The following is a 72,089-nucleotide window of genomic DNA, read 5'->3' on the forward strand; positions in this document are numbered from 1 at the left end:
CAAGATAAGGCTTCAATATGGTTGCCTCTAACCGAATACATGCACACCAATTTCCCTTCATGTGGCGAATATGCATGTCCATGTTGAGGCCATTTATGCACTTATTACCACACAAAAACAGCATACATTTTACTAACTAATACCTTTCCATATTGTAACTCAATACACATCTATCATTTCCTTCATAACCAAAACATCATCATAAGTAAGTATATACCTTAAGATAGTATATACGTCATACCAATACATCATGCTCAAACATATATACGTATATGTATGCTAGAGCCGAATCTCAAGTTGATTGTAACTAAACATGAATATGATTTCGAAACACAAATCTTACTCTCCATGCAAAGAGCATAAATCACACTTGGGGATGTACCATGGCCGAATACATCACAACACCATAATTTTGGTCACGATTTCACAAAGAACTTAGTATATCATTCAAAAATGCTCAAAAAAAATCTAAGAGTCCTCAATCCACCATCACATGTATCATCATCAAGCTTCATATTTAACATGCAATGGCATTAACTCAAAATCCACCTTGGCCAAATACCATCCCCATGATATAACAAAGATTTAAACCATGGGCTAATAAGAACATCAAGTTAGCAACCAAAAACATGCATGAATCTCATGGTACAACATCAAACATACCTTAATCTTGATGCAAATATAGCCAAACCTCTTCCTAATCCTCTTCCAACCCAAGCATGAAGCAAAATTCCTCCCTTCCCCTCTAGTATTTTCGGTCAAGAGAGAATGAAATGGATGAGCAAAATTTTTTTCTTTTCTTTTCTTCCATGTACAGCAATGGGGGTTTCACTCACACACACATTTTTTTTTTCTTTCTTTACTACCCATGCTTATTTGTTTATTGTTTCCCCCTAATGCACCAACAAAACATGTTTCATGACATGTTTAGCCCATACTCCTTGTCATGGCGGCCATCACTTGTAAAAGGGGTATTTGACATGCAAGGCCATTGTTTTGCATGCATGCTTTAATTAGTCATCATACATTTCCCCATCATACTTTCAAAGTTTTCTACTAGGTCCTTTCTAGTGAAATTCACATTTATAACTCTAAATTAAAGCATCAAAATGTCACACATGAGTTAACACATATTATAGGCATCAAAAGAAATATCAAATTATTTTTATGCCTCGGTTTTGTGGTCCCGAAACCACATTCCGACTAGGGTCGTTTTAAGGCTGTCACATGTTTCATGAATTATTATACATTAAGTATCAAAATTTATATCATATTTAAGAATATACATTTAAGTATTTTAAAAGTATGACTTCAAGTTACATGAACTTACTTAGAAGATATTTCGGATTTGGATTTCGGTTATTCCGAAACCTTTTGTTTTCCACAGCCAACCCCTGAAATTGGTCTCTGGGGGTCTATATAAACAAAATAAATTATTATTCTATCTCATTATTCAAATTTAGACCAAAATTTCACTCTTGGGAAAAATAACCAGTTTACCCCTAACCTTTCACATTTTTACAATTTGGTCTTAATGCTCGTAAAACGAAATGCATGTATTCTCTTAGTTATCCAAGCCTAGCTAAATCTATCCTAAGCTCATATCAGCCCACATTTTCCTTTATTTCACATTTCTACCACCCATTTTATACCTTTTACAAATAGGTCCCTTTTTAATGTTTTCATGAAAAATCATCTAGTAAAAGATGTTTATCTAACATCTAACTTTATAATTCTCCATAAATCATCAAAGAACAATCATCTCATGCATGGGTCAAATTTCTAACACGAACCCTAGCTTGAAATATGGGTAGAAATGGATAGAGCATGTTACGAGGATCTCAAAAATGTAAAGAACGTTAAAAACGGGGCTAGGAGTCACTTATTATCAAGCTTGAAAATGTCAAAACCCTAGCTTATGAAAACCTTGAAAATTTTGGCAGCCATAAGGATGAAGATGAGTGAATTTTGCTTTGATTTTCCCTTTTTATTTCATTTATTACTAAATGACCAAAATTCCCTTCCTTACTAAACTTTCAAATTTTTCCATCCATGCCAATTTTTGTCCAAAAACTTAGAATTTGGGAAAATTGCTATTTAAAACCTCCTAATTAATAATCCAAAGAAATTTCATACAAATTTCTTCTAGAACACAAGTTTTTAAATTTATTCGATTTGGTCCCTAATTTTAAATTGGACACCTTACACCTAGATTTTCTTTATGAAACTTTCACACATGCATGCTTTCATGTCCTAGACCTCAAAAAAATCATAAAAAATATTTTTATGTCGGGTTTGTGGTCCCGAAACCACTAGTCTTACTAGGCCCTAATTGAGGATGTTACAGCATAAATAAGACAACTCGACCATTGGTAGCTTGATAATGTTATTTTGTAACCTAGCCATTGGAATGGCTAGTAATGGTTCATTTTGGTATGACTAAGTAGATTATTATGATATATATATACACATGTGTTATGTTAAGAATATGTGATCAATGTTGTGAATGCCTAAGTTAAACTAAGGTAAGATTGTGATCATGTATGTTTGTAGTGATATGCCTTGTGAATGATGAAATTTTCTTAAGTTAAATGCTTGAATTGGTTGGTATTGGATGTGTGTTTCAAGTGCAGGTCTTGGGTGAAATTTTGGGTGAGAAATGAAGCTAGAAATGACTTCATTTTGTCCACACGGGCGTGTGTCTAGACCGTGTGTGACACACGCCTAGTAACATGGGCATGCGGTTAGGCCATGTGTCCCCTGTACCTTAATTTTGAGAAAGAGAATGCTCAAAATTGGGCTCACGGGCATGTGTCTCAGCCATATGTGCCACACAGCCTAGAATACTGGCGTGTGTCTTGGTCGTGTGAAACCTGTACCTAATTTCAAATTGAATTAATTGACCACACGGCCCAGCACACGGGCATGTAACACAGTCGTGTGTGCAAGTCAGAGAGTTACACAGGCTCGAACACGACCTCTAGCATGGGCGTGTCCCTTGGACCACATGGGCGTGTGAGCCCTGCACCTTGGAAAAAACTTGAAAAGTTGCAAAGAATTCTTAAAGTTCTGATTAAGTACCGAATAGATTCTAATGCTCCCAATCAAGGGACGTTATGAAGGATCTCGGTAAATGAATAGTCATTTATATAAGTTATATATAAATGTTTCTGAATATTCTGGTAATGCTTGAAACCACATGCTCGGAAAGCAGATCTGAGTTAGGGTGTTAAGAATATATTGTATGATAAGTTAAGATAGTGAATTGATTTAAATTGTAACACCTCGAACCCATCTCCATCATCGAATTAGGGTTATAGAGTATTACAACACATATTGAAACATTTAACATCATTAAACTATTCATATATTAATTTAAATATCAATAATCAAAACTATATATTATTCATAGCACAAATACATTTATGGGCCTAAAATCGAGTTTACGGGGCCCTAAAAATTAATTTGGAAACAACCAGAGACTAATTTGAATCAAAACTAAAAAATATGAAAAGTTTGAAGAATTTTAGAAATAGGGGTCACACGGCAATGTGAAAGAAACCAACCTGTGTGGCCTCAAACATGGCCGTGTGGCTACCTCACACGCTTGTGTACTTAGACCATATAACTAATTGTGACCGTGTGAAAAATCATGCACCTAAAATTAATAAGGCACATAGCTGTGTGGCCAGGCCGTGCGCCACACACGGCCGTGTGACAGCTCGTGTCTTAGGTCGTATGCACTGTAAAAAGCTTCCAAAACAAGGCAAACTTTCATCCAACTCTTAGGTACCAAGCCAAATCAAAATTAACCATTTTCATACTTTAAAAACACATTCAAATAAGCCTAAAACATGCCGAAACATTCAACCTAAGTGCCTAACCAATATGTCATCATTGATACCACAATTCAATTATCAACCTCAATTCACATATCACACCAAACTAATTTGCATTCAAGTTCATAAGTTCATATATAAAACTCATGCCAAACTTACCATTTCTTCTTATTTTATTCACATTCATTCATACCATGATTGAAACACTTGCTTAAGGTTTATATCAAATGACCAAAACAACTTATATGAACATTTTTACACCAAGATTAAAGGTACCTACGCAAGCAAACTAATACCAAGCTTAAGCATCTTTGTATCAATCTCATATATAATACATGAAATAAGTATTCAAAACATATACAAAACACACCTATTACATGCCATATAACCCAAAATAAACGTATCAAAATCTACCAAAATGTATCTGGATAGTGAGATATTCAAGTTGATCCAACCACCCGACTCCAGAAAAAGTTTTCTACAAAGAACATAAAAATTGACACGAGTGAGATTCAATAGAGCTTAGTAAGTTCAACAGTTGAAACAATAAAGCTTACCGTATAAACATATTTATTTCATTAACAAGATTAATGTCACATCCTAAAAATCGGGTTAGTACAATTGGACATTAGATTATGGGCTTGAGAGAAAAATCAGATTTTATGTCATAGAAATTAAAATAGGATAAAATAAATAATTAGTTAATATTAGTAAAAATAATAATAATTAAATTAAAAAATTATGGTATTAAGAATCAAGGAATTAGTAAAGATTAATATACACTAATTTGGAATAGTGATTAAAGTAGAGGTTAAATGTGTAAATTAAAAACTAGTGGTTAAAAGAGAAGCTATTAGAACAAGGGAGAATAGGGGAGGACTTAAAGGGCAAATAGCCCAATTTTAAAAAATAGTTAGTTGTCTACAAAAAGCCACACCCATCGTTTGTGTATTTTTTTATTTTGTTTTTCTCTATTTCTTTTTCATTTTTAAATTTTGTTAGACCTAGATTGGAGAATTTTCTCTCAAAAATTTATACATCTCTTATATTTTCTTAGCATCCAAACACTATTTATTCCTTCAATTTTTCAAGAAAATCACTCCTTCTTCTCCAAGGTCTCACCTAAACTTACCTTTATATTTTCCATTTTCATAATTATTGCGCACTACTACATTCACTTTAGGGAATGGTGCAGAACCAGTGGGACGAATTCCATGATTTTTTATTAACAACTCATTATTTTGTTCAGCCACCAAAAGGCATGAAATCAATTCAGAATACCTTTTAAAACCTTTTTCACGGTATTGTTGTTGCAGAAGCACATTGGTAACATGAAAGGTTGAAAATGTTTTATCTAACAAGTCCTCATTAGTTATGTTTTCTCCACATAGTTTTAGTTGAAAACTAATTTTGAAAAGTTCCGAATTGTATTCACTTATAATATTAAAATCTTACAGCCATAAGTGCATCCAATCATAACGAGCTTTAAGGAGTATAACCGTTTTCTAATGGTTAAATCATTCTTTCAAATTATTCCACAACACAAGAGGGTCTTTCATAGTGAGATATTCCACTTTTAATCATTCATGTAGATGATGACGGATGAAAATCATTATTTTTGCCTTACCTTGATTAGATTCTTCTTCATCTACTAACATAGTATTTCCTAGACCTTTAGCATCTAGGTGAATTTCAACATTTAGCACCCATGACAAATAATTCTTGCTTGAGGTGTCTAAAGCCACAAATTCAAGTTTGGAAATATTTGACATTATAATCACTTGAATCAAAATAAAAAATTAGTAAAATAATAAGCATTCTCAAACGTAAAATAATCCAAATTATATATACCAAATTTGTGAAATAATAATATGTATGTCAAATATCGGCATAAAGAGGAATAGTCATAATAATAACTTAAAACAAATTGCATTAATTGAAATTTCTTTTAGGAAAAAATTATATATAATTATCATTATAACATTTAAGTTGTAAAAATAAATGCTAAATGTTACCCAAAGTAAATATTTCATCTAGAAAATAAAAGAAAAGAATGATAAAAATATGTATATCGTATATAGTTTAACGGGAGTTATACGGGTGGTACGTGATATTCGTGACAGGTTTTAAATATTTATAATGAATCGTTCTTGAAACTAACTATTATCACGATGAAGGCAAATGTACCTATCGAACAGTAGTATAACTTTAGCAAGACCGGATTATCAAACCCAAAGGAACTAAAAGTACTAGTATCAACTTTCTTTTTATTATCTAGCCTAAAAAAAAGGGGGGGTTTTGTTTATCTAACTAATTAATTAAACTAAGAAATCACAGAAAAAAAATTTGGGGAAAATACTTTTTGGAAAACTCGATTGATTGAGACAATACATAAGGAAAAATCCACCTAGACTTCACTTGTTATTTGACTCTGAATCGGACGATTTATTCATTCAACTTATTCCGTAGAGATCCCTAAGTTATATTATTATCTCTCTCGAGACTAACAACTTCTAACCCTAGATTGAATAATTGAAATTTCTTTCTAATTAACGCCCTAGGGTTGCATTAACTCGATCTATGGATCCCCTTATTAGGTTTCACCCTAGTCCGGCAAAATCTTGTCACCCTATCTCTAGGCGTGCAACCAACACCGCTTAATTATGACAAATTTACTCTTAGACAGGGTCTATTCCTCCTCTGAATAAGAGCTTTAACTTGAATCAATATCCTGGAATATCAAAACAAGAATTAAGAACACATACTTAAGAACAAGTCAAATATTTATCATACAATTCAGATAATAATAACAAGATCCATCTTAGGTTTCATTCCCCTTAGGTATTTAGGGGTTTTAGTTCATACTAATGAAAGAACACATCTCAAAAGAATAAAAATAACAAAATATAAGAAAACTCAAATCTCCTGAGGGAATTTGAAGGGAGATCTTCAGTCTTAATGGTGAATCCGGCTTCTGAGATGGATCGATCAGCTTTCTTTGAGCAATTCCTTGCTCTCTTCTGTGCGTACGCCCTCTTCTACTCTTCTATGGTGTATTTATAGGCTTTGGAATACCTAAGAACCCTCAAAATTGGCCTTTTCCAAATTGGACCAAACTTGGGTTCGGCAGGGACACGCCTGTGTGACACGCCTGTGTGACACGCCCGTGTAAGTCGTGCTTCGATCCTGTCAAATTGACACAGCCATGTGACACGCCCGTGTGAGGAAGTCCAGGCCATGTTGTTTTCCTATGTGGGTCCATTTTCTCAGTTTTCGGCCCGTTTCTCGCTCCTTTTACTCTCCTATGCTCTCCTAAGTATAAAACATGAAATTAAAAGATTAGGAGCATCGAATTCACCAAATCTAAGGAGAAACCATCCATAAATGCGTTAGGCATGAGGTAAAAATATGTATAAATTACGGTTTATCAACGGGCAAATTATATAAAGTTGAAATGATGTGAACTTCACTATGAACTTGTAAAAGCTCGTGCTGATAACTTGTTATAGAAAAATTAATAAAACAATAATAATAAGTAAAAAGTGGATGAAAAATATGGGAGAATTTTCATTATTTAATTTTCACTTACAAGGTAATATTTATAAGCTCCTATACATTCAATTAATAAATGTGAATTAAGTTTTCTTAATTACTTCATTTAATCATCTCTTGGTTATAAATGAAATAAAGAGTTTTATCTCATTACTTTAATAAATATTTAAAGAAATTATAAACATCCATTTAATGTATTTATATCAATAAATATATTAACAATTATTTAATTGAATAAGGATAGTAATGTAATTTTATACTTATTACTTGCATTTTCCTAAACATCATTTTACCTTACTAAACAATGTAACATTATTACTCGTTTATTCAATTCAAATTTCTATTGATTCTCTATTTTATTCCTATTGCATGCTATACTATTATTTTATTCTATTTCAATCAACTAAATATGTCGTAAGGTTTGTGATGTTGGATGAATTGTAGCGTGGAATGACTATATATGTCAACAATCAACTGTTTTTATACTGCTTTTTTGTCTTCATCAGGGAACACTTAAGCTGCCCCCCATTTGACCTGAAAATGAAATCCATGCTTTGTTTCATTTCTCATAATTCTCACATTCCACGCCCATCAACTCTTAGCCTTTGTTTAATTACTCATAATTACTAACTTTCAAATTTTTAAATTTATTTCTAATAAAAAAGTAAGGGATAAATTAAATAAATATTTGAAGATTGATGGCTAAATTTATTATTATACTTTATATATGACTACCAAATTTTAACATTGAAGTTTTGTTCACTCATTTAACGTCAGAGGGCTAATTTATCATTTTTCAATAAAAAGACTAAAATGTATTAAAGTACAGTGCAAAGGTTTTGTAGTAGTTTTACCTAATTTTATAACAATTTTACATAAACTAAAGATGATAGAATATGATAAATTATTTAAAAATTATGATTATAATTGCTATATTTTACAATGATTTGTGTAAAATGGAAATAATAAAAATGTAGAATGGTGAAAATATAGTTTACTTCTATAATTGTAATAAGCAGTAACAACAATTGAAGATGGCAAATTAAATGACAAGGTTTGTGGAGTGATGAATTGGGTTGGGAGTTTGAAAAACAAAGGGGAGAATCCATATTTCTGGCCTTTTTAACCATTTATTGGGCTTAACCTATACTAGTACTTAAACTTCATTTCAACAACAATCAAGCCATTTTTAGCATATAATACTAACCAACAAACCCATGATTTGCTGCTAGTGTTGGCCCACTTTTAGTTTAGTTTATATTTTGACCAAATCTATGTGTAATCAATATTAACTCAATTAGTATTAATATGAGAAGATGTATTTTTATTTTCTTATTTTATATTAAAGTATACTTTAAATTTAAATATTTATTCTATAATTTAACTTAAAAAATAATTAATAATTAACTAAATACAAAATGTGATAGAATCTATACTAATTATGTTAAATTAATGTTAAGTGTTGAAAAAATTATCATAAAATAATTTAAAAAATCTTTCAACCTCTGGAGTCGTCATTGCTTACCTGCCCTCGAATTGATGGCTTATGTTAAAATTGAGTCAGATTTCGAAAACTCTTACAGCATGTTTGGTTGGATGGAATTACTATTTCATTCCGTCACTATTCCGCGTGCTACAGTAAAGTAATAGTTTGCTTCACCGTTTAAGTGATTCAACAAAATGGCTACTGCACCCTTATTCCCTCAGCTGCTGTAATAGCCATTCAAGGGTTAGGGGTCTGAATTGCTATTCAACGCCAGAACCGTAATAACATTTTCACATTTTTGGACCAAAATAGCCCGCCTCTCTTCTTCCCAAAATTCTCTCCAGATTTCTTCCTTAACATTTATCCCCAAATCAAGTCAAGCATCCATTCACCCTTCATCTTCATCTCCTTAAATACAGTAAAGGGTACGTTTTCTTTTTTTATCTGATTCACTTTTGTTTTCCTTGTTCTTTTCTACATTCAGCGAAGGGGTGCTCTGAGGTTAGATCATTTTCCTTTCTTTGGGTTTTTTTGTCCATTCAATTTCTAGGGTTTTAAAGGCTTGGATCGCTCTTTCATTTACCTTTTCTTTTTTGGTACATAGCAAACAAAGAGGTTTTTTGACTTTTGGTCTACATTTCTTCCAATACTAGCTTTTATTCAAGGTCTACTCTCGATTTCTTGTTTTTCTTGCCTAGATTTTGCTTGCTTGTTCAATTTTTTTCCCAATTTTTCCTGCTTAAGTTAAGCTTGATCTTGATAACTATCAATTTATTTTCTCTTATGTTGATTGACGAGAGCTAAAAGGAAAAAAAAGGTAAATTATTTAAATACATATATGTATGTCTTGAACTAGATTCTGTGCTGAAGAAAGAAGTTGGATTTTCTTTTTCTAATTTTGAAAATTATAGATTATTGGATTTTCATTGTTCTCTCGTTATGTTTATTCTACAGTTGCTTCTCTTTGGCTCTTTGGACTTATGCAAAAGGCTTTCCCTATAGGTTGGAGACAAAGTGCAAAAGGGTCAGGTGTTATGCATCATTGAAGCAATGAAGTTGATGAATGAAATAGAAGTAAGTTTTTATTCTTTCTGCTTGGAAAAATATATAAAGGTTTTTTCATACAAATGTTAACATTTCTTGACTTTTTTTTTCTTGTTATTATATTAGAACTTCTATATCCTAAATATAGAATAAACTAGACTTATTTAAATCTGAACACTGAATCATGGATCTAAAGTTTGAGATAAAGCCCGAAGCTCTTGGAGACTTGAAGTGTCTTTTAATTTATGTCTTGAGTGCTCCAAATAAAATATGCATAGGAGTTAGACTACAAATACTTTATTGGGAATATAAGTTGTTAGGACAGCTAATGTAAGATGCTGGACAAATGTGCAGTTCCCTTCCACAAAAGAATCAATGCCTCTGCTGCTTAGAGCATTGTAAGAGTGAGAAGGAATAAGATCTTATGTGTGCAATATTTTTTCAAAAACAAATTGGTTAAATACTTCCTTTAGATTAATAGTAACAGTGCCTTTTATGTTTAGGTGGAGAAAATATGCACACGTAGCTTGTGATCCAAATGGAAACATTGAAACGGATATAAGCAAAGATACCAAAAAAGAAGAAGATAGAATTAGAATGACTTTAAAAAAAAAAATTAAAGTTGATGCAATCATATATAAATTGGGAGAAAGGATGCTTTAATGAATTTGGCCATAAGCATGGTTTAGATGCTTTCTGTTGAAAAACGATTTTTAGTATCTGGAAAAAAAAAAAAAAATGAAATTTAAGTGTGGGACAAGTGTATGTTTTAATAGAGGCTGAATGGAAGGAAATGCTTCGTGTAGTTGGCCCAAGAGTTTTGCTTTTAAGATCTTTAGGACTCTTGAATGTGTAAGGCCCTAAGGTCAATGCTGAACAGAAACTTAGGCAAGCTTGACTGGTACTTTGTGGTTATCAGGATACTCTGTTGCAGGTTTCAATTAGATGGCCAGTTAGTTTTCCATTTTTTGATTGAACAGTCATGCTTCCTTGATTAAACTTTAACCTTAAAGAGACTTAATATTAAATAGATTCCATATTAGTTCTTCCTCTTGAAGCATTCTCAACAACCAACCTGATAGTTGCATTTTAGCTTGTTTGGCCAATAAGTGATTACCGCCCATAATTACTGCACTTGGCAGTTACAGTATCACTGTAATCTATTGTACAGCCTTTAATCAATTGTTTTGTTGCATTCATAGTTTATTGAAATTGTCATACTGTCTCTTATGTGCCTAACTGTAGATGAAAAATCATTGTTTCAATAAGCTGATCAATCAGGAACCATAGTCGAGATCCTTGTAGAAGATGGCAAAGCAGTCAGCGTTGGTACGGTGAGTATTCTTTGCTACCTTGATTCCAAATAATGTATATGGATGGATCGATGGGTATTGAATTGTGGATTTGAAGTAAATTTGATTGTTTTTGTCATTTTCATTTTGGTTTTTTCTTGCTCGGACGTTCTTTTTTGTCATCTTTACAGCCTCTGTTTGTGATTGAACCTTGAAATAAGACTATCGAGTAGCAAAGTAAAAGGTGGGAAGGATAGGCAGGCAAGCAAGTTGAGTTGGTGGGATTTTTCTTCCTGGTAATGTAGTTTGGATTCATTAAATGGGCAGCTTCTTTTGTGGTCTAGTAGCTTATTATATACTTCTAGTCTTATAGCCATAATAAATAAAAATGTTATTCAAACAAATGTTAATATATACTTCTAGTACGGGATACTTCATGCTTTTTACTTTCCCTTGTTCAAATAAAAATGTTATTCAAACAAAGGAACAAACTGAGTTCAAACATAAAAATGATTGAAAATGAATATGATTAGATAGGGGCTATCGAATATGATTGGCATATTTTTGAATATAAAATTAAAATATAGAATTAAACTAAAATCAAATTCAAATAAAAGAAATAACAAGAAGGCCAGTAAAAAGATTGGAATTTTAATTAGCTTTTATGAGAAAGTAATTAATAAATATCTATCGTTTTCTTTTTCTTTTCCTAAAATAAATTAAAAACATGGCTTTTTTTTAGCTTTACAAGTATCTTCAAACACGGCTTGGGCTAGTATCAATGAAGAAATTTTAAAGAAAACCAAAATGACTAGTAATTAAAAGAGCTTTTCAACCTAGTAGAATAATTAAATTATTTATTTTACTAATGATATTTTAGCACATTAAATATGTATCGTAGTTATATATTATTTTTATAGTATTATATATTATGATTTTTAATTCATATAATAGTAATTATATTAAGAATTTTATTAAATTTTATATTATTTTATTAAATTATATTTAATAATAATTAAGTTAAAATATGGTTAAATTATTTATTATTTTATTAAATTATTTTTAATAATAATCTTATTAAAATTTAATAACAATAATAATAATCATCTACTTAAAAAATCTGCTAAGGGTATTTTGGTCATTTTAGTTTTTTTTCCTTATGCTATTACAACATTATTCCATTCAACCAAATACAAGAATACTATTACAATTCTATTCTATTTCATTCAACCAAACAGTTGAATTACTAATTACAGCTATATTCCATTACATTCCATTCAATTACAACCTTATTCCATTAAAGTGAATCAAACGTACTGTTAATGTTGTAACACACACTTCTCATCAGTTTTCATATAAAATAAAAAGTAAATACATTTTTGGGTAAATTATAGCGGCTAATTAAATACATTTTTGGGTAAATTATAGCGGCTAATTAAATACATTTTTGGGTAAATTATAGCGGCTAATTTACTAAAAAAAATGCCCATTTTCAAAATTATTTATAAAAATGGGTCAATTTTTTGATTATTTATCGAAAATGTCCAAATTCTTCGAAAGCACATCCACGTCAGCATAAAGCCAAAGGTTGTGTCAGCAAAACCGTCCCTAGAGGAGTGTTTTTGCCATGTCAGCACAAATCGCACCCTCATAGATGTGCTTTGTTGATGTGGCAAAAACACTTCCCCAAGGACACATTTTAACCCGTGTTTAAATTTTCAAAAAAGGTCATTTTTTAAATATTATAAAAATAGATCAATTTTTTTGAAATTTTACAAGAATAAACCTTAAAAAAAGGCTCAAAGTGATAACACCATTTTTTTAAGGTGTCATCAATTAATATAAAAACAAAACTTACAAAGCAAATTTGTATATAGACTCAAAGTCTCATTTCCCTTGTTTTCTTAAGCAATGTGGGATATGATATATGTGTATATATAGACTCATGAATAGGTTTGCAGCTTGTTCCTAAACAATATAGGATTCCTTCCTCTTTTAACTAGCAACATGAGATTAAAAGCTACATTATATTTTATATTTTTTACTTAGAGTTTAAATTTTTTTAAAAAGTTAACATTTGTTACATTATAAATAAAAATTTTAAACTCTATAAGTAAAAATTTATAAAATAAAAATGAGTATGGTAAAATATTAAAAATAGATATTTAAAAATTACTAATAGTTGAGTGATCATTTTGTAAGTTTTTATAATTAAATGACTAAAAATCATAGTTAAGTGACTATTAATGTAATTTAATCTAGATATAAAAATATGAAAAATAATTATTATATTTTATGTATATTATATATTTCTATAAAAAACTTATTTAACATAATTATATACTATGTTTAAATAGATTATCTATCTAGTCAAAATACATCTGAAATAAATTTATCATTATTTATTAGGTGATGAAAATTAAATTAAAATTAGAATTAAAAAATAATTAGTATAGTAAAATATTAAAATAAGTAAATATTTAAAAATATATATCAATTTTTAAAATTACAAAAAAATACTATTTGAGTGCCAAATATTCACCATTTATTTATTAATCAAACATTCATAATATAAAATAAAATTAAAAATTAAAAGTATAACTTCTAAATTTAAATAATAGAAAATTATATTAAAATTAGAATTACATTGATATTAACTTCAAACATTTAAAGTTGAATAGAAGATTATTGCATGTACAAGTTTCATATGTGCAATTTGTTTTCTTTTTTAATAGTTTTTTGTATATATTAACAATTCTAAATGCAACAAGATTAAATATCTCAAAAGATAATTTTATAATATAAGAAAATGTTAACAAAATATAAAAAAATAGAAATTGTTTTGTAAAAAATTATAAAATATAGTGTAGCATTTAGTCTCATGTTGTTAGTTAAAAGAGGAAGGAATCTCACATTATTTAGGAACAAGCTGCAAACCTATTCATGAGTCTATATATACACATATCTCATATCCTACATTACTTAAGAAAATAAGAGAAATGAGACTTTGGGTCTATATAAAGATTTGCTTTGTAAGTTTTATTTCCATATTAATTGGTGACACCTTAAGAAAAATGGTGTTGTCACTTTGAGCCTTTTTTAAGGTTTATTCTTGTAAAATTTTAAAAATTTTGATTTATTTTTATAATATTTAAAAAAAATGATCTTTTTTGAAAATTTAAACACGGGTTAAAACGTGTCCCTAGGGGAGTTTTTTTGCCACATCAGCAAAGCGCATCCACGAGGGCGCGATTTGTGCTGACATGGCAAAAACGCTTCCTCAGGGATGCGTTTTGTTGACACAGCCCATGACTTCGCGCTGACGTGGATGCGATTTCGAGGAATTTAGACCTTTCTGGTAAATAATAAAAAAATTAGCCCATTTCCATAAATAATTTTAGAAATGGACGTTTTTTAATAAATTAGCCAATTATAGCAAAGGCTTAACGCCATACAAAAATTTCTGACGAGATAACCAAATTTTTAATATGATACTAAACTTTCTAAAAATATCTCATTAAATATTTTAATATTTTGGCTTCTTTTTGATACCCTTCCAAAATTTCATTACTTTTTTAAATATATTGGATATATCACGTTAGCGAACAAAATTATATAAATATAAGGCTCCGCTTGTTTCACTAAAATAACTTCTAGAAAATAATTTATTTTTCTAGAAAAGTTAATATTTTCGATATTTAGATAAATCTGTAAAATATTTTTATTGTTTGGTAGATTTCTTAAAAATATTTCATAAAAGTTATTTTCAATTAAACAAAAATACATTTGATATTTTCTTATTTTTTATTGTTTAATTGAATTTATTTCTATCTATAATTTTAAATTTTACATTGTTTTTGCATATATTAAAAATATTGTGTTAAATTCAGGTTCATTACAATGTCATTTTTAATTACATGACTACTAAGTGAGTATTTTTATTTAAAATATAACATCAACAAAATTGACAAAAATTTAATGATGTCAACAATTGGACTTGATTTTCAAATTTGAAAAGTAAAGAGGCTAAATTTTTAAAATAAAAGTACAAAGACTAAATTACAAATCATGAAGTATACATAGACTTATGACATATTTTAACATTTATACTATAAAACATTTATTATTAATATATTTATAATTATAATAAATATTTATTATTAAAATATTAATATTGAATATTTTCAATAATATGTGAATAATATTATTTACAATTATTATTTTTAAAATTTATTATTAAAATAAAATTGAAATATTAAATAATTTATTAAAATAATAAATTATATTTATTATATTAATAATTTATTATATGACTAAATATAAATAATTAAATATCTATGTTGAATAATATTGAAAAATATAATATTTTAATAATTTTAAATATTTTTAAAAATAAAAATAAAATTTATTATCAATATAATAATATTAAACTTGATTTAAGTTTATTTTAATATAAAAATAAAATTATCTATAGAGGAGTTCTTTTCCGAAAAATAATTTACGCTTTTTAAAAGGGTAAAAATGACTTACTTTACGTTGACCTGTAAGATATTTTCCGTTGATCAAGCCGCTTTCTGTGAAACAAAAAATTTTCATAAAACATTTACATGTAAACAAACATACCCTAAATAAACAAATATTTATATATAAAATAAAATAAATTGAATAACTTATATTTAAATTATCGAATATGAAAAACAAATACATAACATAACAAAACCATAAATCAAAAAGAAGAAACGAGTTTTACTAGATGTTAAGGCCTGTTTTACACAGTTCCCTTAAGACAGTTTCAACTACTCCTACAGTACTTGGAGAAACGTTGGTCGAATGTTTCCCAGGATACAACAACACGATGATTGAAGCAGTAACATCTCTACAGTGATCAACGAGCAAACGATGTAAATTTCTATCACCGAAACATTGGAAAATATGGAGAGGAAAAGAGAAGAATTTTGGAGAGAAAATAATCTCGGTGTGAGAGAGTGAGATTGAGCAAAAAATTCTGAAGAAGTCTTAGGCTTCGTTTAGATGGGCGATTGACTGCGGTGCGTTTAACTTACTTTTTGTCTCACGCTACAGTATCGCTATAGTATCTAATCTCACCGCCACCGCTGTTTTTACACTAACCGCAGCTAAACGCACCGCCCATCCAAACTCACCCTTAGCCTTTTATAGGCATTCAAAGTGGAGGAATTTTAGAAATATTCATGTATAAGGAGATAAAATTTGCATTAAAGGGGCAATTAAATCAAATAAAATCAATATGTATGTCCTTTTAAATCAGATTTTGTATATATTTGTTAAGGAAAAATAAATTTTGTGTTGGGCTAAAATATTCAAAGGCCCATTATTTCGCATCGACCACGTCATATTAGTACAACCCTAACCTCAATGAGTTTGGACCTACCCTTACGCACGAGGCAATATTTCAAGCTTAGTCATTCCATTTTTCTTAAAAGTGGGTTCTCATATATATACACATCTCATACTTGATACTTAACCAATGTGGGATCTAAACTTTTCTTTTAGTCAACAAATATTCTCAAGTAGCTTAGTTTGAACATCAATTTCTCATTCATCACTCAATCATTTTGGGAATATGATATACCATTATAAAGGTCTCATGGAGAAGAATATAAAACTATAATTTTTTATTCAACTCTTAACTTTTACCGATTGCAAATATGCCTCAAAGTTCCCATAAATTATAATTTTTCTAACAAAATATTTAGGCATACCTTAAAAATTTTGTACAGCATATTGGAACAAAAATTTGATCCATCCTAATAAATATAATTATACCAAATTCCGTTCTTTATTTGATTTAGCAATAATTATGATAATATATAATAAACAAAATATTGTATATTTAATTCATATTTAAATATACCAAAAACATATAAGGCGATACTAAAATATATTTTGATATACAAAATTTCTAAACATAGTATATTTAAATAATATATAATAAAATATATTTAACTTTGTATACTAAAATTTTGGTATACAAAATTTGTAATAAAATACCAAAATATATAAAATAATATTAATGTTGGATGAATTTGCATCATTTTTGTTGGTGTGTGTTTCCTCCAAAATTTTATCTTCAAAATTTCTTTTCTTCCTTCTGTAATTCAATAGCCTGAACCCTTAATTGCTATATTCATACTAAAATTGAAGATACAAATATCTTTGACCGAAATTTGATACCCATTAAAGTAATGGTATCACCATAAAAATTTTGATATTGAGTTAAAAATATTGGTATTCGTTAAAATTTTTAGTATTAATTAAAATCTGTATTGTGTTATAAAAGACGTAACTAAATATTAAATAATCATTTGCATAACTAATTTATTTATCAAAAATCAAAAAAGGAAGTATCGATCTTATCGTGAAAGGATGGAATATGGATTCTAGTGGAGTACAATGGAAATGAAGGTAGATAGTCAGGTTTTAATTTTTTTATTTATAATTTTATTTTCTACAAAATTTATATACTTCTTTTTCAAATTTTTTTAAAATGTATTGAAATATTTATAAATTTTAGGGTAAATTATTAAAATAGTCACTTTTATTTACCTCATATTATATTTTAGTCACTAAATCGTTAATTGTCATTAACGGTGTAGCGGCAAGCTTATATGGCACATCAAATTATCATTTCAAACAAAAATTTTAGGTTAAATCATATAATTAGTCTCCATATTTTTTCGTTTTAAGCAATTTAATTTTTTTCTTTTTTGTTCTTTTAACTTTATCTTTTTTTTTCTGTTTTTTTATTCTCTTTTGCTTCTCCCTCCATTTCCCTCCTTTCTCAATCTCTTTTAAAGTAGTTTTTTTTTTATATTTTCCATTTGTTAAAACTTTTTTATGTTTATGAAAAATGGAAAAGCGAAAGCTAAAATCAAAATAGAACTTGCTTCGCATATTCTCACCCCACAATTACAAACACTTATCATCCATCATCGCTTTAACGAATCAATTTGGATCTCTCAATGACCTAGTCCACAAGCTCGTCTCACTCAAGGACCTCGCCAGTCGTGACCTATGGCAGTCCACCCTCAACAAAATTTTTCGAGCCTATTCCCTTAACCTCCTAACCAACCCCCACAACTACCTTATATATATTACCTACAATATACTTGCCCTCTCAAAACTACGTTGTTTCACAGATTCTTCAAATGAGCTCTACACTCTCAATTGTTGGACAAAACACGTTAGCGAATAAAATATATAAATATAAATCAACTAACATTTATATATAAAATAAAATATAAATAGAATAAAATATATTTAAATTGTCAATTACGTAAACCAATAAAAATCGTAAGAAAAAGTTGAAATCGAAAAGAAGAATAGAGATTTACTAACGTTAAGGCCTATTTAACACAGTTTTCTTAAGATAAATTCGGTCACTCCTACAGTACTTGGAGAAATGTTGGTCGAATATCTCCCAGGATACAACAACATAATGATCAAAGTAATAGCACCTTTGCAACAATCAAAGAACAAACATTGTCTTTTTCTATCATCGGAATGTTAGAAAATATGGAGAGGAAAAGAAGAATTTTGAGAGCAAAATAAATTCGGTGTGAGAGAGTATCATTGTAGGAAAAAATTCTACAGAATTCATAGCCTTTTATAAGCATTTCGTATGGTGGAATTCATATGGTGGAATTTTGGAAATTTCCACAAAATCTGCCATTAAAAGAGCCAATAAATTAATTTAATTAAAATTAAATAAAATTAATTGGAATCAAATAAAATAAGATAAATATCCTTTTATAACAGATTCTATGTCTGCTGAGGAAAAATAATTTTGTGTTGGGCTAAAATATTCGCAAGCTCATTTTGGGCCCGACCGGTTCAGATATTTCACGTTGCCCACGTCATGCAGGTGCACCCCAACCCTAACAGGTTTAGACCTGCACCCCTTGCGCGCAAGGCAAGATTTCAAGTTTAGTCATTCAATCACCTTTCAAGAGGGTTCCCATATATATACACATCTCACACTTGGTATTTGACCAATGTGAGATCTAAGCTTTTACTTTTCCTTAACAAATATTTCCAAGTAGCTTACTTTGAGCATCAATTTATCATTCATCACTTAACTATTTTGAGCATATGATATATCGTTGTAAAGATCTCATGGAGTAGAATATGAAACCATAATTTTATGATTAACTCTCCACCTTTACCTATTGAGAATATGGCTCAAAGTTCCCATAAAATACAATTTTTCCAACATCAATGACTAAAACAACCACCATATGAAACTTACTCTCAACTTTACCCAAACCAGTTTGGTTTTATGCTCTCTTTCTCTCTTGGTTCATCCATGCTCGACTTCCAACTTGCTTGGGAATATCCAAGAAGGTTTAGATCAATTTTATCGTTTGCTTGATTTTATTCATCAGAAAATAAAAGGAAAAGAAATGAATAATCTACACGATTCTGTAAAAGTCTGGAAACAGAAAAAATTTGTTTTGAATATAAAGAATTCAATTTATGTTTAGATTTGATTAATATATAGTTTTTTTTTATTGATTAGTTAGATTCAATTTTAGTTTCAAAATTAGGTTATATTCAAATCGAGATTTGATTAAGAATGATTGATATTCGGTTTTGAGTGATATTCAATTTAGGAATCATGTGAAATAGACAAGGACTTGGTTTATCTACTGGGTAAAGATTACGTTTTTGCAGTAAAGAATATAAGAAGAGAGAAAAATAAAAGGGGAAGAAGAAAAAGAAAATAACAAAATAAAAAGAAAAGAAATTAAATTGTTCAAAAAAAGTATAAGGACTAGTTTTAACAAATAAAAAACATATAAAAACTATATTAAAAGAAAGGGAGAAGGGAGGAAAACAGAGGGAGAAGGAGAAGAGAATAGAAAATAAGAAAAAAAAAGGAAAGTTAAAAATACATAAAAGAAAAAAAATTAAATTGCTCAAAATGAAAAAAATATAGGGACCAATAGTATAATTTAACCTAAAATTTTCGTTTGAAATGATAATTTAACGTGTCACATCAGCTTACCTTTACACCGTTAACAACAATTAATGCTCAGTGACTAAAATGTTACAACATAATAATGTAAATGACTAAAATGTAACATTTCTAACATAAATGACTAAAATGTAAATTGAGACATACAAAAGTGACTATTTTGATAGTTTACCCTAAATTTTATATTTTAAAATTTTATTTAATTTACTTACAAATCTTCATAATTTTTCAATTTTTATTGTTTTTAAATGATTTGCTGATGTGGCATAAATCAAAAGAATGCTACATCAACAATTAAATACACATAGTGAATCACATCAACAAAAGTCATTAATCGTTAGTCAACCAACGTCCATTGTAGCATCTCCATCCACAAATGATCAATTTGAATAAAAATGTAACAATAAAAGTGCAATTGAACAAAATTAGAATTAGGACAAAATTGTAAAAAAGAACATGAAAACATCAAGGGCAAAATTTGCAATTAAGTTTATATATTTTGGTATGGGCTAGAAATTTAGTATCCATTAGAAAATTTTGGCACCGCCTTAGAAATATCGGTGTCGCGTTAGAAATTTTGGTTTTAGATTAGAAATTTAGTATTGCATTTGAAATATTGGTATCTTGTTAGAAATGTTGTTTTCACTTAAGAAATTTTGATATGTATCCGCTAGAAATTTAGAAATATTGTTATTCGATTAAAAATAATGGTATCTCGTTAGAAATCTTGATATCATATTAGAAATTTTGTTATTAATTTATAATTGATTAATCTATATTATATATAAATATTTTGATTGAGTTTGTATCACCAATGACAGAATCTTAACTCAATATTAAATTATTAAAATATTCTTATCTAAAAAGTAATAAAACAATAATTTAAGGGTTAATTGTCTTTTATACAAAATCTAGAAAGAAAAAAATCATGTTTATTTGAACTTAAAACAATAAAATACATTCTCTTTGTCACTTCAACTAAAGTAACATTTAATTCTTCCGTGACTTTCTTAATAAAATATTATATAATTATTTTATCCACGTCATGATTCGTAATAATCTTATCAATAATGTTGTCTATTGAATTAATGTTATAAATCAATTTGATATCAATTCAAGAAAAATGACAATTTTATAATAAATTAATTTGAGTACATTTAATATTCTTAATGTGATGTATTTAAATTTTCTTTTACTTACAATTTAAAATTTTTTATTTCAATTTTTATATATTACATATATTTTAATATTATTAATTTTAAATCTTACATTTCATGGTAATTTTAATGTGATTTCTTAAACTTTTTAAAAGTTTATTTTAACTGCTGGTCTGATTTTTTGGTCCCAATTAAAGCTGATGTGGGAATTTAAATATTGCTATTTATTTTGAAATAAAATAATTTTATTAAATTTAACAAGACTACCTTTCAAAGTGGAAAGATAAAGTTATGGGCTAGGGAATTTGAGGAAGAGGTAGTTATGGAGTTTTTTATTTCAAAGAGATTAACATTGTAGGAACACATTTGGATTATATTTTAATTTCTCTATTAAAAGATAAATAAATTAGTTTATATATGTTAAATATATAAGTAAAATAACTTCCTTAAAAGTTTATTTTAGTATTTATATGTAAGATATAATAAAATATTTAATTCTAAATTTTACAAATTTATTCAATTTAACTCTTACTCTTTTGTTTGAAATAAATAAGTTAAAATTTTTGAGAAACATGGAGCAATGAAGTTTTTTGTTTTTCTTTGACAAAAACCTATTTTACTTCTAATAAAATAGTAGAGGTCAAGCTGAATAAATTTATAAAGTTGACAGCTATTACTATATTTTATATATAAGTATCAAAACAAGTATTTTTAGGTTCATATTTTAATAATATAATTATTTTACTCACTAATTTATTTATTTTTCAGTAAAAGACAAATATAATGTAATATATGGTATGAGACTTTTGTGATATTTTTTACCCTAAAAATCTTATGGTGATTTTACTTAAATGACCCTAAAATATAATTATAAAAATAACTTAAGTTAAAAAATAATTATATAAATAACTTAAAATGAATAGTAAAATTAAATTAAGTAACTTAAGTGATCTGTATCACATTAATTTTGACCCAGTCATTGTCTAATAATTGTCTCATATGTTAAAAAATGTTTTTGAGTATTGGAAAGTTAATGGTCGGCACTTTTGTATTTCTTTTCAAACTGTAGCATATTGATATATATTTATACTAATATTTAGTTGATTGCTGGACAATAAAAGGTCTGCACCACTTTTTCCATTTAAAAAATATTTTTTTAGGTACTGATCCACTTATGGCCGATATCTATTTTATCGGAATTTTTTTTCCTTCCCCTTTTTTTAATTGGCCTGAATCCGGCCCCTCACTGACCAAGGCCTGACATGCTAGGCCTGACGCTAGCCATCAACTTTAGGGGTACGCTTCTCTAGGCCTGACAATATCCCATCTTCTTTTCCTTTTTTTTAACTTAAATCCTATTCATTTCTATTTTTATTAACTTTATTATTTTTTTACTTTCCAATTTATTACTTGAATTTCATTTACTCCATTAAATTAATTTGTCCTTTAATTATATAATTTTAATTAAAATCATATTTTTAAAAATGAATTATCCTTATTTTAATTAAATTCAAATTTTTATAATTTATATTTATACCAATAAAATTATATTTAATTTAAATTACATTGTTTAAATTAAGATTCATCAAAAATAAATAATAAGGGCATGGGTAAATAAAATACAAAAAATCCTTTAATTACAAGTTTCTACAATAATCATGGAATAAAGAAAATTCACTTGTTGTATTCGTCGTCTTCGAATTTTGCATTATGGGAAAAATAAAAGATTTTTTGTCTACTTTAAAAGACACAACATTTTTCAGCTGTATTTATTGTTTCTCCATCGAGATGAACATAAACAAACAGAATTTGCAAACTTATCTTCAACAATATTTGTTTCCCCCTGAACAAACAAAAACATTGATATCGGTTTTCAACTGATAAAACAAACAAAAAGCTCAAATGGAAGACAAAACAACTCTATTTATTGAAGGGGTGTCGGCCATTAATATTCCAGCACACAAAATTTTTTTAAAAATCAGGTATAGGGGTGCTAGCCATCAGTGTCCCAACACCCATTTTTTTTTAAATCGGGTACAAAGGTGCCTGCCATCAATTTCTCAGCACCCAAAAAACAAAATTTTTTGTTCCCAAAGAAGAAAGTGTCAGCCATCTACGTCCTCTGACCCAATTTTTTATTTGATTAATTGGGTGCCGGCTAGGGGTGAGTATTTGATTAAGTCGAGTCAAATCGAGTAAAAAATTTTCGAGTTAGTCGAGTTGACAAATCCTATTTTAGCAACCGAACTCAATTTGAAATTTTTTCGAATCAAATCGAATCGAATTGAGTCAAAAAATTTCGAGTCAAATCGAGTCGAGTTAAAGAATCCTATTATTTATACTTAATGTTGCGTTTAGATGAACTGATTATTTGATTAGTAGACGAAGTACAAGATTATTTAACTACATGAACAATATAATGATTTAGTCTTTGAACTTAATGAGTAAACATTTATCAAAACGACGTAGTTTTACCTTTTAACTTAATTATTTTAAATTTTAACTTTTAATAAAGTAAACATTTATCAAAACTACGTAGTTATGTCTTTTCTTATTCGAATTTTCGGATAACTCGAATTGTGTAATTCATATTCGAGTTAAACCGAAAAACTTAATTTTTTATTTGAGTTGATCCGAATAACTTAATTAACTCAAATAACTCGAACTATTTAATTTAAAATTTAAATTTTTTATCGAGTTTTTCGAATGAAATCTTGCTCACCCCTAGTGCCAGCCATTAGTTTGCCGACATCCAACAAAAATAATTTTTAAATGAGAAAAAGTGGTGCCGATTATTTATTGTTTAGCGCCTAAATTTTTTAAATACTAGTACAAATGTATACCAATATACTATGGTTTGGAAAAAAATAAAAGGGTGCCAACCATTAATTCTCTGACACTCAATTTTTTTAACACCTAACACAATCATCAAGCAATAATTGAGTTAAAAATTAATAATTGGGTCAAAAATCAATGTGAGACCGACCACTTAAGTTCCTCAACTTAATTTTATTGTTTATTTTAAATTATTTAAATGATTATTTTTAACTTAGGTTTTTTATAATTATTATTTTTTGAGTTATTTGGGTAAAATAGTCTCTATTATTGAGGTTATATGTTTTCTGTATTTTCATTTCTTAAATAAAATATTTTATTTTAAAATAATATTCAAGTTGTCACATCTACTTTTAATCTACGATATATTATCAAACACGTGGACAAATTTTTTGACTCTTTAACCACTAAACCGCGCGGGAAACTTTAATGAAATTCATCGATTTTAGCATTTAAGCTTAAAATACAAAATCGTGGATATAAATAAAAAAGAGGTTGTATAAAATTGTGATTATATATTATTTTCATCTCTTTTCAATAGATAAATGAGAAATTAAATTTTTCTCCTAATCTTTAGTATTTTTAATTGAATTTAAATCTTTTCAAGAGAAAAAATTAAAAATTAAGAGAAAAATTTAATTTATCATTCTTTATTGAAAAGAGTTAAGGATGACTTGAAATTACAGTTCCATACAATTCCTTCTCATAAATTAAAATGCTTTAAAAATTAATGAATGTAAATGTATTTGTAATTATACATATATTATTTAAATTTAAAATATTATTTTTACATAATAATAGTACTTTAATTAAGGAAATATTTTTGAAAAAATATATTTATATGTTATATTATAAATATAATTTAAAATTAAATAGATAATTTGATACATTATTTAGCTAAATTACATAGTATTTATTATAAATTATTTATATTAATTTTAACTAAATTATATAATATTTATTATTAATTATTTGTACTTTGACCAATAATAAAGTAATTAGATAAAACCACATAAATTTACGGTATGCATATTGATATATGATTTCACCACTCTCCATATTGAGAATTTTCTACAGTTAAAATTCCTAACCAATCAAACGGAATCCTCCTATTAATAGAACTCCACACCCCATCTTTATCTGACAAATTGCAAATCCTCTCTACTTCTTCTTGTTCCCTTGATTTTACCTCACTTTCTAGCCAACCAAATACCACAAGAATGGGTGTGGAATTCGAAAACAGTAATTGTGCGAACCTCGTGTTCACATATGGCACCTTGAAACGGGGCTTTGCCAATCACGTGCTCCTTCAAGATTTGATGCGAACGGGAGACGCCGTATTCAAAGGCACTTACCGTACCCTGGAGAGATACCCGCTCGTTTGCGGGCCATACCGTGTCCCTTTCCTCCTCAACATGGCTGGTTTGGGACTCCGAGTCACGGGAGAGTTGTACGCCGTGTCAGCTCGGGGGCTGGACCGACTGGACGAATTGGAAGGCACGAGTCGCGGGCATTACGAGCGGAGGCCCATCCATCTGACGCCAGCTGGGGAGGAAGAGCTATTACCGTGCGCAGTTCAAGCGTATTATGCGCACAAGAGTTACGAGGAGGAGATGTGGAAGAAGAACAGGAGAAAAGGGTTTGGGGTATATTCCGAGAAAGAAGCCAAAGGTTATGTGAAACGTAAGGATAGGCCTCAAAATCTCAGTTTCTTGGATCATATTATGATCTTCATTTCGTCTCCTTCTGATTAAATCAATAAACATAAACAGTTCGAGAAAAATTTTGAATGTTGTAATGCTTGTAAAATTTTTCTCGAGATTTCAATGAGAAACGAGATTGAATTTTCTCAAATTTGTTGCCATTTTTTGCATGGGCATGGTGGAAATTTAAATGTCGCATTTTGAGTTTATAAAATTACTTAATGGTGTTTAGGTGCAAAATTTTGGGCTTCCATTGAAATTTATTTTCTTCTTCATTCAATTCTCTTTTGGCCTCTAATAGATACATTACGGGAAAGGGTTTAAAAAGTTTAGGTAGTTGGTAAAAACATTAAGTTACATATCGGATGAAATTAAGCTAATATAATGAATGGCTATATATGGGTGAAAATAATTGATGGAAGTATTAAGGCTATTTTACTAAATTAACTCAAAAAATTTTGACATTTACAAAAATGACCCAGGTTCAAAAACAATCACAAAAATAACTTGAAATGAACAGTAAACAACTCGTATTTTGCACCCATGATTGCCAAATGATTGTGTCAGACTTTAAAAATTTAATTTTTTTAGTTTTGACCTGTCAATGGCCGACACCAGGGTATTTTTTTTAAAAATCATATCATATTAGTATACAAAATACGAGTTTTAAAAAAAATTTTTGGGTGCTGGCTTGTCAATGTCCGGCACCAAGTACAAAAAAAAATTCAAAATTTTTTAAAAAAAAAATTTGCTCTCTGAAAATACCAATTTTAAAAAAAAAAATTGGGTGTTAGCCTGTTAATGGCCGGCACCCAGTACAAAAAAAAATTCAAAATTTTTTTCAAAAATTATTTTTTTACTCTCTGAAAATACTAGTTTTAAAAAAAAAATTTTGGTTGCTGGCCTGTTAATGGCCGGTACCCAGTACAAAAAAAAAATTCAAAATTTTTTTCAAAAAAAATTTTTTACTCTCCGAAAATACGAGTTTTAAAAAAAAAATTTTTTTGGGTACTAGCCTGTCAATGGCCGACACCCAGTACAAAAAAAAATTCAAAATTTTTTTCAAAAAGAAATTTTTTACTCCCCAAAAATACGAGTTTTAAAAAAAAAAATTCGGGTGCTGGCCTGTCAATGTCCGGCACCCAGTACAAAAAAAAATTTAAAATTTGTTTCAAAAAAATTTTTTTTACTCTCCGAAAATACGAATTTTTTTAAAAAAAATTTTTGGTGCTGGCCTGTCAATTGCCGGCACCCAGTACAAAAAGAAATTGATTTTTTTTTAAAAAACATTTTTTGCTCTCCGAAAATACGAGTTTTTTTTTTAAAAAAAATTTGTACAGGGTGCTGGCCATTGACAAGCCAGCACCCAAATTTTTTTTTTTAAAACTCGTATTTTCGAAGAGCAAAAATTTTTTTTAAAAAAAAAATTAAAATTTTCTTTTTGTAATGGGTGCCGGCCATTGACAAGTCAGCACCCAAAATTTTTTTTTTAAAACTCGTATTTTAGAGAGCAAAAAAGAAAAATTTTGTACTTGGTGCAGGCCATTGACAGGCCAGCACCAAAAGTTTTTTTTTAAACTCGTATTTTATATACCAATATGATACGATTTTAAAAAAAAATACCTTGGTGCTGGCCATTGACAGGCCAAAACTAAAAAAATTAATTTTTTAAAGCCTGAAACAATCATTTGGCAATCATGGGTGCAAAATGGGAGTTGGTGCCGGCCATTGACAGGCCAAAACCCAATTTTACTGTTCATTTCAGGTTATTTTTGTGATTATTTTTGAACCTGGGTCATTTTTATAAATATCAAAATTTTTTAGGTTAATTTAGTAAAACAACCAAGTATTAAGGGTAAATTATACAATTAGTCATCTGATTTTTTTTTTGTCATCAAACTACAAAAATTTTCGTTTTGTCACTAACATTATCATTTATTTTGGTTATATTCCTAACCATCACAAAATTTGCCTGGTTTTGTTCAATAAGCTTTACCATCAAAGGACGTAGACTATTAATAATTTTCTTCGTGATTTTTTTATTCAGAACCGTACATAGACTGATTGGTCTAAATTGTGTAATCCTTTCCGGCCCTTGAATCTTCAGTAGTAAAACAAGTAAGGTTCTGTTGATTCTAGGATCCAACGGGCACTCCTCCATCACCCACCGCACCAATGTATAAACCGAAGGCCCAACAATATCCCATTGTGCTTGATAAAACTTGGCATGAAACCCGTCTATCCCCGGTGCTTTAAGCGGAGCCATTCTAAAAATTGCACTTATAAAATATTATCTTTTAAATATTATTTATATGAAATATAATATATATTATTCATTTCTTTATTTTTTTATTTTAAAACAATAAGCGTGTAACCTTTTAACCCTACTTGTGGAGTTAAAAAAACTCTATCTGATGTGTATTAAATAATTATCCAATTATTATTATAAAAAATAGATTTTAGTATCTAAATTAAAAATTTTTGATAATTAAATAATGCAATTAAAATAGTGATCATTATTGTTTATGGGGAAAGTCTTTGAAAGGAAATTCCTACACTTTTTCTTTATGTACATTATAGTCATGGCCCTTTCCATTAAACATCGATACTCAAGAAGCTTTTCTTTTAAATCGTCTCAAAATATGTCTCAAGGGACACACTCTCTGAAGCAGGTTTATCGACTATGTTAGTCACTATTATCTTAAACTGTGTCTCATCATCTTCACTTCAAGTATTCTAGAATGGTGCGGTCATTGATGCCTTTAGACCATCCCGAGGTATTCGACAGGGAGATCCTCTATCACCATATTTGTTTGTGTTGTGTATGGAGAGACTGGGTCACCTAATAGAGTAAGCAGTGAGTCAAGGGAGGTGGAAACCGCTGTTGCTTTCTAGGAGAGTCCCAATATTGTCACATTTAATTTTTGTGGATGATCTAATGTTATTTTGTGAGGCTATGCCGAAATAAGTTGAGAGTAAAACTGAGATTCTGGACACGTTTTTTTATTATTTGGGACAGAAGGTGAATAGAAATAAATCTCAAATTTTCCTCTCACCTAATGTACCGAATAGAACAGCTTCAGATATCTGTAGAAAGGTGAGGTCATTGAAAAACTAGCTTGCAATTTTATTTGGGGATCCACATGTAAAGTAAGGAAACCAGCATTGTTAAGTTGGGCCGAATGTTGCCAATCGATTGATGTTGGCGGTTTTGGTGTGCGAAGTCTAGCTACTTAGAATAAGATTTTTTTTTTTGATAAAGTTAGGCTTTCAATTACTCACTAGGAATGATGCTCTATGGGTAAAAATTGTGAGAAATAAGTATAATGTTTGTGATAATGCTTTTTTGATGGAGACGATTACAGAAAGTGGTGCAGTTGATAGTTAGATGATGAAATTATGTGGTATTCATCGAATGATGTGTCGAGGGTGGAAGATTTGTTCATGTCCCAGTAACTCACAATGCAGTCGCTGATCATATAGCTAAAGTTATGGCAACAAGATTCATAGAGGTCCAAGTATTTGAAGTTCCACCTCCTTCTGTGTGGGAGTTAGTTCAACAAGACTTTATTAGCTTTATAAGGGATAATGTGCCATCTCAATAGTATCGCTTAATGTTGTTTTATTTTACCAAAAAAAGATAATATTTTATAAATCAAATAAAGAAAAGAGAAGAAAATAAAAGGACAGAAGAGTGAATTCGATCTTTGGTGGTTTTCCTTGTGGGTGATGAAAATTGAGGGAGAAGAAGAATGAACGATTATATTCAAGATAGGGACAGCAATTATAACACATATTAGGTGGCGACGGAGGGTAGCAGAAGAGGTACTCGTAATAGTAGCACCATTGAAAAAGGATAACAACAATGATAACAAGAATAAGAATAAGAAACAACGAGCGCAAGGGGTTAATGAGAAGTTAGCTATTGTGACAATGGGGGAAGTGACAATTAGAGAGGAGAAGAATAAGACTAAATTGATAAAATTGTAAATGTAGAGGGTTAAATTTATTTAATCATTTAGAATTAAGACTAAATTGATTGAATGTGTAAATGTTGAGGATTAAATGTACAATTATGCCAATTAAAAAAGCCATGTCATCATTTCCGTTAATGATTTAACATGGGATTAGTAAAACAAAAATACACTAATAAATGAGTCAGTAATTGTATAGTTTACCCAACTATAAATAAAGTCACTTGCTTCTGTACTAATATTAAAAGATAAAGTTAATTAGAGTTGATTTAGTAGTCACACTTTTTTCTTTTGAATTTGGTTAAGGGATTTTGAAAGTTATTAATATTTACAAGATTAGTTCATTTCATAAAAAAGAAGGAATTTTCTCCTATTTATAGTTAAGTAGTAACAAATTATGGTTAGGTAGTATAACATATTGTGTTACAATAATGATAAAAAAATAAGGATTGAATCTTTCTATTTTATTTTGATATGATTTGATCTCTTATTATTAATATTATGTTTGATTAAAATTATTAATACTATTAAAAATTGTTAGTAGACTAATACAATTTTTATATAATAATAGTTGAAATCATGAGATTGAGTTGAGTTTTTTAATTAAAAACGTAGTGACGAATAACTTTTTTATCTACCATTTGAGTTTTACGGTATATGTTTGAGATTCATGATTACTCTTTTTAACAATGTCATTTTTAAGGTTTTAATTTGTGTTCTCTCATTGACTCGACAGTAAAATTAGACAAAAAAAACAATTTTTTAAGATAGGGTTTTAGGCCACTTTTTAATTATTAGGAAGATAAGTCAATTTTGCACAATTGGCTATCACGCAAGTGAAATCGTGCTTTATTGAACTCGAACGTAAACCACCCACAAGAAACTACACTCCTTTATGAAAAGGACTATATATCGGGATACAAAAATTAAAATTAGATGATTCAAAAGTCGTTTCGAAGATAACTCGAAGATCTACAATTTTGGCATAAGAATTGCCCAAAAGGTGGTTAGAAGTCACAAAAAGTCGAAGTTACCCTTGTCAAATCGAGTAGTTAATCTCCAACTTCTTGCAAGAAATTGCACTGCTTTACAAAAAAAATGACCATATCTTTAGCTACAAACCTTGAAATTAGGTGATTCAAAAATTATTTTGAAAAGAGATCGAATTTCTACATCTAGGAATAATAATTGCCCAAAAAGATTATCAGAGCATCTTAAAAAGTCTAGTCTAAGTTGACTTTATAGAACATTAGACTGGTTCCAGATTCTCACATAAGTTCAATCTTTGCTTTCAAATGATCAAATCTTCTCCACTTTTCTCTAATTCATGGATTACATGATGTGTGGGCATCGTTCCAAACACAAACATACATAATAAATCAAAATTCTTTAAAAAAAAATTATTCCTAAATAAGCTCTCTTGTTAGATGAATGAGTGAATTGACAACTAATGATTTTTAGTTCTCATCAATTCATTGATTTTCATCAATCAATAGTCTTTTCGCTTCAGCCATTATGAGATATTTGTAGAGGGCTTATTAGAGTTCTAATTATTTAGAACTTCTAATAAAATAAAGATTCCTATGCTGAGTATAACAACAATGGGCAACATACTTAATCCCACAAGGACTATTGGTGGCGCGTACAAGCTTCCTTGGATGGTAAGCATATTCTCCCATATGTGTCAGCCTACTTCGACCCTGTTGGGTCACTTTAAGGCTCACATATAAATTTTGGACTCTTCATTAATTTTAGTTAATAAACCAAAATTAATTTCCCAATTAAATAATTTATACAAGCCCTATTTTAATCTCTTTAAATTCACAACCACTTTACCATATTAAAATACATGTGTAATTTTATTTTATTCTAATTAATTAGAACACATGATCTCTTAATTTAGATCCACTTTAGATTCATCATTTAATCAAATTAAATAGATATTTGAAATGACTAAATTAATCCCAGATCAAGCTAATCATTGAATAGAGAAAACACTTATTACTCTAATGAGTAAATCCAATGAACCATTTCTCCTTGTTCAACTGGTTATGGTTCCTACAAGCATTCATGTTAAACGCAACCCGTTAAATAATTGTGTTGAGCTAGTGGAGGGACCGGTTTTGCACATATATGAGCTTAAATAATTTGTAATTAAGTTTGAGCTTTTCATATATTAATCACAAATTATTTAGTTATAAAGTCATTTTACTAAATTACCATGACTGAACTCCCTATCATTTACCAATATGAAAGCTACAGATTTCAAACTTTAGTCTAATGACCTTATCATATGTGCGTTACCCTCATAAGATATCCATAACCGTTTTAGGTTAAATCTATTCATCTAATTCGTTCTAATATATCTCATGGTCATCATTGTACCTTCTGCAATAAAAATGATCATTAATCAAATTAGTAATGGTAAAATTATTTCTCTCAAACAAATGACCCTTAGCCAAGCTCCATTTTCCATTTTCATAATCCATACAATGCTAATGAGAAGATATAATTTACGCTTTTATTGAGATATGATTCTACTATTTTGAATGAAGCCATATCATGCATAAGTCATGTACCTTACATACCAACTTTCAGCCTACTATCATGAGAGCGCAAGTTTTCAATATATTAAAGCGCATGAGTTACACACACATGGTCATTCACTTAGGATTTATGTAAGCCACACTATGAATGTCACAAGTGAATAAATACACAAACAGATCCATGGTTAATTTAACTTGGGTCCTGTCCAATGTAATTGCAATTCAGACAATCATATTCATTTCTCTATTTATAGGAGTCAATCTTTGCTTCGATAGTCAAGACAAGCTATCTCCCTAATTGGACTTATAGATGACGTAAAAGTGCCCTATTATTTAAATCATTTGCTCATATGATTTTGTAGATTAATAAAAATTTAGATTACCTACTAATATAAGTTATCTTCTCACATTATAATTTGTCCATATAATGCAACATAATATTAGTTAAACTTTGGGTAATCAACGAGTCAATATTTGCTTATACATTTTGTTTTACTTTTAAAAATCATTCAAGACAATCCAAAATAGAGGTGTGCATGGGCCGGGCTACCCGGCCAGGCCCAAATGCCTGTCTGAAAAATGGGAGGGTTCGGATAAAAATATAGGCCCGAAATATGGGTTTGGACAAAAAAAGGAGGCCCGTTTAGAAAATGGGTCGAGCCTCGGATAAACCTTTTTTGGCCCGGGCCCGGCCCAGCCCGAATTATATACTAAATATATATATTTTTATTTTTAATCATATTTACATGTTATTTTCAATTTTAATATAACCACTTTTTATTATATTTTCAATTTGTGTATTGTTTTAAGAATTGTTTGTCTCATTTTTTATTTGTTTCTTGTTTTAATATTTTGTTTTTATGTTTTTAAATATATTTAATTTATTATATTTTAAAATTTTTTATTTAATGAAATAAGCTAAAAAATTAATATGGGCCAGGCCGGGCCGGGCTCAGGCTTAACAATTTTATTTCGGGCTGAGCTTGGACAAATTTTTAGGCCCATATTTCGGGCCGAGCCGGGCTTGGGCCTAGAAAACGGGCCTAAAATTTTTCTTGGGCCCGGCCATGCACACCTCTAATCCAAAATAAAGATAATGAATAACATTTGTTGACTGTTTGATCATTTTAGTTTGATCATTTTAGTAATTTATCAATTATGAGGAAACGATTACGCTACGGGTACAAAAATCTTAACATAATGTGCTTATACACAAATTAGTTGTAAAATTATTTTAAGACATATTTGAGCATATTAGAATTTAAAGAAAATTTAATTCATATTTAATAGTATAAAATGAATTTACGTTAAACAATAGAGATGAAAGAGTTCATAATATAAAGTTAATGTCAGAGTTTTATTAATGCCCTTGTAAGTTAGCTAGGAAATTATTAAATAGATATGACATGCCATAGGATCACAATAGTAATATTAGAGATGTATGGGTTAGCGCTTTGCAATCCTAGAGAGTTTGAGCGAGATTTCTATTGTACTACATATGCTTCATAGTACAATTCACAACTATATATTGGCATTTTCTGCCCTCTAGAGAGTTTGGATGGTTTACGACATTTACTGCCTATTTGGATAGTTGGTTGGATTAGACTCCCTATCTAATACAATTTTTCCTTTAGTATTACCTGGATGTAAAATCGTTAAAGTGTAAAGAAAAAACTTTAAAAGTGAGCTAGATAAAAAGTGATAAAGATACAAAAATCTAAAGATAGTTTCAAAATTCTTAAAGACAACCCAAGGGATTCATAGCAAAATTTCATTGTAAAAGCATATGGTTACAACAATTAAAAGTACAATAAAAAATTTAAAAGAGTTTCTCGTTGATAAATAACCAAAGAAAGATACTAAAGTGTTACACTGGATAACAAAAATATAATCATAATTTTAAAGAGTTTCCATAGTAAGGATAGTTTGAAGAGTTTTTAATGTGTAATAAAGTCATTAGCATCCATGTTAAAAGAGATTCAACAAATGATAGCATAATAAAATATTCAAAAGTCTAAGATGATAAATGAGAATTAGTGGTAAAAATTAGAAACACATGTTTTAATGCTTACTGAATGTATTAAATTGAGGTCTATGATTAACGTTTATAACTGGTATATTGTATATTTAGAGCCGGTATGAGCACCATTGAGCTTCAAAGAATGCTCAACATGTGCACTTGTTTTTTCTTCGTGTGTAGGTAGTCTATTCTTAAGAAAGAGGAAGCATGTTACAAGCTACATCAAATTAGGAAGTCGTCACCACTTTGGATGTATATATCTTGTCTTGATACGTGTAATACATGCAACCAAAACCATTTCATCACATTTGACATCCCAAAATAAGTTCAAAACATGCTAATTAAACAATACAAATACACAGTTTGGTATCCTAAGTAAAATTTCTAGCTTATAAAATATTAAAACAATTCAAAACTCTCAATCAAAAAATTAAAGAAACATTGTACTAATAAACTAAAATGTCCAAGCTAATGTGTACCAATATGTCCATTAGGCAAACCATTATAAACGAAATAAAAAGACTCAAAGTACTGAATGTCCTAGGTACATGTCATAACTAAGCAAAACTAAGAAAGTCTTTATGAAAAGGAAGTGTGGAGACTATAAGGTGATAACACACAATCATGAACTTCTCGGCTTATCTAAATTTGGACAAGGAACAAACAGTTTGATATGTCGAGTGAAACGCTTAGTGGTGTCCATCCAAATTCTAAAATGTCATAGAGAGAGGCTAACTCACATGCATTCTACAATCAATTCATAAAGAAAACATACTTGCATAAATGAAAATCAAATTTAAATTATTAAAAAAGTTTCCATTATATATTATAGTTTTTATTATTTAGCCCATATAAACATTTATGGAAGTCATATTGGATACACAATTATCAAATCAAACCCCAGCAATAGGCAAGGTGCAATGACACAATATAATGTTTATGTTACTCTGATCTATGCAAAGCACATCTTAGCCAACCTTACCTTGTGAGTGCGTAAAGCGTAACAAATACTCCTAAACGCATAAGCAACCCGCATAAACACATAATTAAAGAGCTCTATATACGCTATGTCATGCTAACTATACCTGATAAGCTTTCTATAATGTTATAAGGACTATCAATTTATTAACAAATAATTGTCTCATTATTTTAATACGAGAATCAATAGATACAATCAAGAACATACAATTTCATGTTGGTAGTAATTCAAAACTCTATCATATTATTCAATAACCAAATTATCTAGTTTTAATAAATTCTAATGTCCTAAGCAAGCATATTACCACACACTACATGTACAAATCAAAATTTAAATGACACAAATTGATATTCCAACAATCTATTAGTTAAATCTCTCGAGCAATCACTTTGCCCTTAGCTTTTGACAAATTTCCCACTTCTTTTGCTTCAAATCAAAATTCAATACGCAAATTACTAACAAAACCAATCATAGAAATACTCTAAACGATATAATTAAATATAAATACTGCAAATGATGTAGCCAACTTTGCTCTTCACTACCACATTGAAAAACCCAAATAGTTTTTACCCAAAGATCACAAAACTATTCTCTCATAGATTCTATATTGATTTTCATTCCTTTTAAATACTCTTATCCTTACCCAGAACTTATTGAGAAGGCACCAAAAACCAAGCTCTCCTTCTCCTGTTCTTCTCTAACAAGAATTTGACGATAATGAGAAAGAAAAGAATTTGAGTTTTCACCCATCCAATCAAAAACTTCTCCTTTAATACGTAAGTTCTCAATAAAATAACATTTATTAATCTCGATTCAATGATTTTGATGGAAGAAATTGAAGAAATGCTGAAAAAAATTGATATGATATAAATTATTTAAGAACTTTACCAAACTTATCCTGGATCAACACAAAATTTGATGCCAATTTTTTTGGAGCATTACAATGTTTGCATCTTAGGATGGGTGTTGTCTTGCTGTTAAGCGCGGTCATTTTGGTGGAATTTTTGTATGCCATATTAGTGTTTTAAAGTATTGATGATTATCTAGTAGTATGGACCATGAAATAGGTTTTTATTGTACCTCAAGTTGGATAATTTGTTATGTTCTTATTTGACTTTATAGATGAACTCGTCTAGGTGAGAATTGGAAGCATTATGTAGGCCATTAAAGTAATTTCCTATAAAGTTGAAGTGTTTTTCAAGTCAATAGAGACTTTTCTTGCAAGCAAATAAACATTACAATAACCTTTCTTGTGCATTGTTGCACTTAAGTAACAATACCAGGGTAATGGTATCAATACATCTAAGTCAGTAGCTAAAATTCATTTTTAAAGCAATATGGTAATGAGACTTGCCCTTGAAATCTCGCTACCTGGGACTCGTATCAATACCCCTAGATTAGGTATCAATATTGGTAAAAATCGAATCAAAATTAGAAAATTAGGGGATCTAGGTATCGGTACCCAATGGGTGGGTATTGATACCCACATGTAGACTTATATCATTACTTCCCTTAGAGGTATTGATACTTCATAGCTTACTTTCTAAACATAGATAAACCAAATAATTGAGCCCAAAATTATTGATAGAGTCATAATTCACTTATATAGTGCCATTAATATCATCTGATTGATAGACAGATATAGTTCACCAATAGTATTACCGGAGACACCTCTAAGTGTCAAATGTAGCACATCTAATCGAGGTTGTTGTTGACTCGAGTTAGGGGGTGTTACACTTAAGACCCCAACTAAAGCCAAAAATATTTCTAGTTGGTACAAAAAAAAATGATATTTGCTCCATTTTATCGATTGTCCTTGAAAGAACAACCAACACTTGCAACCAACATACGAAACAAGCCATACTAAGAAGTGAGACATCATAAAGCAATTTTCTACCTATGTTAATGATATGCAATAAAGGGTCGAGACATCGAAGAAATAAATATAAGAAATGAAATTTATACTCTTAAATTATAGAATATAAATTTATTAGAATGTTTGAGATTTACTTTCCATTAAACAAAATTTACACTTTCAAATTCCATAATTACAAATTTTCTCTAACTCATTACTTCGTTTACCATTAAATTTTTCTTTGAGTTGGTATCCATTTAATTTGTGGCACCAACTCAATCAATGTCATTATTTATATATACACAATGTAGGTGAAAGAAAACATTTTATGTAAAAAATTAATCTTTTAAAATTTACTTAATAATTATTATTGGAGTAATAGTGAAAGACTTATTTATAAATTTATTAAATATTCAATTCTTTTATTTAAAGATTATATAAAAGTATAAAAAGATAAAAACACTATCAAGACAATAATAATGATAATAATGATAATAATAATAATTTAATAGAAAATGTATATTAGTATTTCTCTAGTTGAGTTATACCCGATTACCTATGACATCAAATTCAATAAGAAATTTAAATAATAGTATAAATATTATTTTTCATTCTAATATATAAAAGTATATAATTCTAAATTAAAATGATAAAAGGTAAAAATTGTAAAATGTATGAACTAAATGTGGAAATTTAAAAGTTATTTATCTTTAACTTCAAAAAAAATTATCTTTTAAAATTTATTTTTTAACTCCATCTATAATATAATTGTTAAATAATATATTTATTTTTGTGATTCAACTCTCAACAATAGGTAATAAGAAAATTGTATGCTAATGCCTCCTTAGTAGTGATTGAAGGTTTTTTTTTTTTTTTTAAGTTTAGTATTGAAATCTTGAAATTATTATTTTCACATTATAATTATTTACATTTTAATGTAAAATTTAAAATTTTAATTAAAGATTAATTTTATTAAATAAAATATGATTAATAGATTTTTCAATGTAAAATTTGAATATTTTATAAAAGTAATATCTTAATTAATTTTTATGATTTTTATTTCGCTTAAAAATAGAAGTGATTTTACTAAAATTTTAAGCAAAAGATTATTATAGAAAATTAATTTAATAAAGAGTTCATAGTTTATAGTTGATGTTGATTTATATGAAAAATTGTTATAAATGGTAAAAATAAAATATAAAATATCAATTTTATAATTAACTTGACTATTATAATAAAATGTTGTAATCAAAAGTGGTTATTGGAGAGAGAGCTAGCTAACATATTACTCACAAAAAAAAAAAATCGGTTAATGGTTTAAAGGTTACCGTTTATGTCAAGATTAAAATTTTGAAATTTTAAAATATAATGACTGAAAATGATCCTATTTGAGAATGTAAATTAAATCTACAACTTTAAGCATAGTGTGAGACTAATAGTAAAATTTAACCAAACATATTTAATTGTTACCATTTGGGTCAAGATTGAAATTTCAAAATTTAAAAACTACAAAATTAAATTTGACTAATTCAAAACATGTAGAAACTAAAATTAACTAGATTAAAATATAAGTACTTATGTAAAGATACAAAATTAATAACATAATTTCACCCTAATATATATTTTTATTTCTATGATACTTATGAATGCATGTGCTTGTTATTTATTAATTGTTTGTTTGCTTTTTGAGAGAAATTTTGTAGAATGAATTAATTAAAAATATAAATATTATTTTTTATTATAGAAAGGATAGAATTTTTAATCTATATTTATAATTTTTATGAGTTAGTGTTTTTAAAAGGAATTCCCAAAGAGTTTTCAAACATATTGATGTATACCTTAAGAATAAAGATGTAGGATTTAAGGTTAAATGATTTTTTATATCATTTAATTATTTAACTATGCTTAATGTTGTTTGAACCTTTCAAAGTGCATATTAACTTTTGGTACTGATCTTTATACTTTAATAATAGGAAGCATGCTTAGACCTTGAAAGTGTCAAAGCTATTACTACATTGGCTAATGCTTTTTATTCCACAATATGATTAATTTATTTGCAAGTAACATGAAAGTAATGAATAATAAATTTATAATCATAAATTTTTATCTCTTTTAAGAAATTAATTCTTCTTAAAAGATAGAGTAATTTAATCTCTTTCAATTTTGAAAATAAACAATTAAGGAGTGTTCACTTCCTTCATCAATTTATTCTATTTTTAATTTGTATAATAACCCTAAGTTAACACATTTCTGAATTTTATCTTAATTAAAAAATTAAAAAATTAACTTTTAACATTTTTATAATTTGTCAATCTGTACTGAATTTAAAATTTTGATATCCAATGAAGGCTAAATTTTGTTGACTTTCTAGATTTAGTACCAAAATGACAGAATTTATAAATGTTTAAGGTTAAATTTGTTATTATACCAATTAAATGTTTGATAAATTGATAGAAAAAATAAACGTTGTGATTAATTATTCTTAGTTGCTCACTTTTAAAATTGTCAGAGACTAAATTGTTCTAGTAGTTAGAAGAGAGATTAACTTGCTCGATATCGAAACTAAGAGAGGTTAGAGAAATCTTTTTACCTTTAAATGATTCCCTTAAACTTATAAAAAATAATAAATAATTTAAACAATCGAGAATTAATTCTTAAAACCAACTTACACTTATTTTTATTAAATTTAAAAATAATGCTTTAATTATAATTTACTTTGCGTATAATATATAAAACTGTAACACTACCCTTTTGATACCAACCCTCAACTCAAATGAAGTTTAGTTTTCTTGTTCTCCAAAGGGCACCTTTCTTCTTTGTTGCATTATTTATTTTTAAAAAGCATGCTTTGATAATAACATTTCCCTAAATAATTCATTCTATTTAATTTATTATACTTTGTTTTATAACCCACTTGTATAGTTTTTACTATAAGATTTATAACTTTTTAGTCTTAGGGTAAGAATATTATATTTTAAATATGAGATTTCATGCCCTTCCAGATTCACGAGTTTGCACTAAGCAAAATTAATTTTATTTTTCAATAGGGTCCATCAAATAGATACATTGGGTGAGATGCAACCGTATTTTATAAAAAGAAAAAGCAGCAACCACTTATTAAATTAATAGTATGTTTGGTTCAAATAAAAAGAATGTAACAATTATTTTGTGGGAATGAAATAAAAAAAATAAGTATTAAATGTTTGGTAGGCATCAGATTAAGATTAATAAACTATTATTTGGTTGATAAGAAGTATTGTAGAATAGTTGAGTAATAAATGTAAAATATTCTTTCTTTTTTAACCCTGGAATGAAACAATAATAATCTCTATAATTTTTAAAACTAATGAAGTATATTATTTTTAAAACTATAAAAATATGTTTACAAAATTTTAAATATATAAATTCTATAATAAATTATTTAATTTGTATAAATTAATATTATTGAATAACTATTGCCCAATTTTTTTTTAATCATTTTATTTTCCCTCTCCTCTCTCTCATGTCTATCCCTTCTTTCTATTTATTCAACCACATAACTGCCATCGCCATGCACCCATTGTTTCTCTTTTCTCTCTCATCTCTTTCATGCCTCTGTTGTTCATACACAAAAGCATTACTCTATTTCGAAAGCAAACATCCAACAAACATAATAACAGACAGAACAATGAATATTTGAAAGGGAAAATAGTAGCTTTCATCGACAGCATTATTATATTGTATAGATAGTATACTTCGCTTGCGGACCTAATAAATTATGAATGATATTCTCTATAATTACAGCTCTCATGTCTATATTATATCAATTATACATTTGGTTACGCTATCAAACTCATACAAGCTATAAATGATGCCTCATTGGAACACATCTCAACATCACCATCACCATTGCATATCTCCTTACTTGAGGAATCCTCATTTCGATTACAGATGTAATAATACTGAGAAGATGAGATACATTTTCAGGTTCGACAAGTAGAAAAAAAGATCCATATCGTTACTCATACAGTGGCCCTGTCACTCGCAGGGCCTGAGTCGCTCAGAAATAAGCATGGCAGTCTTTGTAAATTGTAAACAAGAGCTAACCTTCTTCAGCAAATTCATTTCTGTCTGTTAGTTGTTCTGTCCTGCATTAACATATAAGGATATTAGTACACCACAGGCAAGGATATTAACATGTCTAACCTAAACCCTAAACCCTAAACCCAACTTGGAAAATAAGACCATAAGAAACTCAATACTCGATAGACTAGGGATAACACCATCCCTGACGTATAGCTCAACAAGGGCCTACACCATAGACAATCTCACCTGGGTAAGGCAGAAACAAAAAGAGATGCTAATATATGGGTCTCCAGAATCAACTTAACGTCTAACCTAAAATCAATTGAAAATAGTTGAGAGGCCCAACCACAGAAAACCCAAAACTTAATAAATGTGAGACAACAGCACCTAATCACGTCGCTGACCAAAGATGCTAATGTATTGATCACCAAAAGCCTTTTAAAAGCTGCACAGCAGGTCTAATTTCTGGCAGTGATAAGATTACTGCCACTGAATTCAGAAATAGTGAAGACGAAGATGGAAACCACTGAATTAATAGACTCGACTACAAGAGCAGTAACCTTGGGGGAATTTGAAAGGGAGAGGAACAGGAAGAACAAGCATTGAAACAATTTTAACTTCAAGCACTTCCACTGATTATGAACCGTATGGTAAAATTGGAACTAAAAAGTCCTTGACTCTAGAGTTAGGCCAATATGTTTGCAAGTCTTCAAACACCAGCTCTAAGCTTTATAGTCATACAGGTGCTCCTGCTTCTCCGCATGGCATTCATATTGTCATCAACCACCATTATTTTCTATCATACACTTAGACTATCAGCCTCACTATAACAGTCATCCTCTATAACAGGGTCTCATTATAACAGACAAGTTTGTAGCAGAACTGATTTTTTCAGTTTTATTCTTACCCTCTATAACAGCTTTTCATCTATAACAACCATAAAGTATACTCTTTACTAAAGTACTCTATAAGAGCCTCTTGTCTCAAATTTTAGTAAAAAAAAGTTCTATTCCTAGGTAAAAAAAATACTTTAGTTAAGATATTATTTCCATAAAATGTTTAAATTTTATATAAAAATATATTAATAATATTTTATTAAATGAAAACAATCTTTAATAAATGGAATTATATTTTCAGTTCTATTAAATACATGATCTAAATCTCATTAATTAATATTATTAATATATTATAGATTATAATTTGAAAATCTACAAAATATTTAAATATGATTTGAATCTCAAATATTGTTTATAACATTCAAAATTTTGGCAAACAAATGGAGTTGTTATAAAGAGAGTTGACTGTATTTAACAGCATCAATAGGAAAGCGTTGGAACCTATCCTAAGTGTCATATACAAGGTCCTCAAAATTTTGATCCAGGTGTAAAAGCAATGATTCTGTAAAACTCAAATTTGCTAAGTCAATATCTTAAGTATTGGAAAGATTAAAACATATTAAGAAAAGGGCTCCTCACAATGATTAGGTGAAATTTGAGTAAAAAGAAGATACTAGAATGGTCCTTTTGTCTGAGGTTTTACATAAAAGAGTTATTCTACAGAATATCCCCTACATGCACCCCCCCCCCACCCAATCCAAAAAAAAAAAAAAAAAAGGGGAAACAAAATTTAAGACAGCTAAAAGAATTACCATGTTGATGTATGACTAATACCAAGCCCATTGCAGGTAAGAATCATTCCCTTAAATCTGGCAAGATATTCCTGCATCACAATTACAGTTACCCAGACCATTATAATGTGGAATCAACTGATTAACCTAAAGAAAACTATGCTGATAATTCTAGACTATAGGTTAATGTAAATTCTTACCCGCAAAGTATACTTATCAATTTCATATATTCCAGTTAAATCATACTCAAAGCGCTTATCAGGATCGATTAACACTGCAAAAGGATATAATGATAAGATCATAATATATCAGCATAACATTTCTTTATACAGTTGGGTGAGAAAGCATGATTGTGGGATGATTGAGTTGCAGTCAAATATAAAGGAATCATATGGAAAAGAGAGAGAGTTTTTATTCCAGCCAAGCAGAAGCATTACCGTTGTAAGCTTCGTTTATCTCTTGGAATTTTGCAGTAACAGCACTATCACCCTTGTGCTTATCTGGATGCCACTTCTGCAACAACATAATAAAAATGTTCTCTAGTCAATTCAATTGTAATAAATAAAGGAAGTTTTAAATAAAACAAAAATGTAAAAGCTTATCCATGAAGCAATGGCAAGAAATAAAAGATATGGTTACGGAAAGGGGGAGAGAAGAGAGAGAAAGAGACCACTGACCAGTGCAAGCTTCCGGTAACTTAACCTGATGTTCTCATCAGTTGCATCATAATCTACTTCCAAAATTTTGTAGTAATCCTTGAATAGAAATCAGAAGTATTTATCAGATGCATGCTGACATAACTATAGCATAAAATGAAACAAATACTCACTACATCCAGGAAAAAAGGGACAATTAGCATATGGAAAACATGCTGGTTAAAATGTCCAAGAACTAACACAGATTGTTGCACAACAACCCCTTGTTTGAAATAACTAGATAAGGGGACACAAATTAGTAATTGTTACTATTAAAGAAATTACCACGCAATACAGCATTAACACTAATCTATAAAAAAAAAATTACTTTAACAGTCATCCCCATTCCCATAAACAAAGGGGAAGGAAGAGTAGGAGGGGGGGGGGGAGGGGAGGAAGAGCTACTATGAAAATATATGTATAAATGAACTAATAAAACCAGGTGCCACCTGGCAATCCATGTATTCATGTCACGTTTGTACTATTTTCCCATGTCATAACTTGTAATTGTGCTTAAGGTGTTATATATTCATATAAAATTGACACTTTAACGATTTGCGGTTAATAGAATGACACATTCATGCATTTGTGTGGTGTTTGTATTTTTTTTCATGTTGTGCCATGTTTCATATATTTCTCCCATGTTTTGTGGTTGTTTCGTATCCAAAATTGCCAAGTCTAGAAAAGCATTAAAGCATTTCAATTGATGAAAGGAATTTCTACTGCAGCTTTACATCACAGGAAACAATCAATGTGAAGGATAAGAAAAGACATAATCAATGCAAATATTATCATCAGAAGATCCAATGCAATGCATTTATACTAAAATGAATATACACCGACAAATTTTAATGGCTACTGCCTCAAGACATTCTCTAAACCAATAAAGCAATAAAGAACAGACACAAATATAGTGTACAAAGTTTACTTTTGAGGTAAATGTAAACATGTTTACCACCACATGCTGTTGCAATACGATAGCACTGTCTATTCAGAAATGAGTCCAGTAAAAGATTGCAGAAAACTATATAGCACCACTTTTTCTAGATTTAAGTCACTGAAAAAACTCAATAGTTTCCCTCAAAAAAGTAATCTATAAACTATGTTACTTGGAATAGAGTGTGAGTGTGTGACGCGGTTATGGTAAGACCTTTCTAAGGTTCTCCATCTATTTGAAGGATCTTAGAGGTTATATCCCACTTCCATGGGTCGGACACGAGTGTTAGACATGGGTACTTCAAGAAGAATGAAGAGTTTGAGCAACATAGTCTATAAATGCATTGCAAAAACAACTTTCACAGACTTAATTTTTTACACAATGCACTGACCAAATAATTAGGAATTTCAAATCCACGTAATACCATAAAAAGGTAGAATTTGTTACTTGCTATCATTTTACATAAGAAAGTGAATCTCATTCATGATAATCAAACAAAATTAGAAATGGTGTAATGCTTTTCCACACCTTAATTTCCAAGAAAAAGAAATTGCTAACTTAGACTCAATCTATGACAAAATGTAAATTGACAATTCCTAATAAAAAATAAAAATTGGAAATGATACTCTAATGAATTCGACCAATCCATTAGCATTTTCTTCTTCCCATAAAGTAAACAAACCCATCATAATTTTTCCCCCTTCTAATTTTTCACTTTTTCCTTTGAGCATTTAACTTTGCTCTCCAACTCCATTAAAGAGTTTTATTTTAAACATAATTTCCAAAACCAACCATAACAGTTCTATCTTAACTTCTAACATTTAAAATATCACAAATTTTAACAGTCACATAAAAACCAAACCCAGTAATAGAGTTCAGTTGTGCACAAATAAAAAGAAAAATTAAGCAGTAAAGAAGATGAAGTCAAAGGGTTTTATTTGGATGATAAAAAACTATGCCACTAAGTCAAATACATATTTTGGAAGTCAAAAGATTTCATCAAAACTAAAACTTGGAAAAGAAAAAGAAAAAACAAAGAATACCTTAGAAGTGGAATTATCATTGCCTTCCATCTGCAAATATAATGAGATTGCTAAGCTGAAGCCTCATAATAATTTTATCAGAATTTTCAATGCTAGGAAAAGAAAGGGAATTAGGAATATTTTTTTGGAGAGATTTTTTTTAAGGAGAGGTTATTCGGATGCCACAAGTTCGAATATGGAACTGGGACTTATCTGAATGCTTGTAGCCTGAAACAAAAATATTGGGAATATGGTACGTGCAGTGCACGCGTCGACCAAAGACAGGAACCTCAAATCTAGAGAGGTAGGTGAAGAAATTTTGTGGATTTTTGGATTATTTTTGAAAAACCAAATTAAGGAAGAAGGATGAATAGAACTATTTTCTAATGGAAAAAATAATGTTTAATTTAAGAGTAATTTCTCCATAATTTTTACACTTCACATGGAATGTGGATCTCTAAAGTATTGAAAATTTTATTTTATTGAAATAATAATTTTCAAATTTTTAATTTTAATTTAGATTATTGAAAATAGCTTTCAAAAAATCAATCCAGGAAAATGAAATGATATTTTTGTAAAAATTAATATTTTTTATATTTAGATGATTCTGTCTAAAATATTTTTTTTAAAATTATTTTCTTAAAAGTTTTTTAGTGAAACAAACCTATCATAAATATATTTGTTACAAAATATTATAGTAGAGTCGAAATTTATTTTATAATAAGATAATATTTTTAAATAATTAATATCTTATATAAACTTAATAATAAACAATATCTAATTAAAACTTAATTTAAATTATATATATTACATATATGAGAATCAATGTGACAAGTTAAAGTTAGATGAAATAACTGAAGCTAAGTATAAATTAAACAAATACTCATTTTATATAATTAATATTCACATTTCATACTATAAAATATTTATTATTAAATATTCATAAATTTTAATATATATTTATTATTAAAATATTAATATAAATATTTCAATAAGAATATTTTTAAATTATTATTAAAATAAACTTACAATATTAAATACTTTAATAAAATAATAAATTACATTAATATTTAATATTGTTGAACATTATAATATTTGATATTGATATATTAATATTTTTAAAATTTTAAAAATTAAAATAAATAAATAATAATATAATAGTCTTAGGATTGTTTTAAGGTAAATTATAAAAAAAAAATTCATAAAAGAACTCATTTTCAAAAAATGTCTTTTGTTTTTAAAAGCGTAAATCAATTTTTTAAAAGAGGTTTATTTTTGTTGAATACAAATTATTTTCTATTTATCAAGTTATTTTCAATTGATCAAATTGTTTTCTATAAAATAAATACAAGAAAATTAAGAAAACATTTTCCATACATAATTTTATGTGAAACAGATGAACCTTTAAGACTAAATTTTCAAAAAGAATGTTGAATATAATAAGGAGATATTTAACAATATTAATTTATTTATTTTTAAAATTATATTTTGTTTTTATTAAAAGGATGAAATACTCAAAATAATTATATTCAACTTTTATCCGAGTATATAAAATAATATGAACTATTATGTTAATAAGACTAAAATTATAAAATAAATAAAATGTTAAAAAATTAGAATTACCATAATCAAATAAAATAATTATATTTAGTACATATTTTTACTTATATATCTAAAATTATATCTAATTATGTTGTGATAAGAGCTGTGGTCACAATAATTGAAACAACACAGAAGGAAATTTTGCACATTAATTTTATTAACATGATTCGAATTTAATCTACGTCTACAAAACCTTACTCAAAAGACTAATTCACTAAGGTACAAAGAACAATGATTTAAGCTCAAGCCCTTTTTCTTTAAGTTGCAACTTCACCTTTGCACTGTTTATTTTATTAAAATGGCTTTTGAAAATAATTTCTAGAAAATAATTTATTTTTTGAAAAATTAATATTTTCTGATGTTTGGATAAATCTGTAAAATATTTTATTTTGTTTGACATATTTCTTTAAATTATTTCATAAAAGTTGTTTTAACGAAACAAACATACATTTGAGTTTTTTTATTTTTATTTTCTCATTGTTTAATCGAGTTTATTTTATATCTATAAATTTATATTTTACATTATTTTTGCATATATTAAGAATATTTTGTGAAATTCATTCATTACAATGTCATTTTTAGTTACATGACTACTAAGTGAGTATTTTTATTTAAAATGTGACATCAACAAAATTGACAATTTTTTTAATAATGTCAATAATTGGATTTGATTTTCAAATCTAAAAGTAGAGGGACTAAATTTTTAAAAATAAAAGTATAGAGAATAAATTACAAATTTGTGAATAGTACATAGACTTATAACATATTTTAACCTTTATACTACAAAACATTTATTATTAAAATATTAATATTGAATATTTTCAATAATATGTGAAGAATATTATTTAAAATTATTATTTTTAAAATTTATTGTTAAAATAAAATTGAAATATTAATTAATTTATTAAAATAATAAATTATATTAATTATATTAATAATTTGTTATATATTGAAATATAAATAATTAAATATGTATATTTAATAATATTGAAAAATATAATATTTTATATTAATATATTAATATTTTTAAAATAAAAATAAAAATAAAAATTATTTATAATATAATAATATTAAGCTTGATTTAAGTTAATTTTATGTAAAAATAAAATTACCAACTCTTTCTAGAAAATGACTTGCGCTTTTTAAAGGGTAAGTAATTTTACAGAAAATGGCTTATTTTACATTGACATGTAAGTAATTTTCTGTTAACTAAACTATTTTCTATGTAATAAACACAGAAAATGCAAAAAATATTTTTATTAAACCTTTTACATATAAATAAACGTTATTATCCACTCATTTAATCACTTACAATGACTATACACTTAATAACATAGTTCTCTCCAACAAATAAAGTGTAATTCACTTAATTTTTCTCTCTTCAAATTGGTAATGTTTTATCAATTAAATAACCAATTTATTAGTCTCGATAAAACTCCTTGCCATCCTAATCATTTGAATTTTAAAGTTCCATCCTATCTACTTTTTCGAAAGTGGATGTCTTATTGTGTCACCTCATACTCTATTTAATTATCGAATCTAAATGTGTGACATCACGTTACGTTATTGATGCAATTTAGATTATCTTGATTAAATTAATAAATAATTTAAGCATGTAATCATGGTGTAATTCAAAACATTTTTCTATTACAAGTATATAATCATGCATTATAAATGTCTAACAGCCTTATTAGTCACGTCTCGGTGTTACTCAGGGTCAAAGACGAAGTCAAGACTCGAATCCAAATTCAACTATCAAAATTTAACTAAGTCTCTCAAGACATTGTGAGTCATGTCTCAAGACATGCTTTCCTGTTTTGAACCCTACATTCAAGTTTATGTAACAGCCTATTTTTAGTGAAATAGGAACAGTAGTTTAGGGACCACAAATCTGAGCTGAAAAGAAAATTTATTTTAATACTATTGCATGGCCCGTATTACGATAGGAATTTTATATGAAAATTTTGATAAGAAAATTTTACTGATTATGTGCTTAATTACGGAAAGGACCAATTTACATAAAATGTAAAAGTTGGATTCTAGAAGCTAGAAGGATCAAATAACTATGGAATTCAAAACTTGAGGTCCTTATATGGTAATTAGACCATTAAAGAAAAGTTAGTAGATATTTTTGATGAATTATCCATGGAAATTTAGAAAAAGGGTAAGGACTAAATTGGAAATCAAAATAATTAAAAGATGATAATAGAAATATCATCTTATTTTATATCATCTTCCCCAAAATTTGCATGGAAACCTTAGGAGAGAGAGAAGAAATTAATCTGTAACACCCCGAACCCGAGACCGTCGCCGGAGTCGAACGCGAGGTGTTAACAGACTTCAACCCACTTATTGACAATTTTCAGACAAGCTGCCAATCTGAGTACTAGTCGCTCCAAAATTCATAACTTGAGTTTTACAACTCGAAAATCAGTTCCGTAAATTTTTCCTGAAACTAGACTCATATGTCCATCTACATATTTTTTTCTAGAATTTTTGGTCGAGCCAATTAGTACAGTTTATTAGTTAAAGTCTCGCCAGTTGTAGGGATCGACTACGCTGACCTTTGTGCGTTACGAATTGGATATCTCCCTGTACAGGGCTTCAATACTAATGCCGTTTGTTTCTATAGAAACTAGACTCAGAGAGGAATCTACACATATATGGAGTGACTCCTAATTATCTCTGGTTAATTTACAATGATTTTCCAAAGTTGGAACAGGGGATCCAGAAACCGTTCTGGCCCTATTTCACAAGAACTTTAAAATCTGTTAACTTATAACTCATATGACCATTTCGTTTCTTCCATATGAAAGTAGATTCATCAAGGTACACTTACATAATTTATTTGCTATTTAATACCATTCCTACTATTTTAGTGATTTTCACATCCACGTCACTGCTGCTGTCAGCATCTGCCTTTAGTAGGCTTTACCTATTTCATACTTTCCATGATTCAATTGGCCCTTTTTACATACATAGCACAAAGCGTGATTATGATTAACCATTCCAATGGCTAATCGTTTCAAAATAATTCCATACCTCATAAGGGTCAACATACAAACGATTATAGTTCTATGCTAAAACGATATAAGCCATTTTCGCATGGCTATCCAAGTTTACACAAACCGGAAGGTACATGACCTTCAACAAAGGATGGTCCTATACATGCCATTTCAAAGTTCAGCCAAAATTTGTACCAAAATGGGGCTTCGATAGTGTGGATGACTTGACTTCTTTGATCCCGAATCCGACAGCTAACGAAGCGAAACCTATAAAACAGAGAGCCAAAGCAACGGGTAAGCATTTTAATGCTTAGTAAGTCTCAAGCAATGAAATCAGCTTTGACTAAGGTATTTTATTCACATGGCTAATTAAACCACTTTACTAATTCACATTCCCATACTCATACTTATTTCACATCACCGACCCTTATGTTCATACACAAAGAACAACTTGGCCCAAGGCCGTAGCTCGCTTATCAACTTAGCGCATACTTACTTGTAAGAATTCAATTAGTACAAGCACATACAAACATACCTCATTGCTGGAATTTTCACAAGTGTATAAGCTGAAATTTTCACAGCAAGATTGCTCACTTCCGAATCACATACCTTCGGGATTTAACCGGATATAGCGACTCGCACGATTTCCTTCGGGTCATAATCCGGATTTGGTGACTTGCACAAAGGCCTTCGGGTCTTAGCCCGGATATATCAACTCGCACGAATGCCTTCGGGTCTTAGCCCGGATATATCAACTCGCACGAATGCCTTCGGGTCTTAGCCCGGATATATCAACTCGCACGAATGCCTTCGGGTCTTAGCCCGGATATATCAACTCGCATACGAATGCCTTGGTCTTAGCCCGGATATATTTCCAATGTTCATTTACATATATATCAATATTCAAGACACGTCCATAGTTCATTTTCGTTACTAAAGCTCTAACACAAAATATCTATCAACCTTTACTATTTCGCTCAATGGCCACACAAACAAGGAGCATAATTTTATATAATTCAAGTAGGGTCATCACTCAAGACTTACCTTGGATGTTGTCGAGCGATTTCGACGGCTATTCAACTACTTTTTCCTTCCCTTTATCGGATTTAGCTCCCTTTGCTCTTGAGCTAATTTACACAAATTTAACTTATTAAAATCTCATCATGATAGCTTATGGCGAATATGACAAGGAGTGTAAATGGTCATATGGCCATCCTTTAGCTCAAATACACAATGGTCATGCACATTTTTACATCACAACAAGCAATTCAATACATTCAAACATCAACGTGAAGTTCAAAGTACTTGGCCCTTATATACATTAGGCATCAAAGTTGTATATGTACGAAATCATAAATCGAACTCAACACATTAGTTAATATTCCTCTTAGCCGAAATTTCTAAGCCAAGAATAGGCATCAATATGCTTGCCTCAAACCGAATGCATGCACACTAATTACCCCTCATGTGGCCGAATATACACTTAATACCACAAAAAAAAACAGCATACATTTTACTACTAACACATTACATATCGTAATTCATTGCACATCTCTTATTTACTTCATAATCAACACATCATCACAAGCAAATATACACTTTGAATTAGTATATATGTCATACCAATCCATCATGTGCAAACATATATTCATGTAAGTGCAAGGGCCGAATTCTCAAGTGGCTTATATCCAAATATATACACATTTCCAAAGCTTAAATCTTACTTACCATGCAACATGCATGAATTATACTTATGGATATATCATGGCGAATACCACAACACCACACCATTTCAATTTGGTCATGGTGAAACAAAGAACTTAGTATCTCATTCAAAAAGAATGCTAAAAGAAAATCTAAGAATCTTCAATCCTCCATCACATGTATCACTTTCAAGCTTGTTATTTAACATGCAATGGCATTAACACCACATTCACTTTGGCGAATTTCATTCCCATGACATAACAAGGATTTGAACCATGGGCTAACAAGAACATTAAGCTAGCAACTAAAAACATGCATGAACCTCAAACATACCTTAATCTTGATGCAAGTTTAGCCAACCTCTTCCTAATCCTCTTCCAAACCAAGTATGAAGCAAAACTCCTTCCTTAACCTTAGTATTTTCGCCAACAAGAGAGTGAAAAGAGATGAACAAAATTTTTTCTTTCTTCCTTTAGGACATTCGGCCAAGCTATGGAGGAAGATGGACACTTTTTTTTTTTTTCTCATCTACTAACATTAATTGTTTATTCCATACCCTTATTTTATTCTTTCCATCATAACCCATTTACCAAACATGTTTCATGACATGATTTTTGCCCATAAATCCTTGTCATGGCGGCCACTAACTATGGGGGAAATTTGACATGCAAGTCCATTGTTTTGCATGCATCCTTTAATTAGTCATCACACATTTCCCTCACACTTTCAAAGTTTATTACTAGGTCCTTTCTAGTGAAATTCACATCTATAATTCTAAATCAAAGCATAAAAATATCACACATGAGTTAACACACATTATAGGCAATAAAATAAATATCAAATTATTTTTATGCCTTGGTTTTGTGGTCCCGAAACCACATTTCGACTAGGGTCGTTTTAAAGGTCATCACAACTCTCCCCACTTTAGAAATTTTCGTCCCGAAAATCTTACCGTAAATAGGTTTGGATATTGCTCTTTCATAGAGTTCTCGGGTTCCCAAGTAGCTTCTTCTATCCGTGTTTGAGCCATAACACTTTCACTAGCGGAACCCTTTTGTTTCGCAACTCTTTCATTTCACGAGCTAGGATACGAATCGGTTCTTCTTCATATCTCATATCGGCTTGAATTTCAACCTCGATGGACTAATTACGTGCGACGGATCAGATCTATAGCGTCAAGCATTGAAACATGGAAGACGTTGTGAATCTTTTCAAGTTCGGGGCAAGATCAAACGATACATAATCGGGCCAACTCGTTCGGAGATTTCAGATGCGCCCAATGAATCTCGGCTCAACTTGCCCTTACGGTAGAATCTGAGTATCTTTTTCCACGGCGAAACTTTAAGAAACACTTTATCTCCCACGATACTCAATGTCCTTTCGTTTCAGATCCGCATACGATTTCGACGATCGGAGGCTATCTTGATTTTCACGGATTACTTTTACTTTCTGCTCAAAGATCTTTAATCAAATCCACTCCAAAATTTTGTTCTCACCGAGCTCGGTCCAAAACAATGGTGTACGGCATTTACGCCGTACAAAGCCTCGTAAGGCGCCATCTTAATACTTGATTGAAAACTATTGTTGTAAGCGAATTCAATCAAAGGTAGGTACCGCTCCACGAACCATCGAACTCGAGGATGCAACATCTCAACATATCCTCAAGTATCCGAATTATACGCTCGGATTGACCATCGGTTTGGGGGTGAAAGGCGGTGCTGAAATGCAACTTGGTGCCCAATGCTTCTTGTAATTTCTTCCAAAATCGCGAGGTGAACCTCGGATCTCTATCCGACACAACAGAAATCGGTACCCCGTGTAATCTCACAATCTGAGAAACGTACAATTCAGCTAGTTTATCCAATGAAAATCCATACGCACAGGGATAAAGTGAGCCGACTTAGTCAGTCTATCAATAATAACCCAAATTGCATCCTTCTTACTTGCTGACAACGGCAGTCCGGACACAAAGTCCATTGTGACTCGATCCCATTTCCACTCGGGTATCGTGATCGGTGAAGTAACCTCAAGGCACTTGATGCTCCGCTTTCACTTGTTGACATATTAAACATCTTGCAACAAAGTCGGAGATGTCTCGTTTCATACCATGCCACCAAAACCGACGTTTCAACTCATTGTACATCTTCAGTACTCCCGGGTGGATTGCCATTCGCTACGATGAGCTTCGTTCGAATTATCGAAATAAGCTCAATTCTTTGGAACACACAGACGACTTCAACCTCAAACAATCGTCATCATCAATTTGAAACTCCGATTCCTTGTTCGAACACACTCAAATTTCGCTTTTGCACGCAACTCCTCATCAACTTTCGAGCTTCACGAATTTGATGAGTCAACAATGGTTTGGTCATTAATTGCTACTAACACATTGTCGGGTAGGATAGACAAGTGTACATTCATCGTCAGAAAGCAAACGGTGATTTCCGGCTTAAGGCATCCGCAACCACATTAGCCTTTCCGGTGATAGTCAATGACCAGCTCATAATCCTTTAACACTCGAGCCAACGTCTTTGTCGCAGATTTAAGTCTCTTTGAGTCATCAAATATTTGAGACTTTTGTGATCCGAATACACATGGCACTTCTCACCAAATAAGTAATGTCGCCATATCTTTAAGGCGAATACGATGGCGACCAATTCGAGATCATGGGTCGGATAATTTTTCTCATGTGGCTTTAATTGTCTCGACGCGATAGGCCACAACTCGACCTTCTTGCATCAATACGCAACCTAACCCAAGTAGGGAGGCGTCACTATAGATGACAAACTCTTTGCCGATTCGGCAGTACTAATCTTGAGCTTCCAGTCAAATGAGTTTTCAATTGGTCAAAACTTTTCGACACTTTTCCGTCCATTCAAACTTGACATCTTTAAAGCGGTTTACGTCATGGGTGTGGCTATCATCGAGAATCCTTTTACAAACCGTCGGTAGTAACCGCAAGTCCCAAAAAGCTCGAACCTCGTAATATTTCTTGGAGGTTTCCGATTAAGTATGGCTGAAATTTTGCTTGGGTCGACTCGAATACCCGATGCGAGATACCACGTGACCCAAGAAGCTAACCTCTTAACCGTAACTCACACTTGCTAAACTTAGCATATAACCGCTTATCCCGTAAAATTTGCAACACTAATCTCGGTGCTCGCATGTTCGGTCTCATCTCTTGAATAGACCAAGATGTCGTCGATGAACACAACTACTGAACCGATCCAAATATGATCTCAAGATCCGATTCATCAAATCCATAAATACCGCAGGGGGCATTAGTGAGCCCAAACGGCATCACTAAGAACTCGTAGTGACCATATCTCGCTCAAGGCGGTTTTGGGTATGTCCGAATCTCGGATTCATGAATCGATAATAGCCCGATCTCAAATCTATTTTTGAGAACACCGAGGCTTCCTTCAGTTGATCGAACAAATCATCGATACGTGGTAACGGATACTTGTTCTTTATTGTCACTTTATTGTCGACGATAGTCGATGCACAACCTCATGGTTCCGTCCTTCTTTTCACAAACAACACCGGTGCACCCCAAGGTGAAAAACTCAAGCAGCAAAACCTCTATCCATCAACTCTTGCAACCGAGCTTTCAACTCCTTTAATTCCGTTGGTGCCATACGATATGGAGCTATCGAAATCGGTGTGGTCCTGGTACAAGCTCAATGCCAAACTCTATCTCCGAACAGTGGCAAACCCGGCAATTCTTCGGGAAAAACGTCCGGGTATTCACAAACCACCGGCACAGATTTGGGTTCTATTCCTAACTCCTTATCATCAAGTACATACGCAAGGTATGCTTCACACCCTTTTCTTACATATTTCTGGGCCAACATTGATGATATTACACCGGCAACCCTTCAAGTTCGTAGACTCAACTCGGATCATCTCGTTGTTTGCGCATCTCAAATCAATAGTCTTGCTTTTGCAATTCACAACCGCGTCATACACGGTCAACCAATCCAACCCAAGAATAACATCAAATTCATCGAACGGCAAAAGCATCAAGTCCGCCGGAAAACAGGTACCTCGAATTACTAGGGGCATTTCTTACACACTTTGTCGACCAAAGACATAACGACCCAAAGGATTTGACACCGAATTACGAACTCAAGAGACTCAATAGGCAAAGTCTTCTTTGGATGCTAAGGTTTCGCATATATAAGAATGAGTAGAACCGTGGTCAATCAAAGCAATCACATTAGTATCAAAGAGAGTGAAAGTACCAGTAATAACATCCGGCGAGGAGGCATCCTCGCGTGCGCGATAGCATAAGTCCTAGCTGGAGCGCGAGCCTCGGATCTGGTCGCAACATCTCTAGATCCTCTCGACCACCACTAGCCTTGCCCGTATTTCCGGATGGTCTACCTCGAGCGGTGGTAGTACCCGGTTTCCACTCCGATCTACATTCTGCTCGCACAACCTCGGGCAATCTTTAATGAAGTGGTCAACTGATCCACACTTGTAACAGAGCGGTCACGGAATCTACAACTTCCAAAATGCCATTTGCCACAATATCGCACTCCGTCCTCTCTCGTCGATCATTCCCACTCATCGGCGATCAAGTGATTCGTGTGGTCACAGGGGTCGATCGCGATCTTGTCTAGAAAAGCCCGAAGTGTCTCTAGATCGGCCTAAGCCATCTCTAAGTTTCTTTGATGATGTTGGAAGGGCTTCCCGAATACCTCTTCTGAAACTCCCTTGCTCCCGCTTCGCTTTCCTTTTCTCCATACTAAGCTCCTCGGCTTTGCATCGCCGCCGACGAGAGTCACAAACTCTGATTTCCAAAATGCCAACATACACTTTATCTCATCATTCAGTCCATCTTGAGCGTTTACACATCACGACTTCAAGAAATGCATTCTCGCGTCATCGGCTAAGCCTCACGAATTTTCGTTCATAGTCGAACCGACATGGAACCTTGTTTAAGTTCGAGAAATTCCTTTCGCTTTTGGTCCATAAATCTCGATCGATATACTTTTTCCAAACTCGGTTTGAAAGAACTCCCAAGTTACTTGTTCATGGGCACAACTGTAAGTCGAGTACTCCACCAATAGTAGGCGTAATCACGTAGCAAGGAGATGGTACACTTTAGGCATTCATCGGTGTACAAGATAGCTCATCGAGTGCGGATCGTGTTGTCCAACCAAAATTCGACTTGCTCGGCATCATCACTATCCGTAGCTTTAAATTCAGTAGCCCCATGTTTTCGGATTCTATCAACTGGGGCTTATTCGACCTTATTTGGTCAATTACGGAGGCATTGTAGGTGCGAATGTGTTTGTTGGGAATGGAGGTTGTGGAACAGTAGTATTAGTTCGAATGTATTGGTTGAACCAATCATTCATCACGCTATAAAAGGCTTGTCTAGCCTCGTCATTCGGATTGCTAGCAACAGGTTGAGAGTCCGCCGGCGCTGTCCCTTGTCGGGAGCAGCGCCACACTCTCCACATCATCGCTATCGCTCGGTTGGGATCGGATCCATTACTATAAATAAACACAAGTTCAAACGTCGAAATCACCACACTATCATATAATCACATAAAATGGCATGTATAGCTAGACCCCAAACGCATTACGGTAGTCCTAGAATCGACTAAACCGTAGCTCTGATACCATAAAATTGTAACACCCGAACCCGAGACCGTCACGAGTCGAACGCGAGGTGTTAATGCACTTCAACCCACTTATTGACAATTTTCAGACAAGCTGCCAATCTGAGTACTAGTCGCTCCAAAATTCATAACTTGAGTTTTACAACTCGAAAATCAGTTCCGTAAATTTTTCCTGAAACTAGACTCATATGTCCATCTACATATTTTTTCTAGAATTTTGGTCGAGCCAATTAGTACAGTTTATTAGTTAAAGTCTCGCCAGTTGTAGGGATCGACTACGCTGACCTTTGTGCGTTACGAATTGGATATCTCCTGTACAGGGCTTCAATACTAATGCCGTTTGTTTCTATAGAAACTAGGCTCAGAGAGGAATCTACACATATATGGAGTGACTCCTAATTATCTCTGGTTAATTTACAATGATTTTCCAAAGTTGGAACAGGGGATCCAGAAACCGTTCTGGCCCTATTTCACAAGAACTTTAAAATCTGTTAACTTATAACTCATATGACCATTTCGTTTCTTCCATATGAAAGTAGATTCATCAAGGTACACTTACATAATTTATTTGCTATTTAATACCATTCCTACTATTTTTAGTGATTTTTCACATCCACGTCACTGCTGCTGTCAGCATCTGCCTTTAGTAGGCTTTACCTATTTCATACTTTCCATGATTCAATTGGCCCTTTTTACATACATAGCACAAAGCGTGATTATGATTAACCATTCCAATGGCTAATCGTTTCAAAATAATTCCATACCTCATAAGGGTCAACATACAAACGATTATAGTTCTATGCTAAAAACGTATATAAGCCATTTTCGCATGGCTATCCAAGTTTACACAAACCGAAGGTACATGACCTTCAACAAAGGATGGTCCTATACATGCCATTTCAAAGTTCAGCCAAAATTTGTACCAAAATGGGGCTTCGATAGTGTGGATGACTTCGACTTCTTTGATCCCGAATCCGACAGCTAACGAGCGAAACCTATAAAACAGAGAGCCAAAGCAACGGGGTAAGCATTTTAATGCTTAGTAAGTCTCAAGCAATGAAATCAGCTTTGACTAAGGTATTTTATTCACATGGCTAATTAAACCACTTTACTAATTCACATTCCCATACTCATACTTATTTCACATCACCGACCCTTATGTTCATACACAAAGAACAACTTGGCCCAAGGCCGGTAGCTCGCTTATCAACTTAGCGATACTTACTTGTAAGAATTCAATTAGTACAAGCACATACAAACATACCTCATTGCTGGAATTTTCACAAGTGTATAAGCTGAAATTTTCACAGCAAGATTGCTCACTTCCGAATCACATACCTTCGGGATTTAACCGGATATAGCGACTCGCACGATTTCCTTCGGGTCATAATCCGGATTTGGTGACTTGCACAAAGGCCTTCGGGTCTTAGCCCGGATATATCAACTCGCACGAATGCCTTCGGGTCTTAGCCCGGATATATCAACTCGCACGAATGCCTTCGGGTCTTAGCCCGGATATATCAACTCGCACGAATGCCTTCGGGTCTTAGCCCGGATATATCAACTCGCACGAATGCCTTCGGGTCTTAGCCCGGATATATTTCCAATGTTCATTTACATATATATCAATATTCAAGACACGTCCATAGTTCATTTTCGTTACTAAAGCTCTAACACAAAATATCTATCAACCTTTACTATTTCGCTCAATGGCCACACAAACAAGGAGCATAATTTTTATATAATTCAAGTAGGGTCATCACTCAAGACTTACCTTGGATGTTGTCGAGCGATTTCGACGGCTATTCAACTACTTTTTCCTTCCCTTTATCGGATTTAGCTCCCTTTGCTCTTGAGCTAATTTACACAAATTTAACTTATTAAAATCTCATCATGATAGCTTATGGCGAATATGACAAGGAGTGTAAATGGTCATATGGCCATCCTTTAGCTCAAATACACAATGGTCATGCACATTTTACATCACAACAAGCAATTCAATACATTCAAACATCAACGTGAAGTTCAAAGTACTTGGCCCTTATATACATTAGGCATCAAAGTTGTATATGTACGAAATCATAAATCGAACTCAACACATTAGTTAATATTCCTCTTAGCAAATTTCTAAGCCAAGAATAGGCATCAATATGCTTGCCTCAAACCGAATGCATGCACACTAATTACCCTCATGTGGCGAATATACACTTAATACCACAAAAAAAAACAGCATACATTTTACTACTAACACATTACATATCGTAATTCATTGCACATCTCTTATTTACTTCATAATCAACACATCATCACAAGCAAATATACACTTTGAATTAGTATATATGTCATACCAATCCATCATGTGCAAACATATATTCATGTAAGTGCAAGGGCCAATTCTCAAGTGGCTTATATCCAAATATATACACATTTCCAAAGCTTAAATCTTACTTACCATGCAACATGCATGAATTATACTTATGGATATATCATGGCGAATACCACAACACCACACCATTTCAATTTGGTCATGGTGAAACAAAGAACTTAGTATCTCATTCAAAAAGAATGCTAAAAGAAAATCTAAGAATCTTCAATCCTCCATCACATGTATCACTTTCAAGCTTGTTATTTAACATGCAATGGCATTAACACCACATTCACTTTGGCGAATTTCATTCCCATGACATAACAAGGATTTGAACCATGGGCTAACAAGAACATTAAGCTAGCAACTAAAACATGCATGAACCTCAAACATACCTTAATCTTGATGCAAGTTTAGCCAACCTCTTCCTAATCCTCTTCCAAACCAAGTATGAAGCAAAACTCCTTCCTTAACCTTAGTATTTTCTACCAACAAGAGAGTGAAAAGAGATGAACAAAATTTTTTCTTTCTTCCTTTAGGACATTCGCCAAGCTATGGAGGAAGATGGACACTTTTTTTTTTTTCTCATCTACTAACATTAATTGTTTATTCCATACCCTTATTTTATTCTTTCCATCATAACCCATTTACCAAACATGTTTCATGACATGATTTTTGCCCATAAATCCTTGTCATGGCCGGCCACTAGCTATGGGGGAAATTTGACATGCAAGTCCATTGTTTTGCATGCATCCTTTAATTAGTCATCACACATTTCCCTCACACTTTCAAAGTTTATTACTAGGTCCTTTCTAGTGAAATTCACATCTATAATTCTAAATCAAAGCATAAAAATATCACACATGAGTTAACACACATTATAGGCAATAAAATAAATATCAAATTATTTTTATGCCTTGGTTTTGTGGTCCCGAAACCACATTTCGACTAGGGTCGTTTTAAGGCTGTCACATAATCAAACTTAATGGGGTAAGTATTCATGTCCCGTTTTTAGTAATTTTTATATTTTTGAAACCGGGATAGTCTAATCTATCTATTTGGGGGATTAATTTGAAAAGTTATCAAAGTATAGAAATTTTGTCATGGATGAATATGCTAAAAAATTGAAATTTATGGTAGAAAATGAAAGGTTGTTGATAGATAAACAACTTTTACAGAGTGAATTTTGATGAAATTATGATTTAGGGACTAAATTATAAAATTCTGAAAATTTAAGAAAAAATCTGAATTTTATAGAACACATGTGCTGTAAATTTTATATTGAAATTTTGGTTAGGCTTGGAATAAGGAGTAATTGCATGAATTTCATTTTTCGAGCCTAGGGACGAAATTAGAATTTATGGAAAGTTTAGAGACAAAATGGTAATTTTGCCTAGGATGTAAATTGAGTTCAATAGAATATGAAATGTGAGAAATTGATGATTAAATTCATTTATATAGATCCGGATAACACAAATTCAAAGCTAGATCGAGGAAAAGAGAAAGTTTCGAATTAGTAGGTTTTCTTGTACGAATTATTATCGAGGTAAGTTCGTGTAACTATTTTATGTATATTAACATGTTTAAATTGAATGTTATATTTAATTTGAATAAAGTAAATGTTTATGTGACCATATGAATGTTATAAATATATGAATGATTACTTGATAGGAAAGGTCATTAAAATGTTAAGTTCCGTTTGAATAATGAAAATCGATGGATACATGTGATTTCCCATATATGAATGTGATTCTACTTATGTTGCAAAAGGGATTTAGCTTGGACGAGTAATCCCGATATAGCCTCTCGAGCATCCTGTTATGTAGTTCCTGCGAGCATCCTAACCGGTAGTGATTTAGAATGTGTTGCGCACTACCGCAGCTCTTTGTTAGTGTCCTGACATACGATCGGCTGTGATCCTGCATATAATGCGGACACAAACGTAACTCTTCATGAGCGTCCTGTTAAGCTCGCTTGAACTCTCTGTTACCTCATCCAAAGCTCTCTGATATTATCTCTTTGGAGATATTTGAAAGGCTCTATGAGCTTCCAGAGTCTTTGTTACCTTATCCAAAGCTCCCTGATATTATCTCTTTAGAGATATCTGAAAGGCTCTATGAGCTTCCAGAGTAAAAACTCTTATGAGTTTCCTGATTAGCTCAGATAAGTGTCCTGTTATATGATTACATGGCTCGTTTGAGCATCCTAATATGTGGCTTGAGAGTATGCTCCTTGAATAAGAATTGACGATTTATAGATAGGTACACCTTGAGTGTACTATTTAAGTATTCATCAATATTTCAGTAATTCAACGGAAAAAACATTTGACATGAGAAAATGATGAAATAAATAGAAATATGTCCTGAAGAATTCTAAATTATTTGATGGAGGATTATATGATGAGCTCATCTATGTTTATTTGATGTATAAATGTATTATATGGCTAACTTGTTTGATTGAGTGTATGTGTTTAGGTAAACTTGTCAAAATGATGAAAGCATGTTAGTTGTATGCTTAATATAATTAAATATGAATGGTAAGTTTTAATTCCTGTTATACGAACTTACTAAGCATATAATACTTACTAGGTTTTATTTTCTCTATTTTATAGTGCTCGAAAGCTCGTGAAGGTTGGAGATCAGTTGGAGCATCATCACACTATCCACTAACTTGTTTTGGTATAAATAGTAAACTTATTTTGATATAATGGCATGTATAGGTAACTTGGCCTATGATGGCATATGAATGTGGTTTGTAAACTAGCTATTGGAATCGTTAGTAATGGTTTGTTTTGGTATAATTATAAGGTTATATTAAGACAAATACCTATGTGTTAAGTTTGTTAAATATGGTTGATCAAGTTATGCTTAACATATAAGTTAAACAAAGGTAAGATTATAATCATGATTGCATATGATAAAATATCATATTAGATGTTAGAATTGGCTTAGTTTTAATGCTTGGATTGGTTGGTATATACTTGTAAGTGTTAGTGTAGGTTATTGGCAAATTTGGGTGAGAAATAAAGTTAGGAAATGGTTTTATTTTGTCCATACGTGTAGACACACAAGCGTGTGGTTTGACCGTGTGTCCCCTGCATCTTAAATTTGAGAAACAGAATGCTCAAAATTAAGCACATGGGCAGAGACATGGGCGTGTGTCTCAGCAGTGTGTGCTACACAGCCTAGAACACGGGCATGTGTCTTGGATGTGTGAACCCTACACCTAATTTTTGAAAATTAAATTGATCACATGGCTTACTCACACGGGCGTGTTGCTGGCCGTGCGACACAAGTCAGAGAATTACAAGGGGTTGAACATGGCCTGCAGCACGGGCGTGTCCCTAGACCACATGGGCGTGTGTGCCCTACATCTAGGAAAATTTTTGAAATTTTACGAAAAATTCTCTGAGTTCCCGATTTAGTCTCGACTCGATTCTAATACTTATATTAAGCCTCGAGGGTCCATTTAAGGGACTATGAATAATCTCGGAAAATAAATAGTAATTGACATGAATTATCTGTAAATGTTCTGAAAATTCTAGTAATGTTTAACCCTGTTTCGACGATGGACACAGGTTAGGGGTGTTACAGTTTACCTATCTTGAGACCAAGTAGTACTTGTTTCGAGACTTGACAATTGATGTCTTAAGACACGTTCAATGTGTCTTGAGACCATTACCTAGAAATACCTGAAATGGTCATTTTTCTTCATAGAGTCTCGAGATTACCATTTCAAATGGTTCAAAAAACAATGTTTCAAGCATGAAAATGAGTTTAAAACGTCAAATAACCTATACCATTAACATACCAAATTAATGCACTCATAATTATCACATGATAACACATGCAAACAAGTTAGAAGCACACCATTCCATATATAATTGCGTAGTATAATTGGACAATTATCAATCAAGCAAAACCATGCATATAAACAACAAACTTAGATGATCAAATTCAACCTTGGGACACCTAAAGGTCCAACAAGTACCAAGATGTAGACGTGTAACAAAATGGCCAAACATAGCATTTACTTGACTCAACCTAGGTACATGCCATTATTTATGTATATACATTCAAAGCTAGAAGCCCAGTGTGTAACTCAGCCCACAAACAGAATTTTCTTTAACAAGCACATATGTAAATGTCATCATAAAATTTTACTTATAATGTACAAATATCATATTAGAATGTTGTACTACCAAAAACATATATCATATCATTTTGTCATATTTCCAAAACATATTTCAGATTGGAATATCATATTTTCATAAACATATTTCAGACCATATTGTCAAGTTTTAGAAACATATATATCATATCAGAATGTCATATCAGACCAGAATAAATGCAGACATAGATCCTTACCCCATCCATTACACATCAACTCTATCCAACCAATCACACCAGTTAAGACTACAAGAGTCCATCCATCCAATCACATCGAGTTGTGGTTGTATGGCACCCATAATGGTGTAACTGAGCTACCAAACATATATTGAGGTTTAACCATTGAAAATGCATTAATACTGTCTGAAAGCACTTCTTTCAACACCAAAACCCACCCCAATGCACATGTAGAATCATAATATCATATGTTCATATTACATAGTCAAATCGAATAGCTTATCAAAACATATAGAAGAGTAAGTGTAACACACATGGTTTACAAAATAGTTATGCCTAACTCACGTACCTACTTATAGCAAAACATTATGCATCATTATACTTATAGGAACTTATTAAACATACCTCTAACACTTACCCATGTTTGTTTACTGAAACTTATGCTTTTCTGGGCATCATTATACTTATAGGAACTTATTTAACATACCTCTAACACTTACCCATGTTTGTTTACTGAAACTTATGCTTTTCTGGGCTTACATAAAGCCCATTGACCCAATTTATGACTTCTTTAATCTACCCCTAATTGGGCCTCAAATTGGCCCAAAAGGTCCACACAGCCCAAAAACCTAGCCCGTGTGGTGCACACAATCTACCACATAGGCTACTTAATTACACATAGTCGTGTGCTCCACATGACTTGGCACACAGCCTATCACATGGCTCTATGGCACATGGCCTACCACATGACCGTGTGACGCACAAGGTCTACCACACGGCCTGACACACGATCGTGTGGCACTGGGCATTTTTGAAAATAGCCATTGTTTCACAATTTTATCCAGTTTCAAGTGAGGTTTCGGGTTAATTGCACATACATGATGTTATTTCAGGTTTACCACACAATAACACACTTCAAATCCTACATACGGCACCAAAGTAAATCAATTAACAAACACAAAATAACCTAAAATCCACCCCATTTTCTTAAAAGAAATCAATCCCTATATGCACACACGAACACTTACTTCATAAGAACAGTGTCGGGACAACGACTACTCTGCTGGAGAATTTTGATTCTCACACCCTGCTCCTAAAAATAAACCCATGAGAACACTTATCACAATGTGGAATGAGCATTAAAACACCAATAACTCAATTCTTTCTCAAGAGTAATTTAAAGAAAAAATAATAGAAAAATAATTTAACAAACTTACACCATGCTTGAACTACGATCGAAGTGTAAATATCACATATGAACACAGAAGAAAATAGAATGACAATAAGCAAAAATCGAAGAAGAAGGAGAAAAGAAAACAAAAGAAAGAAGAAAAATGGAGAATAGGGGGAGAGAAGAACGTGAGAGTGAGAAGTAGGAAAGATAATTTGGGATAATTTCATAACTACCCATATCCCACTAAATCCCATTAATTAACCACCCACCAGATTCCCTCATAGTTCAAAACAAAAACAATTTCCACTTTGTACACATGCGGACTCAAACATGAGACCAAATGGTAAGCTAAAGCCTTACCACTGAACCAACAGACTCATTTTGTCATAACTTCCATAGAAATAAGATTTGAGTCAAAAGATTAGGGATAAGAATTGAGCTAAAAATTAACAAAATTTTAAAAGATAAGATTTGAACTTAGGACGTCTCATACACATACAAAACACACAACCACTATATTATATTAAATTACTTGTCATATTTTTCACAACCTTAATCCAAAATAGGGTGTGACCTCTCTTGGTTACACTAATCCAGTTTTTGGGATGTGACAAAGATCTGGTTTACTTCATTTTTTCGTGGATGTGCAAGTGAAGACCCTTATAAGCACTTGAAAGAATTCCATGTTGCATGCTTCAAAATGAAACCACATGGGGTGACTGATGAACAAATCAATCTTAGAGCTTTTCCCTTTTCTTTACAGGATCAAGCAAAAGATTGGCTCAATTATCTTCTCTAATGAGATTAAGAAACTATTCTTGGAGAAATTTTTCCCTGCGTTTAAAGTAGCCAACATTAAGAAGAATTGTTACTAATGGGTAGAAGTATGATTGATGCAGCAAGTAGAGATGCTTTAGTGAATAAGACACCTGAAGCAGCCAAACAATTAATTTTAAACATAGTTGAAAATTCCCAGCGATTTGGAGCAAGAGCTAATGGAGCCATTAGGCGAGTTAATGAGGTAAGTTTTAATACTCTTGAAAATCAAATTTTAGACTTAACTGCTTTGGTTCATCAAATGGTTGTAAGGCAATTGCAAGTGAAAAAAGCTTGTGGAATATGTTCAATTAAAGGACATCCTATGAATATGTGCCTTACATTGCAACATGATTAAGTGCAAGAAGTTAATGCTTTGGATAGATTTCCTAGTCAACCCCAAAGGAAGTATGATCCTTTTTCTAATCATTACAACCTTGGATGGAGAGATCACCCAAATTTGAGCTACGAAAATCAAGGAGGATAACAAAGATATCCCCCTTATAATTTTGTTAGGTCACCTCAAGCTCCCACATAATAACAAGTTTCAAATACATGTATGTCTTTAAAAGATATTGTTAGGAGCCTTGCTAACAGTACTCATCAACTTCAACAGGAAACAAAGGGAAGCTTTCAAAATTTGGGTAATCAAATTACTCAATTGGCCACGTCAGTTAGTAAATTGGAGACTCAAAATTCTGGAAAAATTACCTTCATAGCTAGAGGTAAATCCAAAGGAGAATTGTAGTGCAATCTCACTTAGGAACGAGAAGAAAATCCCCTCGGGAACAACTCCACTTAAGGAAGATGAGAAATGGAGAGGGTGAAATCAACGTTCCATCCAACATGTCACCAAGCGTAAAATTCAATCCTCCTTTATTTCTTTCATCTAATAAACCATTACCTCCTTTTCATAGCAGGTTAGCTAAACCAAAAGAAAATGGGCACAAAGAAATCTTGGATACATTTAAGAAGATAGAGATTAATATACCATTGTTGGATGCTATCAAGCAAATACCTAAGTATGCAAAGTTTCCGGAGGAATTGTGCATGAACAAAAGGAAGTTGAAAGAAAAGGAGAAGGTTGTGGTAAGTATGTGTCAGCTATCTTGTAAAAGAATATGCCAGAAAAGTGCAAGGATCCAAGTATGTTTTCATTACCTTGTGTTATTGGTGATAAGAAAATTGAGCATGCTATGTTAGATTTAGGAGCTTTTATTAATGTGATAACTCTTGAAAAGAGTTATACTTCAAGCCTCTAGATTGAATTAATTGTTTGTAATTAAGTAAATATGTTTTCATTTTTAGATATTTTTAGAATATTACATAAAAAAGCTTAGATTGTGCTATAACTATTATATTGTGCTATAACTATTATTATTTGTTACTTTTATTATTGGGGAAGAAAGGTGTTGTTTGTGGTTGGCATCAGGTGCAGGATGAAGAAGAGAAGAGAAAAAGAGTAGAAAAATGAAGGAGGTGAAATATTTCCATGATGTTAAATTAAGCTTTATTTGATAAAAGATTTTGATATAACAAATTAAAAGTGTTTTTGAATAGAAGTTTAATTTGACAAAATTTTAAATTTGAATTCTAAGAAATAAAATTGTTAATACTTACAATAAAATCTTAGAAAAATTTTGAAACAATTTTAAAATCAAGTGAAATTATTTTTAACCTAGTCAAAATGATCCCAATTAAGTTAAAATCATTTTAACACATGAAAATGATTTTCTCACAAGTGAGAAATGCTCCAGGCAAAAAAGAATTGATACCATTTGACCTAGTATCAATAATTTTTTTGAAAATAATCGATACCCTTAGTAAAATCGAGATCAAAAAGGCATTTTGTCAAAACCTAAAAGTTATCAATATCATGATCCTGGTATTGATATTTTTCAAAAATAATCGATACCTTATTTAAAAACGATACCAAACTTGTATTCTGTTTCTCAAAAACCCTATAAGGTATTGATCCAGTATGGATACCTTTTAAAGGAAGTTTCGATAAAATATTTTTGAAGTATCGATTTTTTCATTCCAATGGTCACTGAATCAACATTTATGGCAAAAATTATCGATATCCTTTTTAAAGGTATCGATACTCAAAGTTGCAGGTGAAATAAATACTCTGGTTTTAAATTCCCAAAGGCCATATTTACTTCCCCAACATTCTTAATGGCTGGAATTCTATTAGGGAGTATAAATACAATCTTTTAAAGTCCTACTATATCCAAGAAAAAGTACTTCAGGCAAAAATCATCAATCAAACAATCTTAGAGCTTAAATTTTCATATTCTTCTTGCATACACTTGTGAGCTTTATCTCCTTCATTTTGCTCAAGTGTATTTTATTATATTTGTGCTTCAATTTGCAAACAAATTTATCTTGTAAGGATTTTTTATTTGTTTGCTCATTTGTATCTTAATGAGAGGTTTTGAAACTTAAAATTTGGGGTAGAAATATTAAGGAGTTGTAAGGTTAAACCTTGTCCTCAAAGGTTGAATAAATTAGTGAATTTGGGAAGAATCCTTAGAGGTGGAAAGCTAAGGTAGTGGAGTAGGCAATTGTGGCTGAACCACACTAAATTCTTTTTGTTCTTTATTTCTTTCTTGCCTTTACTTTCACCAGAATTTTTAAAAGGCCAATTCACCCCCTTCTTGACATTTTTAGTTCACTTTATCGAGCTTTCAATTGGCATCAGAGTTAGATCTCTAGAGACAATTTTACCACCAAGAAAGAAGATCCTCAAGGTTTTCTAGTCAGAAGCTCAAGTCAAGAATTCTCCTATATGACATCAGAGGAAAATTCCAAAATATTGGGAGAAGGTATTCCACCATGAGGCCTCCTCTATTCAATGGCACCAACTACTTATATTGGAGAAAAAAATGAAGTTATTTATCCAAGCCAACGACTATGAATTTTGGAGGATAGTTACTAATGGGCCATCCATCCCAACAAAGAGAGTCGAAGGTGTTGTTGTCCCAAATGAAGAGAATGAATGGGACGAAAATGACATCAATAAGGTGCAATTAAATGCAAAGGCTATGCATACTCTATTTTGTGCTCTTGGTCGCAATGAGTACAATATAGTCTCCTTGTGTGACAATGAAAAAGAAATATGGGAGAAGTTTGAAGTCACCCGTGAAGGGAGAAGTAGAGTCAAGAAGTCTAAGATAAGTCTTCTTACCCTTGATTATGAATTGTTTAAAGCAAAACTGGAAGAAGGAATCAATGAGATGTCCGATCGCTTTACTCATATCATCAATGGTCTCAAAGCTCTTGGAAAGACATATCCCAATAAGGAGATGGTAAAGAAGATGTTGAATAGTCTTCCAACATCTTGGGAACCTAAAGTGATGACAATAGAAGAGTCAAAGGACCTCAACTCACTCTCCATTGATGAGCTTATTGGTTCTTTGTTGACATATGAAATGAAGACCAACTAAAGTGCAAAGGAAATCCAAGAAGTTTTAAAGAAGGTGGGAGTTGCTCTGAGATCAACAACTTGTGAGAAGAATGAAGAATCTAACAATGATGATGATGAAGAAATGGCAATGTTTGCAAAAAGATTTAAGAGGTTCATGAGATCTAACAAAGGAAGACAATTCTAAAAGAAAGAAGGACTCAATAATGAATCTACTAAAGAGAAAGACCCTATAATATGCTATGAGTGCTAGAAGCTGGGACACATAAAATTTGAGTGTCCTCAATGGAAGAAAAGAGGGTCAAGTAAACAAAAGCTTAAGGCTCATATTGCTACTTGGAGTGATGAGGATTCATCAGACAATGAAGATCAAGAAGTAGCCAATCTTTGCCTTATGGCTATCGATGATATTAAGATAACTTCTAACTCATCTACTTTAAATGACTATTCTTTTGATTAGTTGCAAGATTCCTATGATGAATTAGGTTTAGAATTTAAAGTCATGATGTCAAAACATAAGAAAAATGTTTCAAAAGTGAAAATTGAAAATGACTTACTTTTTAAAACCAATCATGAACTTGAGGAGAAAGTAAATAAAATGCAAGAAATTATTAATGACTTTGGAAAGAAAAATTTAGACTTGCATAATTTACTTTCGAAAGCTCATGAGGATCGTTAAAAGCTATTTGAGTTGCTTAAGAGTGAAAAAAACCCACTCTATCAAAGTTTTAGAAAAATGAGAAAATTCAAAACAAAACTTTGTTAAAAATAACTTTAATTTCTATAAACATAGAGGTTCACAAAATTTTTACAAAAGAAAAGTCATTAAAAGTGTATGGGTCGCTAAAGGACTCATAACTTCTCAAGATAGGAGCTTGATTTCAAAATGGATACCCAAAGGGATTAAAATTATAGGAACTAATGCTTATGGACCCAAAAGAATTTGGGTACTAAAAATTAAATCTTAATTCCATGTTTGTAGGAAAAGGAGCATTGCCTTGAGGTAGGTTACTCAAAGAAAAACTTATGGTACCTCGACAGTCTATGCTCAAGACACATGACTAGTGACAAAAGTCACTTTATCAATTTGAAGCCAAAAAGTGGAAGAGAAGTTACATTTGGTGACAACTCTACAAAACAAATTAAAGGAATAGGCTCTATTGGTAAAAACTCTTCTATTATTATTGAAAATATCTTGTATGTCTGTGGTCTTAAGCATAATCTTTTAAGTATTAGTCAATGATGAGATAAATGTTTCAATGTCATATTTGAATCTAAAGGTTGTAAAGTTATTAACATTGCTTCTAATAAGATTATGCTTGTAGGACATAGGATAGAATATATATATATATATATATATATATATATATGGTGCATCTAGATGATATGCATAACTCTAGCTTATGTCTTATTACTAAAAAAAAATAGCTCTTTGTTATGGAATAAAAACTAGGACATGCTAGCATGAACATATTGTATAAATTAGTTAAAAATGACTTAGTAAGAGGATTACCCAAAATTGACTTTGATGTGAATAATGTTTGTAATGCTTGTATTAAGGGTAAATGTAACACCCCAAACCCAAATTAGACGTTACTTAATTTAATCAAGTGTCACATTGAAGCGTTATTAGAAAAGTCATGTTTTATCTAAAATCTTTCTTAGTGTTTAAAGAATATTTTCATTTTAAATTAAAGTGAATGGAAGTCATGCACTGGTAGGATTCAAGAAAAGAGGAGGTGAGTCAATTAGACGCTTAAGTACCTAGCTCTTCCATGATCCAATCCTAGACATGCACACATCCATTGCCACACTTTAAGCTTATTACTTGTCCACGAACAACAAATTAAGTTTAAGTCTATTTAAAATATTTATTTCCTTTGAAAACATTTACGCTATGAAGCTTTGCTCGGTTATCGTGATATTTTGAAAATAAGTAACTTTTATAAAACGCTACTAGAGCTAACCAATTTTAAGGAATCAATTTAAGTGATGTGAATCTCAAGTTGAAAACGATTTAAGTAACCCAAAATAAAAATAATAGAGCGGCCTTATTACAACTTTAACCAAAATAGAAAAGATCAAAAATAAATGCGAAATTTAAAAGGAAGCTAATTGAAACTTATTTAAAAACCAGAAATTTAATCTTCGTGGCCACTCTGAATCCCGCCCAGCTCTAAGTCCACCAACTAGGGCTCACTTGCAAGGATGGAAGAGAAAGGGGGTGAGTTTGGAAAACTCAGTGTGTATGGAAAACCCATCCAAAGCCCAAGTCAGCTCAAGCCCATTGGGCCTAAGCCCTATTCAGATAACAACTGCATCGGGTCAAGCCCTTTTCGAATATCACAAGAACCGGGCCTTAGCCCTTTTCAG

General features: G+C 31.0%; 2 protein-coding genes and 1 long non-coding RNA gene across 8 annotated transcripts; 2 read left to right on the forward strand and 1 right to left on the reverse strand.

The window, feature by feature from the left end:
* Positions 1 to 8,945: 8,945 nt before the first annotated feature.
* On the forward strand, positions 8,946 to 11,617 carry LOC108465615 (uncharacterized). Of its 5 annotated transcripts, none has more exons than XR_008277424.1 (4): positions 8,946 to 9,378; positions 9,832 to 9,951; positions 11,167 to 11,255; positions 11,405 to 11,617. It is a non-coding gene; the product is annotated as an uncharacterized LOC108465615 (long non-coding RNA). The 5 variants fall into 5 exon arrangements; XR_008277422.1 differs by having other exon boundaries at positions 8,946 to 9,302; XR_008277423.1 differs by having other exon boundaries at positions 8,946 to 9,302; positions 11,191 to 11,255.
* Positions 11,618 to 25,291: 13,674 nt separating this feature from the next.
* On the forward strand, positions 25,292 to 26,075 carry LOC108466559 (putative gamma-glutamylcyclotransferase At3g02910). The gene has a single exon (XM_017766930.2). The coding sequence runs from the start codon at positions 25,442 to 25,444 to the stop codon at positions 25,973 to 25,975; it is 534 nt and encodes a 177-aa protein (XP_017622419.1). The 5' UTR covers positions 25,292 to 25,441; the 3' UTR covers positions 25,976 to 26,075.
* A 14,897-nt stretch (positions 26,076 to 40,972) lies between these two features.
* On the reverse strand, positions 40,973 to 46,053 carry LOC108462732 (uncharacterized). 2 transcript variants are annotated; one of them, XM_053024386.1, is made up of 7 exons: positions 45,666 to 46,053; positions 43,668 to 43,745; positions 43,428 to 43,503; positions 43,191 to 43,264; positions 43,012 to 43,082; positions 41,385 to 41,420; positions 40,973 to 41,239 (listed from the first exon to the last, which is right to left on the reverse strand). In XM_053024386.1, coding segments are annotated over exons 1-6 (330 nt in total). In that variant the 5' UTR covers positions 45,696 to 46,053; the 3' UTR covers positions 40,973 to 41,239; positions 41,385 to 41,419. The 2 variants fall into 2 exon arrangements, with proteins under 2 accessions (XP_052880346.1, XP_017618136.1); XM_017762647.2 differs by having other exon boundaries at positions 41,385 to 41,425; positions 45,666 to 46,048.
* Positions 46,054 to 72,089: the final 26,036 nt, after the last annotated feature.

Source organism: Gossypium arboreum, chromosome 2 (genome assembly GCF_025698485.1).
Source record: "Gossypium arboreum isolate Shixiya-1 chromosome 2, ASM2569848v2, whole genome shotgun sequence".
Classification (NCBI taxonomy): Eukaryota; Viridiplantae; Streptophyta; class Magnoliopsida; order Malvales; family Malvaceae; genus Gossypium; species Gossypium arboreum.

Bases quoted from the DNA above. Each gene is read 5' to 3' on its own strand.
- LOC108466559 (XM_017766930.2), top strand. From the start codon at position 25,442: ATGGGTGTGGAATTCGAAAACAGTAATTGTGCGAACCTCGTGTTCACA.
- LOC108462732 (XM_017762647.2), bottom strand. From the start codon at position 45,695: ATGGAAGGCAATGATAATTCCACTTCTAAG. The intron at 43,746-45,665 runs GTATTCTTTGTT...TTTCTATTCAAG, and splicing joins ATGATAATTCCACTTCTAAG to GATTACTACAAAATTTTGGA. The intron at 43,504-43,667 runs GTCAGTGGTCTC...ATGTTGTTGCAG, and splicing joins GTTACCGGAAGCTTGCACTG to AAGTGGCATCCAGATAAGCA.